At 43.4% G+C, this 72,089-nt stretch overlaps 1 protein-coding gene across 3 annotated transcripts; it reads left to right on the forward strand.

The window, feature by feature from the left end:
* Window positions 1-10,742: 10,742 nt before the first annotated feature.
* scn4ab (sodium channel, voltage-gated, type IV, alpha, b) lies at window positions 10,743-52,075 on the forward strand. Of its 3 annotated transcripts, none has more exons than XM_026163773.1 (31): window positions 10,743-10,921; window positions 27,235-27,413; window positions 27,497-27,634; window positions 29,618-29,736; window positions 29,829-29,918; window positions 31,351-31,479; window positions 31,788-31,879; window positions 32,033-32,305; window positions 32,379-32,442; window positions 32,530-32,671; window positions 35,484-35,684; window positions 35,753-35,861; window positions 36,830-37,068; window positions 37,198-37,269; window positions 37,349-37,450; window positions 38,000-38,356; window positions 39,914-40,115; window positions 40,207-40,448; window positions 40,640-40,739; window positions 40,889-41,043; window positions 44,117-44,290; window positions 45,462-45,584; window positions 45,672-45,956; window positions 46,131-46,184; window positions 47,690-47,827; window positions 47,908-48,012; window positions 48,105-48,375; window positions 48,506-49,127; window positions 49,227-49,371; window positions 49,450-49,527; window positions 50,660-52,075. In XM_026163773.1, exons 2-31 carry the CDS (start codon window positions 27,282-27,284, stop codon window positions 51,008-51,010), a joined length of 5,304 nt encoding a protein of 1,767 aa, XP_026019558.1. In that variant the 5' UTR covers window positions 10,743-10,921; window positions 27,235-27,281; the 3' UTR covers window positions 51,011-52,075. The 3 variants fall into 3 exon arrangements, with proteins under 3 accessions (XP_026019558.1, XP_026019559.1, XP_026019557.1); XM_026163774.1 differs by lacking the exon at window positions 10,743-10,921 and adding an exon at window positions 22,586-23,227; XM_026163772.1 differs by lacking the exons at window positions 10,743-10,921; window positions 27,235-27,413; window positions 27,497-27,634 and having other exon boundaries at window positions 28,932-29,736.
* Window positions 52,076-72,089: the final 20,014 nt, after the last annotated feature.

Below are 72,089 nucleotides of genomic sequence, written 5' to 3' on the forward strand. Positions count from 1 at the left end.
ACCCGCTGGTTTACCAGATTGACCGAGGCCTACTGCCGAAGCCACCTACGGGCCCTGCCTGGTTGCCCCCCACCCCCTATTACCTCTGACCCCAAATCTGGACCCCAAATTTATCCCCTATGCCAATTTGGACCTAACAACACTATCCCCATCCCAAATTCTGATCCTAACCCTAACCACAGCCACAATCCTGGCCCTGACCCTAGCCCCATCCATGGCAAACCCCTATCCTTAACCTCAATAAAAAACTCTAAGGGCCACACAAAGGGAAAAATATATATAAACAAAACGGACAAACAAAAATGAAGGCCGTATATGTAATTAGGAAAGGAGGGTGTGTAAGCCAAAGGAAAGGACGCAGGAATTAGGAGAAAAAAGGAAACACAAGGCAAAGGAAGGGTAGGAGAGGAGAAATGGAAAGGAAAAAGATAGTGTTAAGCAAAAGAAAGCAGTGGAAAAAAGGAAAAAGAAAGTCACGTATATCCGGCACTTTGGCTGCTATGCAGTGGGGAGGAGCCAAAAGCTATAAAAGGAGGGGGCAGAGAGGAGTCTCCTTTATTTTGATCTGGCCACCGATGCATGAGCACAGCCTGAAGAAGGCACAACACCGCCGAAAGCTAGCGCAGGCCATGCATCACTAAAAATGTTTTGTTTGTTGTTTTAGTTTGTTATTTTAGTTTGTTATTTTTGGGGGAAGTTTATTTAAATTTTATTCATTTTCATGTTTATTGAGGGCCTAAAAAAACTAATTTAAAAACCTAAGATTGGGAATTCATAAAAACAACACGGAGACAAAAATAATTGGGAAAATAGAAACTTTATTACAAACACAGTAAAAACAGTTAAAAACAATTGAAAACCTGAAAGAAAAATGTAAATTACAACAATTTGGTTAAAAAACAATTAAAAATATGGTACTTACCTGGGAAGCCTAATTAAGGAAGGTACTTACCTGAATTTGGACCTGGAGAGTGACGGACACGGAAGACGGGGTGGCGATAACGTGGTGGGCCGCGGGAAGGGTCACGGTATGGCCCGTGCACCACTCCTGCCCTCCTCGTGCAGGGAGGAGTTTCATTCCCCTTACCTAACCGGCCAGTGCCTGCCATGTACCCGCTGGTTTACCAGATTGACCGAGGCCTACTGCCGAAACCACCTACGGGCCCTGCCTGGTTGCCCCCCACCCCCTATTACCTCTGACCCCAAATCTGGACCCCAAATTTATCCCCTATGCCAATTTGGACCTAACAACACTATCCCCATCCCAAATTCTGATCCTAACCCTAACCACAGCCACAATCCTGGCCCTGACCCTAGCCCCATCCATGGCAAACCCCTATCCTTAACCTCAATAAAAAACTCTAAGGGCCACACAAAGGGAAAAATATATATAAACAAAACGGACAAACAAAAATGAAGGCCGTATATGTAATTAGGAAAGGAGGGTGTGTAAGCCAAAGGAAAGGACGCAGGAATTAGGAGAAAAAAGGAAACACAAGGCAAAGGAAGGGTAGGAGAGGAGAAATGGAAAGGAAAAAGATAGTGTTAAGCAAAAGAAAGCAGTGGAAAAAAGGAAAAAGAAAGTCACGTATATCCGGCACTTTGGCTGCTATGCAGTGGGGAGGAGCCAAAAGCTATAAAAGGAGGGGGCAGAGAGGAGTCTCCTTTATTTTGATCTGGCCACCGATGCATGAGCACAGCCTGAAGAAGGCACAACACCGCCGAAAGCTAGCGCAGGCCATGCATCACTATAAAAAATGTTTTGTTTATTGTTTTAGTTTGTTATTTTAGTTTGTTGTTTTTGGGGGAGGTTTATTTAAATTTTATTCATTTTCATGTTTATTAATGGCCTAAAAAACTAATTTAAAAACCTAAGATTGGGAATTCATAAAAACAACACGGAGACAAAAATCATTGGGAAAATACAAAATTTATTACAAATACCGTAAAAACAATTAAAAACAATTGACAACCTAAAAGAAAAAGGAAAAATTAGAACAATTTGGTTAATAAAACAATTAAAATGTGGTACTTACCTGAGAAGCCTAATTAAGGAAGGTACTTACCTGAATTTGGACCTGGAGAGTGACGGACACGAAAGACGGAGTGGCGATAACGTGGTGGGCCGCGGGAAGGGTCACGGTATGGCCCGTGCACCACTCCTGCCCTCCTCGTGCAGGGAGGAGTTTCATTCCCCTTACCTAACCGGCCAGTGCCTGCCATGTACCCGCTGGTTTACCAGATTGACCGAGGCCTACTGCCGAAGCCACCTACGGGCCCTGCCTGGTTGCCCCCCACCCTCAATTACCTCTGACCCCAAATCTGGACCCAAAATTTATCCCCTATGCCAATTCGGCCCTAATTAAACTATCCCCACCCCAGGATCCTATCCTAACCCTAACCAGCCACAATCCTGGCCCTAATCCTAGCCCCATCCATGGTGCAGCCCTAACCTCAACCCCAGTGAAAGGAACCCCAAGTTAACGGCCAAAAGACACAAAGAGGTCAAGAAAAGGGAAGAAAAGGATGATGAAAAAGGAAAAGTCAAAGGGGAAAGAGGAGAAGACTGGAAAAGAAGAAAGAAAGAAAAAGGGAAAAATGAGAGCCAAAAAGTCTGGCAGAATTGGAAAAAAGCAATGAGCTGAAAAACATACTATAAGAAAGCCACAGAAAGCCAAGGAGGCGGGATCAGAGGGGGAGTATAAATAGGAGGCTCAAACACAGAGCTCTTCAGTATGCCCTCGCCTGAGGAAGAAGCAACACCTTCGAAACGTCGCGACAAGGGCATACTCATTTAATTTTTTCTATTTTACGTTAGTTTGTTGTTTTAGTTTGTTATTTTTGGGGGATTTTATTTCATGTTTTAATTTATGTTTTATTGGTTTTCCTTAAAAGCTCAAATCAGAGACACGTTAAAACTAAATTAAAAGACCACACAGAAAACAAATTGGGATTAAAAATTCTTTATTAACACCAAACCAAGTAACGGACACGGTGAATCAGGACCTGCAAAAAAAGAAAATACTTACCTTGAACCTGTAAAAAAAGAAAATACTTACCTTTCAAATTTAAAAACAATTATGGAGGTAGAGGGATGTGAGGCTGCGGACCATCGGGGTTGATGGCCCGTGCACGCCCTGTTCCTCCTTCGGGAGGGACAGGTTCTTTTCTTCAATCCTAACCCCCTAACCCTAACTCCTCTGGGGGGGTCCTGGACGCCTGAGATGGGAGCAGGTATGGTCTGTGCATTGGAGCACGGCCCCCTTCGGGGACCGTGCTCCCAACTTTGATTTCCCCTAACCCTTACCCTAACCCCATTGCCCCCCCCCCCCCTCCCCTTCTAGCCCTAACTAAGGGAGCCCTAAAAGCCTAAGCTAAGAGAAAAAAGACAAGAAAGGTCAGAAAAAAAGACAAAGTACAAAAGGAAAGGATTTACAGGAAGGGGGTGCCATATAAAGAAAAAGAAAAATACAGAACAGGACGGGATGTCTAAAAAGAAGGGGGTGCCATTTAAAGAAATATGAGAAGGAATAAAGAAAAGAACACAAGAGAAATAAAGTGAAATGATAAAGAACAACAGAGAGAATAAAGAACAACAGAAATATAAAGAGAAAGATAAAGAATCACAGAAAGAATAAAGAACAAGAATACAGAAAAACAGAAATACAAAGAGAAAGATAAAGACAAACAGAAAGAACAAAGAACAACAGAAAAAGATAGAAAAAGGGAGAGCTAAAGCAGAAAAAACTGAGAACAAGAAAAAATAAGAAACAGAAAAAGTTAAGAAAAACAGAAATGAAAAGCAAGAGTATAAAAGGCCCAGAGTGGCGAAATTGAACACAAGAAGCGGGTGGGCCAAGCCTGAAGAAGGCTCAGAGAAGCCGAAACGTCGCGAATGGCCCACCACAGTGCACTACACCCGCTTAGGGTAATTTTTTGATCAGGGGGCACCAATACCAGTCCCATGGATGGACCGTGCACCTAGGTTCCGGCATAGCCGGGCCTATTCTTTCCCCACACCCTAACCAGCCTGTGCCTCCTGGGATTGGTGGTGCCCCTGCCCATTGCCTCTCTCCCTCATTGTGGGGAGCCCCCCACCCACTACCCTGTCCTTACCCTAACCCCATTGCCCCCCTCCCCCCTCCCCTTCTAGCCCTAACTAAGGGAGCCCTAAAAGCCTAAGCTAAGAGAAAAAAGACAAGAAAGGTCAGAAAAAAAGACAAAGTACAAAAGGAAAGGATTTACAGGAAGGGGGTGCCATATAAAGAAAAAGAAAAATACAGAACAGGACGGGATGTCTAAAAAGAAGGGGGTGCCATTTAAAGAAATATGAGAAGGAATAAAGAAAAGAACACAAGAGAAATAAAGTGAAATGATAAAGAACAACAGAGAGAATAAAGAACAACAGAAATATAAAGAGAAAGATAAAGAATCACAGAAAGAATAAAGAACAAGAATACAGAAAAACAGAAATACAAAGAGAAAGATAAAGACAAACAGAAAGAACAAAGAACAACAGAAAAAGATAGAAAAAGGGAGAGCTAAAGCAGAAAAAACTGAGAACAAGAAAAAATAAGAAACAGAAAAAGTTAAGAAAAACAGAAATGAAAAGCAAGAGTATAAAAGGCCCAGAGTGGCGAAATTGAACACAAGAAGCGGGTGGGCCAAGCCTGAAGAAGGCTCAGAGAAGCCGAAACGTCGCGAATGGCCCACCACAGTGCACTACACCCGCTTAGGGTAATTTTTTGATCAGGGGGCACCAATACCAGTCCCATGGATGGACCGTGCACCTAGGTTCCGGCATAGCCGGGCCTATTCTTTCCCCACACCCTAACCAGCCTGTGCCTCCTGGGATTGGTGGTGCCCCTGCCCATTGCCTCTCTCCCTCATTGTGGGGAGCCCCCCACCCACTACCCTGTCCTTACCCTAACCCCATTGCCCCCCCCCCCCCCCCCCTTCTAGCCCTAACTAAGGGAGCCCTAAAAGCCTAAGCTAAGAGAAAAAGACAAGAAAGGTCAGAAAAAAAGACAAAGTACAAAAGGAAAGGATTTACAGGAAGGGGGTGCCATATAAAGAAAAAGAAAAATACAGAACAGGACGGGATGTCTAAAAAGAAGGGGGTGCCATTTAAAGAAATATGAGAAGGAATAAAGAAAAGAACACAAGAGAAATAAAGTGAAATGATAAAGAACAACAGAGAGAATAAAGAACAACAGAAATATAAAGAGAAAGATAAAGAATCACAGAAAGAATAAAGAACAAGAATAAAGAAAAACAGAAATACAAAGAGAAAGATAAAGAAAAACAGAAAGAACAAAGAACAACAGAAAAAGATAGAAAAAGGGAGAGCTAAAGCAGAAAAAACTGAGAACAAGAAAAAATAAGAAACAGAAAAAGTTAAGAAAAACAGAAATGAAAAGCAAGAGTATAAAAGGCCCAGAGTGGCGAAATTGAACACAAGAAGCGGGTGGGCCAAGCCTGAAGAAGGCTCAGAGAAGCCGAAACGTCGCGAATGGCCCACCACAGTGCACTACACCCGCTTAGGGTAATTTTTTGATCAGGGGGCACCAATACCAGTCCCATGGATGGACCGTGCACCTAGGTTCCGGCATAGCCGGGCCTATTCTTTCCCCACACCCTAACCAGCCTGTGCCTCCTGGGATTGGTGGTGCCCCTGCCCATTGCCTCTCTCCCTCATTGTGGGGAGCCCCCCACCCACTACCCTGTCCTTACCCTAACCCCATTGCCCCCCTCCCCCCTCCCCTTCTAGCCCTAACTAAGGGAGCCCTAAAAGCCTAAGCTAAGAGAAAAAAGACAAGAAAGGTCAGAAAAAAAGACAAAGTACAAAAGGAAAGGATTTACAGGAAGGGGGTGCCATATAAAGAAAAAGAAAAATACAGAACAGGACGGGATGTCTAAAAAGAAGGGGGTGCCATTTAAAGAAATATGAGAAGGAATAAAGAAAAGAACACAAGAGAAATAAAGTGAAATGATAAAGAACAACAGAGAGAATAAAGAACAACAGAAATACAAAGAGAAAGATAAAGAATCACAGAAAGAATAAAGAACAAGAATAAAGAAAAACAGAAATACAAAGAGAAAGATAAAGAAAAACAGAAAGAACAAAGAACAACAGAAAAAGATAGAAAAAGGGAGAGCTAAAGCAGAAAAAACTGAGAACAAGAAAAAATAAGAAACAGAAAAAGTTAAGAAAAACAGAAATGAAAAGCAAGAGTATAAAAGGCCCAGAGTGGCGAAATTGAACACAAGAAGCGGGTGGGCCAAGCCTGAAGAAGGCTCAGAGAAGCCGAAACGTCGCGAATGGCCCACCACAGTGCACTACACCCGCTTAGGGTAATTTTTTGATCAGGGGGCACCAATACCAGTCCCATGGATGGACCGTGCACCTAGGTTCCGGCATAGCCGGGCCTATTCTTTCCCCACACCCTAACCAGCCTGTGCCTCCTGGGATTGGTGGTGCCCCTGCCCATTGCCTCTCTCCCTCATTGTGGGGAGCCCCCCACCCACTACCCTGTCCTTACCCTAACCCCATTGCCCCCCTCCCCCCTCCCCTTCTAGCCCTAACCCTAAGGGACACTTAAAAGCCTAAATAAAGAGAACAAAAGACAAGAAAGTCAGAAAAAAAGACAAAGTACACAAGGAAAGGATTTACAGGAAGGGGGTGCCATATAAAGAAACAGAAAAATACAGAACACAGGACGGGATGTCTAAAAGGAAGGGGGTGCCATTTAAAGAAATATGAGTAAGAATAAAGAAAAGAACATCAGAAAAATAAAGAGAAAGAATAAAGAGCAAGAAAAAGAATAAAGAACAACAGAAATACAAAGAGAAAGATAAAGAAAAACAGAAAGAATAAAGAACAAGAGAAAAACTAAAGCACAAACAGAAATACAAAGAGAAAGATAAAGAAAAACAGAAAGAATAAAGAACAAAAGAAAGAATAAAGCACAAACAGAAATACAAAGAGAAAGATAAAGAAAAACAGAAAGAACAAAGAACAGAAAAAGTTTGAAAAAGGGAGAGCTAAAGCAGAAAAAACTGAGAGTAAAGAAAAAACTAAGAAACAGAAAAAGTTAAGAAAAACAGAAAGGAAAAAGAAAAGTATAAAAGGCCAAGAGTGGCGAAACAGAACACAAAAGCGGGTGGGCCAGCCTGAGGAAGGCTCAAGAGAAGCCGAAACGTCGCGAATGGCCCACCACAGTGCACTACACCCGCTTAGGGTAATTTTTTGATCAGGGGGCACCAATACCAGTCCCATGGATGGACCGTGCACCTAGGTTCCGGCATAGCCGGGCCTATTCTTTCCCCACACCCTAACCCCCCCTCGTGCAGGGAGGAGTTTCATTCCCCTTCCCTAACCCCTAACCCTAACCCCAATTTTTGGAACACCCGGGCAGGGTCTCCACCTCCCGGCAAGAACCCTCGGCCCCCACGATGGTCAGTGCCTGCCAGGCCCTTGGTGGCCTGTTTTCACCTAACCCCTAACTTTGCCCGTGCCTCGTGGGGGTGGGAGATGCCCCTGCCTGTCCCAAACCCTTACCCTAACCAGGGGGGGGTTTGAAATTCAACTTTGAACAAAAAACCTAAAAAGAGGAAAGAAAAAAAACCTAAAAAAAGAAGGGAGAAGAAATAATAAAGTAAAAAAATACTTACCTGTCGCAGAACCTAAAAAGAGAAGAAAAAGTAAAGTTAAAATATACTTACCTGAAAAAACCTAAATAAAAGGAAGAGAAAGAACCTAAATAAAAAGAGTCATTATTACCGGGCCAGTCTGAAGAAGGCACAACTCAGCCGAAACGTCGCGACGGCCCCAAGACAGTTAACCCAAGATATGGGCAATTTTTGGAACACCCGGGCAGGGTCTCCACCTCCCGGCAAGAACCCTCGGCCCCCACGATGGTCAGTGCCTGCCAGGCCCTTGGTGGCCTGTTTTCACCTAACCCCTAACTTTGCCCGTGCCTCGTGGGGGTGGGAGATGCCCCTGCCTGTCCCTGGTGGCCTGTTTTCACCTAACCCCTAACCCTAAAACAAATAGAGAAAAATTAAGAAAAAACAAAGAGAACAACGTAATGATATGAAAGAGAACAAACAGAGAAAAAGAAGTGAAAAGCTGTAAGAAGCAAAAGAATGCTTTACAAAACCTAAGAAACAATTTTTCAACTAAAAACACAAGTGGGAGGAGCTAACAAAGGTATAAAAGGCCAAGGGAGGCAAACAGAAAACAGAGAGACAAAGACAAGACACACTGGGTCGGCCTGAAGAAGGCAAAAACATGCCGAAACGTCGCGAACGGCCCAGTTGATGCTAAAAGTGCACTAAAACCCTAGATAAGGGCAATTTTTTGAACCAGGGCAGGGACACCACCACCCGGCCCCATCGATGGCCCGTGCACCTCAGGCTACCAGCTTGCTGGTGGCCTGATTCTTTTCTCTCACCTTTAACTCATTGGTGTGTGTTATCTGGCTTCATGGATAGATAGAGCTGGGTGTCATCAGCATAGCAGTGAAAATGTATGCTATGCCTTCTAATGATGCTGCCTAGGGGAAGCATGTATAATGTAAACAGAATTGGTCCTAGCACTGAACCCTGTGGAACTCCATAATTAACCTCAGTGTGTGAAGAGGACTCTCCATTTACATGAACAAACTGGAGTCTATTGGATAGATATGATACAAACCACTGCAGCACAGTACCTGTAATACCTACAGCATGCTCTAATCGCTCTAATAGGACATTATGATCGACAGTATCGAACGCTGCACTGAGGTCTAGCAGGACAAGCACAGAGATGAGTCCACTGTCAGAGGCCATAAGAAGATCATTTGTAACCTTCACTAAAGCTGTTTCTGTGCTGTGATGAGCTCTGAAACCTGACTGAAACTCTTGAAATAAGCCATTCCTCTGCAACATCATTTTAAATGGCTATATCATATATGGTTAATCTAAAAATCATAGTTTTCCACAAATAAATCATGAAGTGGATAAAGATGTTAGGGTACCTGGGCTGTTGACCCAGCGTTTTCAGTTGTGTACCTTTATTTGTGTGCTCATCTTAGTTTATTACTGTGAAGGTTTTCATTTCTGTTTTGCATTTCTATTTTCCCCAGTTCTTCTTGGTGAACTTTTTTGTAGTTCTTAAATTTTGGTTTCCATACTCCTTCTATTCTGTGTCCAGTCAGTGTCTGTGTCTGCCCTGGTCCCACGTCTCTGTTCCCTTTGTTGCTGCCTGCTTGTCTGTGTCTGTAAGTTCAGTCTGTGGTTCTTGTTTCACTTTGAAAGTCCGTGTCTCAAGTTCAATGTGCTTCCCCTGTATCGTTAGCCCCGATTTGTCCCAGCTGTGTTTCCCTCCTGACTCTCATTCCCTGATTGCTCCCTCTGTGTATTTAAGCCCTGTGTTTTCTTTGGTCTGTGTCATGATCTCCATCGTTCATGCTGTGTGGCCTGCCCCAAATTGTTGTTTTCAGTTTAGTTTTTGTATTCTCAGTTTTGCCAGTTCTCTGTTTGCCTTCTAGCAATAAATCTGAGTTTCAGTTTACTTTCTGCCTCCAAGAGTCTGCACATTGGGCCCTCCTTACCACCACTTCTGCCTGCACACAGCCTTCACATGACAAAAAAAAATACATTTCATGTTAGATGATATGTTAAAAAGATGACTGGAAATTTAAAAAAAAATTTTTAATTTGACATAAAACAATTTATTTTGAAAAACTAAAAATAAGAAAATAAAAACGTGGATGCCATGGAGAATGGCTGGACAGTGGTATGGCTGAAGGCGCCAATGCAACCGTCAATTTATTTGCCAAATTTGAATTGATTATCAACATGACCCCAATCTACACCTCTAAATGCTTTGTTTCAAAAGTTTGGAGTTATAGTGTTAACAGACAGAATGACACGCAAACATAAAACCTCCTGATCTTACAACTGTTCCGAGAGAACACTTTTCCCGTCAGTTAACAGGTTTGGTTTTAAGAATATATCCTATATGGATGACTGGTTTCCCACTAAAGTACCTGATATTCTAACTGGATGGGACAAATGCTTAGTCTTGCAAGTGGAAACTAAAGTTGGAGTGTGTTATTAAGTGGAAAACATTCAGTTCAATTCAGTTTTATTTATATACCACCATAATACAACAAGTGTTGCCTAAAGGTGCCTTATACTGTCTGGTAAAGACCTTACGATAATACAGAGAAAATCCCCCAAATCTCATGACCCCGTAAGATTACAGTGGGAAGGAAAAACAGGAAGAACCTGAGACAGAACCAGGCTCAGGGAGGGGGCAGACATGTTTGTGCAGTACAGATGATCTGATCTCCTGAGATATTCTGCTCAAGCCAAGGTCTGATGGGAAAATCCTCCAGCCTGCCTGTGGAGGGAAAGTATGCTGCAGGACTTTCAATTCCTCTCATGGCTGCATAAAAGCTTTTTATGACTGTTGTGACAAAAACTTACGTTGAATCTAGCTTAGCCTTGGTGAGATTCTGCTTTCAAGAGACATTTTAGATTCAAGCTCCTCAGTTGTCATGTCTCACATAGGAATGCATGTCATATATCATGCATCTTTAAAAACAAATATATTTTTGACCAATTAATCTGTTGATCTTACTAAATGTCTCTTTTATTATTTTAAATGAGGGGTTGATAATTTATGTTGTCAGAAAGGATTTCATAAAGTTCTGATGGGAACTGCTGAACGTGTGTGTGTGTGTGTGTGACAGAGTGAGAGAGAGAGTGTGTGAGAGTGTGCTGACACACTACCTGACCTCTCAAGTTTCAGCCAGAGACGTAAAGTAAAGCGAGGCCAGAAGACCTGAGACGGAGAGAGACATACGGACAGGCAGCATGGTGCTGTGACTGATGTTTACTGGATTTATTGTGGAAGAAACAGCAGAAGCAGGTGAGTCTGAACTTTATGTTTTTGGACATGAAGTGAAACCTAAGATTTTATAGACTCAAGACATTGGTTTGTTGTTGACCTTTTCATTTGTTTATGGAGCAGTTTTTTGTGATAATTAAAGACACGTTTTCATCTGTTAGTCTGAAAACTTTAAAATTTACAAAAAATGTCTAAAATTACAATTTTCACCAAAGATTCAAAGTGCTTTGGATTCTGATTTAAATGTAAGAGCAGGATTTCATGCTTTAGTTTTCACTTTGAAACAACCGATCCTCGTTATTGTCCTGCTTCTCAGTACACTGTGTGTGTGTGTGTGTGTGTGTGTGTTACACCTGTTGCGTTGCTGTTAACCTGATACCCTCTGTCATCATATCTGCACATCATCAGACACTTTTTAGCTTAAATGAAAAAAATATCAAAGTAAATCAAAAGTAGACTCACTTTAACCAAACTGCTCTTCTTTTATGCAAAGATTCAATTCAATTTTATTTTATTTATATAGCGCCAAATCACAACATAAGTCGCCTCAAGGCGCTTTAAAAACCAAAAACACAGAATCATTTAATCTTTCCAGGCAGGTTTGGACTTTTGAATTTCCCCTATAGTGACCAGTCTCTCTACTTGAAACTTGTGTGAAAGCCTCACAGGAATGTTCAGTTGAGTGGCCTGTGCTTGCAGGTTTGGCATGTTTGCTAACTGAGTGTCTGTAAGCTCGAATTATGAGGATGAACTCTGATTGTTTCACTTCATGCTTTTGCTGCTAGAAATATAAAAAGGCAAAATAAATTTGTCTTGTTGCCATGGTTTTATGACGTGTCAAGAAACATGCTTCAGGGAATGATAGCGTAAGATGATAATAGCTCACAGTTTAAACAAGCAGGAGTATCTGAAGTGGCTGACGCAGAGACAGTGGAGTCAGATTTTTTTTTTTTTTTTTGGCCTTCTTATTTACTGCCCAATGTGTAAGTCGGAGAAACCAGAGTGCTCCTTCTTTAACATCTTTCTGGCAGATGATGACGTTGATCTCGTGTATGCAGCACACTGCAGCAGCACCTTGTGATTATGGAGGTTAGCATTACTATGCTACATTATCCACCCTAAATGCGACTCAGACTTTAATAGTTGTAAAGAGGGTTGGGTTTTATAAGACGAAGCACTGACTGGGTTTAGAGTTTAAGGTAAGCCAGCAGACATTATTTATAGGCCAGCTGACTGTAGTGAAGAAGCTGATCAGGGATCAGATATTAACAACTGCTGGGACCAACAACTGCTGCTTTCCAATATAGCCCTGTGTGGCTGCAGCAAAGCTGAGCACTAACAGAGGAGGGTCACACCAAAAGGTTAAGAGTCTGCCACAGGAAATGGCATTGAGCTGGTCACATTAGCTCTATTAGAGTCAGATCAGGATGCTATGTTTGCTATAAGATGAAGTGGCAGCTTCTGACCAGGAAACATTTCGTTTAAATTGATGATCACATATCCGGTTGCTTTTCTTGAGAACCGACAGGTGCAATAGTTTAATCACGTGTGCTAGCAGCTTCTAGCCTCACAGGCCTGTACTCCATACATAAGTTATGCTGCTGCCCGGGTTGGGTAGGTTAGGTCTGCAGGTATAGGTGTGAATGCGGGAGTGAATGCGAGCGCGAATGGTTGTCTGTCTCTGTGTGCAACAGACTGGCGACCTGTCCAGGGTGTGCCCCGCCTCTCGCCCTATGACAGCTGGGATAGGCTCCAGCGCCCCCCGTTACCCTGAAAAGGATAAGTGGAAGTGAATGGATGGATGGATGGTCTGCTACTGTGACATTCTTTAGCAATAAATGCCCCAGGCTTTGTAAATAAGAATGCAACAATTTATTCAAGTGTTCAGGTCCCCAGGAAAACCCATGACATCCTAAAGCAGAGGCTGTCAGAGTCCAGAGCATTCTCATTCCCAACACATAACCCTGTCAGATGTGTTTTCCAAAGCTCTTCATAATCAATATGTCAAAGACATTTACATGTACAGATTCATTCCATCTGGCTCTCCTCTGTGTGGTTAGTCCTTTGTCTTTCCTGTTGTTGGCTCATCTGCTTACCTCCCTTATGTTTCCCAGGTTCCAGGTTTCGCGGTTCAGGTTTTTGTATTGTAGTTGTGCAGTGTTCTGTTAAAGCCTTCTCCGTCTCTGTCTCCATCTGCATTTGGGACCACAATCTCTCATCTCCGTCTGCCTCAGCAGATGTGACAGTAGCACTTTCAGCTTTGTTCATCATGTTTCATGTCTTGATCTTGCGTTGAATGACTTTGACAAGGTGCTGTTAGTTTTTGGTTCTTTGTTGTATTCATTTAGAAGTACTAGAATGTCTTTTTCTCCTCCAGTGGGTTGTCAGTTATTATTTATTTATTTATTAACCTTTATTTAACCAGGAAGATCCCATTGAGATTAAAAACCTCATTTTCAAGGGAGACCTGGCCAAGATAGGCAGCAGCAGATGTCTCACAGTTACAGAAATGACTCAAACACAGGCAGCAACAACACACATGCAACAATAAGTGAAAGAATACAAATAAAAAATAAAATAAAATTCTATAAAATTCAAACAAAAATAAAAAAGTCAGTTAAAATGACAATCAATCTAATTGAAACAGTTACATGTTATGGACTTGGCCTCAAGGATTCGTAAGTAACTATTAACAGTAGTTTCGTAACAAACAATGTTGCATGACTCACTTCAGCTTTTTGCTACCTTTTTTGTTGATCAAGTAAAGGGTGAAAGGATCTCCTCAGTAACTGTGTGAGGAGTAACATCACCAGGGTCAATTGAAAATCTGATCTAAAGATTAACCCTACATATTAATGACATTTATATGAAATAAGGACTACAGCCAGAGATTGGGAAGATAAAGCTTCCATGCCTGATGGGTACAAATTTAACCTATGTCAGCCTCTGCACCTTTACATGCTTGGCCTCTTCACACATGGAGAGTTCAGTTGCTCACAGATACGACAGTAACCACATCACTTGAACTTGCCTGAGTAGATGTCAGGCAAGTTCAGTTACAGTCAGGATTAGCTACATGAACTTAACTTTGGTTAATGCTGTTATTTCCATAGAGAGTACAATTTGTCTTCTTGTCAGTCTTTCATATCTTGTACATGTTTAACCTGATAAATATGTCACGGTGTGTTACACAGGTTTCACCACCAGGCAGTGCCAATGAGCAGAAAAATGTAGACAAATAAACTTTATCTAATGCTGATGCTAAATGTTAGCATAAGGAGAACTAGTTCCAGAAAGAGTGTTTCATTTACAGAAAAAAAACTCTACAAGTGAAACTGGTGCCAAGTTCACCTGTGTGTTTCACAGTAGTACTAACTTTAGTAAACTGTAAATTTACCTTTATCCAACCTCAAATAAAGTAGCATTAGTCACCTCTGGTAAGCATGAATCGTCCAACAAGTTAATGTTAGCTATTTAAATAACTGATAATTCCATCGTATCATACTTTAAGGCAGTGGTTCCCAAACGTTTTTTGCTGGGCCCCCCTTAGTTTTACAAGAAAAATGTTGCTCCCCCCCCCCTCCCCCCACCACAAACACATCCTCCAACCACACACACCCATATTTTGTTACTCCATTGCGGTTTATTTAACACCTGAAACATTTAGTAAACAATTAAGCAAATACAAGTAAACTGCAATAAATTACAGGTAGTAATAAAATACACTACTATTTCTTTTACGCTACGTCCACACCTACACCTAAACGACTTCTACTGCCGTTTTGACGAGCCATCAGGCAGCCTTCACACCTCCAACGGCCCCAACAATAGAGACACTTTGGACACTAATTCCCCCACCTCTCCCCCCTCCATAGAGCCATCACCACCTTCAAACCGTTCACCTACAACACCCCCCTCCTCACCCCACACAAAAGAGGATTTCACACCACCTCCTCCCACCACAACTCTTCATATTCATGAAGCAGATGTGAGGAAGCAGTTTAAGAGTCTGAATGCTCGAAAAGCTCCCGGCCCAGACGGTGTGTCTCCTGCCACCCTCAGACACTGTGCAAACGAGCTGGCCCCAGTGTTTTCTGGCATTTTCAACTCCTCACTGCAGGCATGTCATGTGCCTTCCTGCTTCAAGTCCTCCACCATAATCCCTGTCCCCAAGAAACCTAGGATCACTGGACTAAATTACTACAGACCCGTGGCTCTGACATCTGTGGTCATGAAGTCTTTTGAGCGCCTAGTTCTCTCCCATCTCAGGACCCTCACGGCCCCCCTCCTGGACCCCCTGCAGTTTGCATATAGAGCCAACAGGTCTGTAGACGACGCCATCAACATGGCCCTACACTTCATCCTGCAGCATCTGGACTCCCCAGGAACCTACGCCAGGATCCTGTTTGTGGACTTCAGCTCTGCCTTCAACACCATCCTTCCAGACCATCTCCGAGGCAAGCTTTCCCAGATGAATGTGCCTGATCCCATCTGCCGGTGGATCACTGACTTCCTGACGGACAGGAAGCAGCATGTGAGGCTGGGAAAGAATGTCTCGGACTCCCGGACCATCAGCACCGGCTCCCCTCAGGGCTGTGTTCTTTCTCCTCTGCTCTTCTCCCTGTACACCAACTGCTGCACCTCCACCCACCAGTCTGTCAAGCTAATCAAGTTTGCAGATGACACCACCGTTATTGGACTCATCTCGGACGGGGACGAGTCTGCCTACAGGAGGGAGGTTGAACGTCTGGTGTCCTGGTGCAGCCACAACAACCTGGTGCTGAATGCCCAGAAGACAGTGGAGATTATTGTGGACTTCAGGAAGCACACAGCCCCACTCCCCCCCATCATCCTGACTGACACCCCCATCACCTCTGTGGACTCATTCCGCTTCCTGGGTACCACCATCACCCAGGACCTGAAGTGGGAGCCCACCATCACCTCCGTCATCAAGAAAGCCCAGCAGAGGATGTACTTCCTGAGGCAGCTGAAGAAATTCAACCTGCCAACACGGACGATGATGCAGTTCTACACTGCAATCATCGAGTCCATCCTCACCTCCTCCATCACCGTGTGGTACGCTGGAGCCACTATCAGGGACAAACAGAGACTGCAGCGTGTTGTGCGCTCTGCTGAGAAGGTGATTGGCTGCAGACTCCCATCTTTGCAGGACCTGTACACCTCCAGGACATTGCGGCGTGCAGCTCGGATCTCAGCTGACCCTTCTCACCCTGGACACAGTCTGTTTGACCTGCTCCCCTCAGGCAGGAGGCTCCGGTCCATTCGCACCAGAACCTCTCGCCATAAGAACAGTTTCTTCCCCTCTGCTGTTGGACACATGAACAATAACCATATGACTGTTCCCACCACTAACACATGACCCTACGCTGTGTTCACTGCATCATTCCATGTTTGGCACTGATCACCACCTGCACTCATGTATATATCTTTCAACGTAGCACTCTTAATTCTTATTCTCATGTATATATCTCATGTATATCTCATGCACATATCTTCCCACGTAGCACTTTTAATTCTTATCCCTACTTTTATTTTTTTCCATGTCTATTTAAGTGCTATTTATGACACTATGTTTGCACTGAAGCACCGCAGCAATTTCCTAATGTTGTAAACCTGCTCAACATTTGGCAATAAACCCCATTCTGATTCTGATTCTGATTCTACACGGGTAAACCACACGTAAACTGCGCTTCGAATCACCGAAAACAGTTTTTTTTTAAACTCCTTTTTTGCGTTTACGTGTGGACGAGGAATACAGAGTTCGTCACGCAACGTCAAAGGTATGTGCCTTTTTTTCACGTCACGCTGTGCACCACGTTATTGTTTACATGTTTACAGGGGCGATCGTGGCTCAAGAGTTGGGAGTTCGCCTTGTAATCGGACGGTTGCCGGTTCGAGCCCCGTTGTATCCTTGCGCAAGACACTTCACCCGTTGCCTATTGGTGGTGGTCAGAGGGCCCGGTGGCGCCAGTGTCCGGCAGCCTCGCCTCTGTCAGTGCGCCCCAGGGTGGCTGTGGCTACAATGTAGCTTGCCATCACCAGTGTGTGAATGTGTGTGTGAATGGGTGGATGACTGGATATGTAAAGCTCTTTGGGGTCCTTAGGGACTAGTAAAGCGCTATATAAAATACAGGCCATTTACCATGAGATGAATTGCAGAATGGCAGATAGAGACAAAATACTGTTAATCTGACAATCTGCAGGTTTTACACGCTTACATATACATTTAGAAAGGCAGAGGTGTCACGGTGTGATTATTTTAGTTGTAGTTGTTTTTTTTTCCTGTGTAATAATATTCAACACTGCTATCAATGTGCCTCTTTGTGCAAAATGGGTTCAAAAACATAAACAGCTGTGGGACTCTGTTTGTCCGTGATTTGAAGAGCCCAGCGCGTGTTCCCGACGCAAGGAAAACCAATTCTGCAGGGAGACCTACCTTGGCATTTGTGCAGGTGAAGCCAAAGGGCAGACATGCTTCACCATATTTTCTAGTCTTTGGCTTAGAATGAAGTTGGTTTGGAAACATATTCAGCGATGCTTCATCTCCTGTATTGTGTTTGTGTGGGAGCCCCAGGACTCTAGAATGCAACCAATTTGGTCACAAATGCGACCAAACTTTTCAGTGGTGCGACTAAAAAAAAATTTGGTCGCACCGGTGCAACCAACTGTTCGGGTAACAAAAAAAAAAATAAATAAATCTCTGCAACTCTCCGTGTGGTCAACAACAGACACACATTATGCCCCTATCATGGACTAAACCAATCAGAGATAGTCAGGGGCGGGACCTCTCTGATTGGCCATGGTCCAGTTGAAAGTGCAGGTGGAAGAGGGAGGTAAGTAGCTTGAATAAAGCGATACCGATTCATTAAATCCTGAATTGAATTTTAAATATAACTGTGTTTTGCCAGAAACGCCAGATTCTCAGATTAAAGCTCAAAAAACTATTTCAACAACCACCAAACAGCAAATGAGAGCAGGTACACGGATTCCACACAAAGGCGTAAATACAGAGCGGACCCGACACATAAGAATCAGCTTTGTCTTTCTCAGCTTTCTCACCCGACGGCCCGTAGACAGACACGCTGTCGGAGCTTAGCGATTCTGATGCGTCGGGTCTGCTCTGTATTTACGTCTTTTTGCGCTGATTCTGAGCTGCAGGTTTTGTCTCTCCAACCAAAATTCACTGAGCCAGCAGCAAAAGAAGCGGCAAACTACGCTTCATATTTGATAAATGTCGTCATGAATTCCCTCTGAGTTTTGCTGTTTTGCTTCCACCATGATAAAAATCACACTTCATGCACAGCTCTCTCTCTCTCTCTCTCTCTCTCTCTCTCTCTCCCTGTACTTCAAAAACAGTTTCCCGTCTCAAATCTCTGTTTTTTGCATTATTCATTCGCTTATTACCCATCAGTGTACCGTTGTTTACAGCGCTGTCGGCCGCTGTCTTTTTCTTTTTCCTTTTTTCACTTAAATGACCTCGGACAAGAAAGCCTAATTTCTGCTGTTCAGTACTGAAGAAATTCTAACTTTTTAAATTTTTTTGTGTTTTATTCTCAGTTACTTTGACACAAAGGCATCTGCAGTGATGTTCACAATTCTGATGAAGTCTCACATGTATCAGTACTGATGAATGATCAGAATTATAATATTTCTGACTGTCTGAGGCTAAATTGAATCGAATCAGGATGTTGAGAACCGGAATCGAATGGATTATAGAAATCAGTGATGATACCCAGCCCTAGTGAGCAGCCTAGGCCTGACAGAAGTAGATGTAGCTGTGGGTAACAAGAAAAGATGAAAAGAACTACAGGGAGTGCAGAATTATTAGGCAAGTTGTATTTTTGAGGAATAATTTTATTATTGAACAACAAACATGTTCTCAATGAACCCAAAAAACTCATTAATATCAAAGCTGAATGTTTGTGGAAGTAGTTTTTAGTTTGTTTTTAGTTTTAGCTATTTTAGGGGGATATCTGTGTGTGCAGGTGACTATTACTGTGCATAATTATTAGGCAACTTAACAAAAAACAAATATATACCCATTTCAATTATTTATTTTTACCAGTGACACCAATATAACATCTCCACATTCACAAATATACATTTCTGACATTCAAAAACAAAACAAAAACAAATCAGCGACCAATATAGCCACCTTTCTTTGCAAGGACACTCAAAAGCCTGCCATCCATGGATTCTGTCAGTGTTTTGATCTGTTCACCATCAACATTGTGTGCAACAGCAACCACAGCCTCCCAGACACTGTTCAGAGAGGTGTACTGTTTTCCTTCCTTGTAAATCTCACATTTGATGATGGACCACAATGGGGTTCAGATCAGGTGAACAAGGAGGCCATGTCATTAGTTTTTCTTCTTTTATACCCTTTCTTGCCAGCCACGCTGTGGAGTACTTGGACGCGTGTGATGGAGCATTGTCCTGCATGAAAATCATGTTTTTCTTGAAGGATGCAGACTTCTTCCTGTACCACTGCTTGAAGAAGGTGTCTTCCAGAAACTGGCAGTAGGACTGGGAGTTGAGCTTGACTCCATCCTCAACCCGAAAAGGCCCCACAAGCTCATCTTTGATGATACCAGCCCAAACCAGTACTCCACCTCCACCTTGCTGGCGTCTGAGTCGGACTGGAGCTCTCTGCCCTTTACCAATCCAGCCACGGGCCCATCCATCTGGCCCATCAAGACTCACTCTCATTTCATCAGTCCATAAAACCTTAGAAAAACCAGTCTTGAGATATTTCTTGGCCCAGTCTTGACGTTTCAGCTTGTGTGTCTTGTTCAGTGGTGGTCGTCTTTCAGCCTTTCTTACCTTGGCCATGTCTCGGAGTATTGCACACCTTGTGCTTTTGGGTACTCCAGTGATGTTGCAGCTCTGGTGGCAAGTGGCATCTTGGCAGCTGCACGCTTGACTTTTCTCAGTTCATGGGCAGTTATTTTGCGCCTTGGTTTTTCCACACGCTTCTTGCGACCCTGTTGACTATTTTGAATGAAACTGTCACGGCTCGGGTCAGCGGCCGTGTGAAGGGTGGAAAGGAGGACTCAAATGCAGCACTTATTCAGACGTGAGGGTGATTTATTAACAATACCAAACATAAAGTGGAGATGGCAAACAGAACTAAGGATGAACTAAACTGGGAGAAACTAAGCCAAGGAGTGGCAAACCTGAACATCGAAGTGAGAAACAGCAGGGAGAGCACGCAGGGAATTTCACAGGGTGTGAACACAGACGACGCGACGAGGAGCAGAGGAAAACACACACTATAAGTACACAGAGAGACACTGGGAAATCACACACAGGTGGGGGAAACAGCTGGACCTGATTAACCTGACGAGACAGGGGAACACTAACACCAGGGACCAATAGAGGGAGCACAAACCCAGAACCCAGTATCTAAAATCCCAAACACAAACCATCCCAAAACAGCCACAAATAATAATGAAAGTAATAACAATAAAGAACATAAACACAAAGTCACTGAGTCATGGCCACAGGACCATGACAGAAACGCTTGATTGTTCGATGATCACGCTTCAGAAGCTTTGCAATTTTGAGACTGCTGCATCCCTCTGCAAGATATCTCACTATTTTTGACTTTTCTGAGCCTGTCAAGTCCTTCTTTTGACCCATTTTGCCAAAGGAAAGGAAGTTGCCTAATAATTATGCACTCCTGATATAGGGTGTTGATGTCATTAGACCACACCCCTTCTCATTACAGAGATGCACATCACCTAATATGCTTAATTGGTGGTAGGCTTTCGAGCCTATACAGCTTGGAGTGAGACAACATGCATGAAGAGGATGATGTGGACAAAATACTCATTTGCCTAATAATTCTGCACTCCCTGTATTGATAACTTTTTTGTTATGTTAAGGCCTGATCTGTCTGAAATTCATAGCCAGTGCTCTGACACAGTGCCATCAATCTGTGAATGCTGAAAAAGCACAGTGTATCCAGAAAACACATTATATGCTGCAATAAATACACTGCCCAAGTGTCCCTCTACCACTGCCTTTCAGCAGCGGACAGCAGCAAAAAGGTCGTCAGAGGAGGCCGAGATGATGATTAAGTTTGACATTTTCTACAATATTGACAAAGCACTTTAAGCACAAGACTGTTAATCATTCAGAAGTGAATGTTGTCTGTATGGACTGCAATTTCCCCCCCCAAAAAACTGCACATGTAAAACTGCGGTGTTAAGTGATGCGGTTGAAAAATTGGAGTGCGCCTAACTTTTGTGCCGGTGCACCTATTTTTTTAAAGTTAGGCGCACCGGTGCCCCCATGGCAAAAAGTTAGTCTAGAGCCCTGGGGAGCCCCGTCACAAACCTGTCCATTATGCTAGCAGTGTCCAAGCGTTTATTTATTTATTTTCCTTTTCATACAGTGCCCCTCCTGCAATGGCTCTGCGCCCCCTGTAGGGGGTTGGCCCCACACTTTGGGAAGCTCTACTTTAAGGGTTAACAGAATTCACCGAAAACAGGATTCCAAAATCCTGCAGCTTAACCTGCAAACTGCCCCACATGGTGCCACAAGCACGACCTTAAGATGACAACTAAAAAGTTATTTGTTGTCATTTTCAACAGATAATCACTGAATACATTCAGGCCCACTAATCATGGCGTCTTCTTCACAAGCTGAATACATAAAAGACAACTGAGTGTTTCTGAGTGAATGACACAGACTAAACCACAACGAAAATGGGGCTAACGTTACACTAACCAGGAGATGGCAGCCTTTTAATGGGCAAAGTCTTTAAACCATCAGTGTGATAGAGTGGGAAAATTGGCTAACATCATATCAAATGTATCAGTTAAAGCCACCAATAGTAACATTAAGTGATACAATCTTAGTTTCAGAAACGTCTTCTAGAGTTAAACTTATTTTGTTTAGTGTGAATCCTGATCAAGGTCTCTCTTATCTGTCGCCTAGGATCAGGAGACGCTGGTCTTAGAAGCAAAAAATATCAAGAAATAATAAAACTGAAATAAACAAATTTTTTCAGACATCTATTAAATAACACGTTGTTTTAAATTGTGTTAAATTGCGGGGACACCTTGTGTACCGGCATTATTAAAAATTGCATGCCAGGTTAACTAATGAATGACACAACACTTTACAGTTAAATAGATACATGGATAAAATTAAGGAAAACAACGATTTCATGGTTTCTCATCTGTCAGTGGCTTTGCTCGGTAAATATCATGAGGTAATTTTCCTGTAATAAACTTATTTTTGCACATTTCTTCTAACATATCTTTGAGATTTTCTTCAGTTTCCTAATCTCACAGAGCCTGATTGTCAGAGGTTGTGTGCGGAGGCGAGGAAGAGATGACCCACACGCAGGACTCTTGGTGCAGAATGAGGTTTATTGAACATGGAGACAAAAGATGATAGGACGGCTGGCTGAACTTAACGGACTGGTAGACTAACTGGCTGGATGACTGAACTGAACACGCGACAGGAACAACATCAATGACATGACCGTGAACGAGTAGAAACAGAGGGCTTAAATACACAGACTGATGAGGATGATAATGAGAGACCGGTGAGTACACAGCTGAACATAATCTGGCTAATGACACAAGACGAGCTGACACAGGAAAAGCAGGAAGTGAGCACATGGAAGTGGAAAAATAAACTGAACATGAACAAAACTGAAAACACTGGGTCACCGACCCAGGAACCCTGACACTGATATGTTCACACTGAATAGTTTAGTGCAGGACACAGCAGGTTGTATTTAGAGGCAGGAAATGAGGATACATACAATCCTCCATAAGTGGAACAAAACTGATAAGAACCTCTGTTAATCCCAACTCTTAAAATCTTCCTGCTTTGTCTTCCAGAGCCTGAGCTCCGGGAGAAAATACAGAGGCATCCTGTTTTGTTTTCCTTATTTGAGTATTTTGCCATTCATTTTTACCTGCCTCTTTGTTGTGTTAATTTATAACCTGTGTAACAGTTGGTGAAATGTTAGTATTTGACCACATTTTGACCAGCTCTTGTAATGATAATGTAATTAACGCATTTTATTTTGTATGTTTTATTTTTATGTTGAGCATAAACATTTTCCTTTTTTTTTTGCATACCGGATTGGTGTACAGTTAATTTGATACATGGAAAATAACCGGTTAATTTTGTAAGTATAAGGTAAGAGCAGAGGTTACTTCCTGTTTTGGGAAGTAAGGTCAGAGAAGCTGCTCATGGTGACGGTCTAGCCGTGTGAATGTTAAAGAAGAAATAAGTCCTAAGTTCCAATTACACCGGTTTGTCTACTTGCAGGCCAAAGTGGTATGTTTGTTTATATTTTGTGAATTTTATATTGCAATATGTTTTAATGCTGAAATATAGTTTTCTTGTACATTTGTATTCACCAGTTCTACGGTGTACCTGTGTATGTTAAGAGAAGCACAGTAAACATCAGTAAGGAAGAACTCTCGTGTCTCTCGTGTATGTGTACAAGCCGGCATAACCTGTTTTTATTTAATGTAGTTTTCAGAGTTGAAGAGAAGCATAACTGAATGAAACACCCACACATGCACACATGCGTTATGGCAGAAGGTTGGAGGATTTATAGTTACAAGTTTCTTGGCATCTGATTTGCAATGTGATCCTCGCAGAATCCGTACAGACAGAAGCACGTGTGTGTGTGTGTGTGTGTGTGTGTGTGTGTGTGTATCTCCATGTTTGCGTGTGTGTGTGTGTGTGTGTGTATCTGCATGTTTGTGTGTGTGTGTGTGCTGGTGTCTGTCAGCTGCTCGACTCTGCAGCTTGGTTCTTGTCCGCAGAGATTTCAGAGAGAAATTGTAGAATCTGAACTTGCTGTCAGTGAACTTGGGAACGTCTCAATCAGAGAAACTCACACAGCAAAATTTGACACTGACAATATTCAGACAAGACAAATTTGTCTGCAACAAACCACAAACCAGCTGGGGTGACGTTAAACAGTTCAAAAACAGCCATCAGCACTTCTGAATTGATTTAAGTAGATGACTGCAGAGCTTTGCTGTTCAGATCTTCAGGAGGTTCCAGCCATCCAATCATGACACACAGAAAGACAAAACATTACTAATAATATAAAAACTTCAAACAGCTGTGGTAAACAGTGAGCGACGGTTCTGCACAAAGCAAACCACGTCACGGAGGTAAGAGTCAGAAACTCTAACGGGAAAGTCAACGTTAGTGTGCAATGTCAGACATAGGCTAGCTCTGTACTCATGCATCACACAGTCTTCTAACTCTGTGCAATAGAAAAACAGTGAGTGAGACACTGAAATGATTCCATTCCAACAGAAGGCAGCTCGCTCACATATCGGAGCTCCCATCTGTCTCTCACATGAAGATTGTTCAGGTAGCTCCAAGTCTCAGGACACGACTGCAGTCTTTGTTTCTGTCATGTGGTCACTTTCTGTCCTCCATGTTTTGGATCAGTAGAAAGAGTGAGGTGAGCACCAACAGAAGGTGATCTGAAGACGAGCTCAGTATGGAAACCCTCTGTGTGTGTGTGTATTTGTTATTATTGCTGCAAATTGTGGTAAATTCAGACTGAATGACAGGCCCTACATTAGTCACATGACAGTCAGCTGTTTCATATTGGTGCTCTGTGGTCACACGCTGTGCTGTTTAAAGTCGATATAGTTTAAATATTGCTCACCGATTTACAAAGACTTAAAGACACACACACACCTTAGACTGTTCTTTGGGGAACAGGTTGTTATGATGTTCAAGTTGGTATGATGTTTAAGTTCCCAAATAACTGAATAAATGTTTCTTTAAAATGAAATGTGGAACAGCACCCCCTGCCTGTAGGAGGCGTCTGCAGCTGTAGTCTGTCATTCACTTCCTGCTCAAAGACCAACAGAGCCAAGAGGGAGACAGGAAATACCAAACGTTACTGAGCACATCCAACAGCATTCTGCAGGCTATGGTTACACACACACACACACACGCAGAGTTATCTGTGTTGTTGTTCCAGCAGGGTGTGATGATGTTGTGTCACACCGATAGAGAAAAGTCCTTCTGCTTTTAATGCATCTGTGGGTGTGTGCCCTCTGATAGTGTTAGTGTGAGCTGATTTATGTATTTTGTTCTCGGAGTCACTCAGACTTTCCTTTCCTTCCTTAAAGGTGTAAAAAAAAAAGTTTTTCAGATAAACGGGATTCGATTGTGGACAAAGGAAAGCCTTTAAGAAGCTCAGTCAGCTTGATAAAATCTCCTTTTTCCTTTTCTGCAGCTGAATGTTTTCCAGGGAAGTTTATGAAATATTCTGGATTCACAGGCTGAAGATTTGTGCTGGAAAACTGCTTGTTGTCGATGTGAACACAAAATCAGAATGTCATCTGCATATAAACAGACTTTTTTGATCCGTGTTAGACGTCACGAATCAGGTCCTCATACTGCTGTGAATTCCGGCCTTATGCATTAACAGTGAGGTTTCACTGCCACCATTAGGACCAGAACACGATCAAACCATGTGGGGACTTAAGAACTTCTCTGGATGTCAGGTTTAATGAAGACCTCTTAGTTAGGCAGGCATTCAAATGACATAATCTTTTATTGATGGAAAACCAACATGCCAAAAAAACAGACACACTGGCAGCTAGGAAACCGACTTGAACTCTGGAAAATTACAAAATAGGAGGTACGATAAGCAGGAAACAAGATGATGTGACAATGGACTAAGGCAAACTGAGGGAATAAATACAAGAGCTGATGAGGGCCAAGGAGAGACACCTGGGAATACACACAGCTAAATCTAACAACGGGACAGGAGCTAAAGAATAACAAAGTCTGGACAGACGTCAGATTTAATCTATCATGAATTATGTTTATTACTATTAGTCATAATGGGTTTTTTACTTAAAATGGTCACTGTGAATGTAAAGTGATGTAAAGTGGTCTCTGATGCCATCTTGTGGTGAATCAAAACATTACTGTCTGTCAGTCTGTGTGTGGCGCCGGCTATCACCAGAACAAGAGGCTGAATGACATGTCACTGATGGACACACAAACATTCACACAAACACACAAACACATGCACACATTGACAAACAAAGACATATAAATGCACACACACACACTTTCAGGTTAAATCAGAGGACGCAGCTACAGCAGCTCTCACTGTAAGCCTGGTTTTGTGCCATCATCAGATTTTCTGTGGTTACATTTGACCTATTGTGCTTTAATGTGTTTGTATGTTCATGAATGTGCATGTGTGTGTGTGTGTTTTGTGTTTCCACAGCAGTGGCACTTTTAATGAGAGTTAATGTTTTGAGCTGAATGTTAACGAAGCTTTAAATGTGTTTGTTCTGATTGATGTTAGTGAAAGTTATTACATTTATTTTAAATCTGTTATTCTTACATGTGATGAAACAACATTTTAACACAGGTGTTACTTAGTGTTTGAGGTAATAATGAATTCTTTGGACTGATTCAAAGTGTGTGTGAGCGTCTCTATTAAGCTTCCTGTAGCCTAATATTTGTGGGAACCAGCAGAGTCACTGAGCTGACAGACGAGCTGGGAGACATGCAGTTTCTCTGCTGAGTCTACTGTAAAATGTAGTCAATCATCAGTGTGATCAATAGTGATGATTATATTCACTGAAAGAAGTTTTTATAACATGCTACATGTCGGAGTCACGGTGGATGAGTTTATATCCAGCTAAAATACAAAACAATGTAGGGGTTCAATGAGAGGTGAAGAGGGTATGAAAGAAAATCATGTAGAGACACTGAAAGGATGTGTGTGTGTGTGTGTGTGTGTGTGTGTGTGTGTGTGTGTGTGTGTGTGTTGGAATGAGCCAGGTCATCGTACTCACTGTAATTTTACACCCAAGGGTTAAATTGATGACTCCCAACAGCTGCTGGTGCCATAGTAACGCAAGGGTGGGGTCAACACCAGCAACACTGAAAACATGAAAGCTCAAGTGAAGTATAGTGAGATACTGCATTCTGATTTAATGTTGTAGTTTTGATTTAGCTTTACTTATAACTACCACATGACGGCAGGAAGCTCCGGCCCAAGGTAAAGACTCTAAAATATGAGAGAAAGTGTTGAGCTGTGAACAACATTTAAACGCTCCAGGCAGGAAGGTAGAACGTATTTTTAATAGTCACGTCATTTCAGATTACCAGTGAACTTTCTGATTGATTCTCGTAATTATTCACACTTTATTTACAGTCACATTTTTCTTGTGGTTCTTGTTTGACTTAGTTCGCTTTTAGTTAGTTTCACCGTGACATCATGGTGCTCCTTTCTAATGAAGGGCTTAAATCCCCTGCATTTTCTTTCCCTACAGGTGACAGGTGAACTAGGGAAGTTCAGGAGATTCTGCATGATGCCAACATGGCACCTCTTTTGCCCCCTATTGGTTCAGAGATTTTTAAACGATTCACACCAGCATCACTGGAGGAAATCCAACGGCGCCATGAAGCTGAAGAAAAGGAATGTCAGATAAGAAAGGAGAACAACATTGAGGTATATAATATACTGACTGATCAGCTAAGGATAAGTAATCAGGACTCTGAAAACATATAATCCATACTCTGGCTGTGCCACAGATTGCAGAGGAAGATCTTCCTAAACCAGCCAGTGACCTGGAGGCCGGAAAACCTCTTCCCCTTATATATGGAGACCCACCTCCTGAGTTTCTCAACACCCCACTGGAAGAGTTGGATCCTTTCTACCAGTCGAAGAAGGTGCTTTTGTTTAAAGAAATATATGTTTGAACATAAGGATGTCCATAAGTGTACAACACATTTCTGTAATTGTATTATCATATCTACGGCCATATGTTCTGAGCCCTCAGGTGAAGAGAGGAGCTGAACTGCCAACTGATCACCAATTGGTGGTGAGTTGGATCAGGTAGCAGGGGCAGATGCCAGACACACCTGGCACACCCAAATATATCATGGGGGTGTGCTGGAAATGTTCTACACCTTCATTGATTAGGCTGCTGCAAGGAGATGCAGCTGCAAAGCAGTTGATACCTCTCGTGATCCCTAATCAATATTGTGGACACCAGAGGGGAATAGAGCCACTGGGCCATTGGGCTTGGTTAGCCTGTGGGACTCCACAGGCAGCTGACAGGTACCGACAGGCGAAGGGGAACTCAGGCTATAGATGAAGCAAAATATCACAAGGGGAAAGAGGTGCTCGAATTAAACTGTTTATAGCAGGGTGGGTTGTTGCTTACTTCAGCTGACTTGGTCATAGAAAGGAATACTTTGAGGGCATCCTGAATCCTATTGGCATAGCTTCTGTAGAGCTAGCAGAGTCTGAGAACAAGGGAAGGAATTGGGCTTAGTTAGCCTATTACTAGAGGTGAGTCACTGACACAGTTAAGCAGTTTCTTGGAGGCCTGGCTCCTAGGGTGGATTAGGTTCACCATGAGTTTCTAAAAGCCCTGGATGTTGTAGGGCAGTCACGCTAATGGTAAAAACACAGCCCTTTTCTGCGGTGCCAAGGTGCCACGTTCCCAGCCACCATCGATGAGTCAGAGGCCCCCGGGAGAATTGGTGGGGGCGCGGGAGATGTCGTCAGTAAGTCGGGAACTATCGCCTGGATGCTGAAGCTCCTGGTAGCCAGGAGAATGTGATCTGCTTCTTCTGCAAGTGAGTGGTAAACCTTCGCAGCCAGCAGTGCTCTCACTGTCAACGTAAATGAAGACAGAAAACCAAACAGCAGTGACTGAAGTTGGAGGACGAATGCAATTTTTTTTCCACACAAAGAGGGTTCCCGATGGTTAGGAACAAATGTAATCACATGGCAGGATGCTGTTAATGGACCAATTTTCAGTCAGGAGAACAACTGCAATAGAAGGTTAGTCATTAACATACTGCTGCATGGGCTGGGCTGTAGTTACATTGTAAGGTTTTAAAAACTGAGCTTAAAAAATGAATAGTAATGGTAAAATCCGAGAGAGGCCGACAGTGATCACTGACTGTTTTAGATTAAATAAAACAAGATACAAAGAGAACACGCTAAAAACACAACAGCCTTAATAAATGCAGAGTGGTTTGGACCCAGAAGCAGGATTCATCAGGTCATCACTTAATGATCGGATATTCCACCCTCTGTGAATGGTTTAATGCAGTACAGTTGTTATTATTATCACTCGTCACATCCTGTTTATGACAGTTAAAATAACATTCATAAGAAAATTGTCTGTGTAAACTGTATCTGGTGTTTATTAGGCCGATACTACTGTACTTTAATGTAATTGATAAGCATAGTACTCCAAGAGCCATATATTTTATGAGGTGGTACTCATTGTGAAAAGCTTGAGTAGTAAGGCATTCCTAGTTGACACACCTGCAGCACAATGTGGAGCTCTGGGATGGTTCCTCTGGATTGGCAGACTGGGAAGGTGGTCCCCATCATTATGAAAGAGAACTGGAGGGTGGATGCTCCACCTATACAGCGTCTTGAGTTTTCCTGGAATTGTTTATGTCAGGGTACCAGAGACAAGAGTTCATTTGCTACTAGAACACTGGATTCAGGAGGAGCAGTTTTTGTCATGGTTGAAACAATGGACCAGTTCTTTATCCTCTCGAGGATATTTGAGGTTGTGTGGGACTTTACCCAACCAGTCTACATGTTATCATTTGATACTGATGGTGAGAAACACCATACCACCTGTCTGCCTGTCACCTGTGTCTCACCTGTCTGTCTCTCTGCAGACCTTCATTGTGCTCAGTAAAGGAAACGTGATCTACAGGTTTAATGCTGAACCCGCCTGTCACCTGCTGAGTCCATTCAACCCACTCAGGATCTTAGCCATCAAGGTCCTCATTCATTCATATCCTTTACGATAGTTTGCACCCTACCTGCATAATGTCACAGTATGCCTTTATGACAACAGGATGACATTTTTTTTCTTACAAATAAAACTTTATTCAGTCTGTTCATTATGGTAACGATTCTGACCAACTGTGCGTTTATGACGATGAGTGACCCACCAGCATGGAGCAAGACAGTCGAGTGAGTTCATGCACGCGCGCACACACACTCTCTCTCTCTCTCTCTCTCTCTCTCTCTCTCTCTCTCTCTCTAAAGTGACATCACGTTTCAGGTTATTGTGTGGGGGTTTTTTCATGTTTTGTGGCTGTCTGAGACCCTGGAGTATAATCGTGGGTGGGTCTCTGCAGATGTCTCTATGACACCACGTGACATGTTTATCAGTGAGCACAGAGATTCTCAGAAAGCTGAGAGAAAGATCCTGCAACAGCTGGAAAACGTGCTCTGTGTCATGGTCCTGGGCCATGTTGGCCCAGTATTCTTAGTTTTCTTGTATGTTTGTATTTTGTTCCCTATTTAGGCCATGTTTCCTGAGTTGCCCTGTTGTGTTGTTCCCTAAGTGTTTTCCCTTCGTGGCTTTTACCCCCTGTGTGCCCCTCTGTGTATCTGTGAGCCCTCGCCTCTCCTTATGTTTTATTCCATGTTTCCCCTGCCCGTTATGTCTAAGTTCTCCCCGTGCTCTCTCTCCCCCTGTGTGCCCTCTGTGTATTTATGAGCCCTCGTCTCCCTTTGTGGTTGTTCCATGTTTCCCCAGCCCGTTATGTCTGTGTTTTCCCCGTGCTCTCTCTCCTCCTGTCTGAACCTCTGGGTTAGGGTTTTGGAAAAAACCCTTGGACTACCCACGTTCCCTCTTTTGACTTCTTGTATTCCAGCAGCGATTCTTAGTCTCAGCAGCTTTGGTCATTTGGTTGTTTAGTTCGCCCCAGGCACGTGGTTACAGTACCATGTTGAAGTCACATGACACATAAAAACAATAATCAAACATTAAACTAACTGAATCAAAGTTTCTTTGATTTAAATCATAATTAAGTGTTACAGCTCTCCTTTACTTTCCTCGTTTCACTCTGCAACCTGATTTCTGCTGGAAGAATATATGTAAACTCTCATTTCCCTCCATGAAATGTGATAAGAAAAAAATCCTGATCATATTGTAAAACTTCAGCAGAGGAAATCCTGTTTAATTGTGAAAGTAAGAGCATGCATATATGTGAAGGCAACTCTTAGTTTGCTACAAAGCACAAGGACTGGGTGCTGAAGGTCACTTGGTCTGATGAGTACAGGTTTACCTTGTTCCAGAGTGATGGAGACATGAGAGTAAGAAAACAAGTGGGTGACGTGATGCATCCATCATGTACACAATATCACTAGTACCTGCTATACAAGCCAACCTGATCAGCTGAGTGAGATGGTCAGGTGATGAGAGGTGAAATGTCCTCACAAAACTGTCACTTTCTTTCCAAACTCCACCATGACCTGGATGACCGATACCTACACAGACATATGTAATGGTCAGAAATCCAGTGTTAAGTCCAGTTGGGGATTTTGCTGTGCTGCTATAATACCCTGCTGATATGAGTTTTATGTTTTTTATTTTCTCTGTTTCCTTGTTGAACAGATATGTGTTCACAGGCATCTACACATTTGAAGCATCTATCAAAGTTTTGTCTCGAGGATTCTGCATCGGAGACTTCACCTTCCTCAGAGACCCGTGGAATTGGCTGGACTTCATGGTCATCAGCATGGCGTAATAATCAATCATACATTTGATGTATTAATCAGACAGCATACGGTTCAGATGTAATTTTATTTCATTTTATTTGGCAAAATGAAAAAAAGAAGCCTCAGAAGCAGCTTTAACTGTAAAAGCAAAATATTTTATTTTAGATGGAAGCTATTTATATTCCATCTTCATAGTTAAATTTCAAACAACATTTAGTAATTAAAGGAAGATGATGCAAGTGACGATGATTAGAATGATTACAAAGGTGAAAAAAATTATGAAAATAGTGACAATGATAAGAGATGAAGGTGTTGATGATGTGTCTATTCCAGATATTTGACGGAATTTGTGGATTTGGGAAATGTGTCGGCATTGAGGACATTCCGAGTTCTTCGAGCTCTTAAAACGATTACCGTCATCCCTGGTCAGTGTGTGTGTACATGACTGGATTTTGGATGTTAAGTGCACCTAAAAAACAAAAAACGTGTTTAACCACCAAAAAACCAGCGATTTTCGTCTCCCTGTAGTGATGACTTTGATGTTTGTGATTAGACTTTAACACCCATCCAATCCGCAGGTCTGAAAACAATTGTTGGAGCTCTCATCCAATCAGTGAAGAAGCTTGCTGATGTCATGATTCTGACAGTTTTCTGCCTCAGTGTCTTCGCTCTGATTGGTCTTCAGCTCTTCATGGGAAACCTGAGGCAAAAATGTGTCCTGATGCCACCACCATTTCTTAGCAACCACACGTCAGACAGTAATCTTAACACCAGTTTCTATGGCAATGACACTTACAGCAACAACACGGGAAGCAGTAACTTTGACTTCTACGAGTACATCAACAACCCAGGTAGGAATACTTTAAGGGTTAGGATTAAGCTTCTCTGAAGAACATAGCTGTAACCCCAGTCTGTCTGTCACAGAGAACCATTACTACTATCCTGGTCATGCTGATGCTCTGCTGTGTGGAAACAGCTCTGATGCTGGGTATGTCAACATAATGATACAAATAATAGTAAATGGCAATAATAGTAATGTTAACATGAGCACAGATGATGACAACAATGTGTCCAGGGTCTGTCCGGATGGTTACGTCTGTATGAAGGCAGGGAGAAACCCAAACTACGGCTACACCAGCTACGACACTTTCGGTTGGGCGTTCCTGGCTCTTTTCAGACTCATGACTCAGGACTTCTGGGAAAATCTGTTCCAGCTGGTCAGTAACTCGCTGGTCCACTATAGGCTGTTTCCACAAACTGTAAAAATGGACACATCCTCCATGTAGAAAAAGCTGCATACTTTCCAATCAATCAGGAGCCATTTGGTCTCTGCGAGAAAGTAAACCGACTACTTAACTGGCTTTTGAGTTCACTAAACTCTTTCCTAATGAAAACTGATGTTTGGATAGAAGCAGTTCACACCAATTATCTCAAGTCACTTGAAAATCGACACCCTACAATATTAGAGAGCACTCTGCAGCAAAATGCTCTAATAGGATGCTGTTATGGCATTTAAGATAAGATGGGACCTGATTGTTTAAGACCTTGTATGTGAGGAGCATGATTTTAAATTCATAATAAATGTAACCCTCTCAGGCTCAAATTAAACTTTTTGTTGCTAATGCACAACCAAGTCCTGCAGTGGTACTTCTGAGTAAAACAAACTCATAAAATATGTATGTGGGGTAATCAGGTTGTTAGTTTTTAACTGTTGCAAATCGGCAACGCCTGCCTTGAGAGGGTAAACAGGGAGCTAATGAAGAGAAGCCAGTATGGGGGAAATCAGCTCTCTTTATCAATATAATGTGTCTGTGTGTGTGTGTGTTTATTGTAGGTTTATTCATTTGTAAGGAACCCCATTAGCCTCCACAACAGTGGTTTCATGTCTTCCTGGGGCCCAAACCATCGAATACAATCAAATTTAAATGTCTGTGTGTGTGTGTGTGTGTGTGTGTCAGCCTGTATGTACACAAACCTCTGCATCCAATTCTTGTTTTTTAAAGTGATTCATGATGTGTGACATACAATCCTTCACTGCAGTTCACCGATACCATCAAAAGCCCTAAAATACTATGAGATTCATGCTCATGATGTGTGGATGGAAACTTCTGGCCGATGACTACTCTACTGATGATGATTTAAAATATTACGTAGCTCCATCAGACCTGTCGTGACTGATTTTCACTTCAGTTCTTGTGTAATTTGGCATACTTCAGGCTTTTCACTCTGTTTCCCACAACATTGGTTTGTCCCTTGAGTAAAGAGCTTTGTATGAGTTAATGATTTATAGGTCAGAGTTCAGAGGCTCAATACACACAAGAAAAAAATTTCATTTGAAAATGGTCAGGGACAAGGACTGGATTGAAAATGGATGAAAAAACATCCAATGTAAAAAGAAGAACTTTGAAAAAGCTTGAAAAAACGTGAAAAACTATTGGTCAAGAGAATTTTTTAAATTACAAGACAATCTGGCTCCTTGGAAGAAACATATGGAGAACTGAGGGATGGCATTTGGACATTACATCCATTTTTGAGATACAGTCTGTTTCCTGACTTCCCATGATGCACTGCCATGTTACGTTTCATTCGGTTTCTAACTTTCTCAGAATTTAGGATGAAAAATATTTGTGTGACGTTTGAAATATTTGACAGCTTGAAACAGCATAACTGTAGATATAAACATCATAAAGAGAACAAATACACCTGTGTGACGTCAGCACAGAGAAGGGCCATTTACCATTTTACCAAATAAACACAAAATAAATGAGTGCAGAATTAAATGAGAACATAAACAGGGCAACAGTGTCATACATAGGGCTGCTCGATTATGGCAAAAATGATAATCACGATTATTTTCACTGAAATTGAGATCACGATTATTTGACGATATTTATTTAACCCTTTAAGACCTACTATAGAACCAAGTCCACCAGAGCTTATATTATTTTTTTTACATGTTGTAGTGCCATTTGTGGGAGCATTTCAAGTTGCTATACATCAATACAACTGTTATAGCCCATATTTTAATAATATGTATGCATTAAGTCCATAGTAATTACATAAATTGCAAAAAAGTGCAATAAACTACAAAAAAAATTGAAAATCGTTTTTGTTTTGTTTACATATATTTCTACTTGGAGAAATTTAAGAGGTTTATCCCTCAAAACTTTAAATACAATAAAGTTGCAAAAAATAGTTTCCCACCACAGGAAATTTATTTTGAGTGTCTTCATAGTTTTATTTTGGAGATACAGCAATTTTTATATATTGCAGGAAAAACAAAAAACAATCCTATGATGCAAATTTGCAAAGAAAACAGCATGTGCATCATTTCACTGTGGGAAGTGTTACGAACAGCTGATAGGAACGGCAAAGCGTGTTTCTGGAATATTATGTTTTTGTTCCTGCAAGCGCTTTTTATGCAATTTTTGCAAAGCTATATGTGGAACGAAACCGTGACCGAGGACAAGCTGATGGCATCAGATGTAAGTACAACTCCTCCGGTTTCATATGCAAAACAAATTATTGCGCTAGCTTACACGGTTCAGGTTCTACAGGGATTTAAAAATAGTTACGCAAAACGGAGCGTGCTGCTCTGACCGGCTTTAAAGGGTTAACAATGACTTTAAAAAAATAATATAAAATAGTGTGCAACACCACTGAAGTTTTTTTTTTTAAACTCTCTTTTCAACCAACGGCAGTCACTCTCCAAATAACTTCTGCTTAGCTTTCCGAGCTTCCCTCGGGTCCTCTTAATCAGCGGTCTCCAACCTTTTTTGCGCCACGGACCGGTTTATGCCCGACAATATTTTCACGGACCGGCCTTTAAGGTGTCGCGGATAAATTAGGGAGGGGCTAATAATCGGCTCAGTCATTTTTAATGATCGTTGAAAGCCCAGATCGTAATCGTGATTAAAATTCGATTAATTGAGCAGCCCTAGTCATACATCTTATATATTATGAGACAAACCAAGAGCCAAAGCACATACAGCAGTTCCGCCCACCTGTCCTTCTTTTGTTTCTATGCAGACTTTGCGAGCCGCCGGTAAAACCTACATGATCTTCTTTGTGGTCGTCATCTTCCTCGGGTCATTTTACCTCATTAACCTCATCCTGGCTGTGGTCGCCATGGCGTACGCCGAGCAGAATCAAGCCACCATCGCTGAAGCCAAACAGAAGGAGGAGGAGTACGCTCAGATCCTGGAGGCGCTGAAGAGGAGAGAAGAGGAGGTCTGATCACTGGCATGAAAACTTGCACAGGATCATTTAAACACAGCTGAATCTTTGTTTCATTACAGCAGGCAACCAGGACGGCAGAGCTGTTAGAGGATGCAGACCCAACACTGCAGAAGAAAAATTCATCTACAGATTTAAACAGCCACAAGCTAGAGCACAATGCAATGGAAGGTACATACACCTGTGTCATGTTACCTCTAACACAGAGCCTGTGGGATGTCCTGTCATTATGACCAACCAGGCCAAACTGTTCAGAGGTAGACGTTGAGCACCTTGCGGGAAAAACGAAGCTGGTCGTTTTCATTTGAATGGTCCCTATGTAAAGTCTCTTTAAAAGCATTTTGAAGTCTCTGGTAAAATCTCTGTGCTATACTAACAGTGTTCAGTGGCTCTGTGGTGTAGTGGTTAACACCTGGCCTTATACGTGAAAGATCTTTGGCTTGAAAGTGAAAGGAGGCACGAAATTCATCCTCAGTGAGTCCCAAGTTAGCATAAACCCAGATAAACATGAGGGTTCAATCATCCATCTGTCTTAAATCACAGCTGCTGCAGCTGAAAATACCAACCTACAGTGTCCAAATAGCATCATCTCCAATGTTCATAAATGTCTATAGTCATTGTTCAGCTGCTTTCAAATACATTTGGTCTAAAATGTTTATAGGCACATTAATGAGCTCAAATCAATTACAGCTTTCATGTATTTCCCACAAACAGCAGAAATATGTTAAACCAAAGGTTGAATTTAACTTTGAGCTACTGCTATGCAGCAGAAGGTGAAATAAACAAAGACTCCAGAGGAGAGATTTAAACCACAGTGGTAATGAGTAATAGCTACAGCAAGAACAAGGGAGATGAAAATTAACCTTCTTCACCTGGAGATAGAAATTCAGTCTAAATTTTTAAACAATCTCACTTGACTTCTGATCTCTGGCTTGTGACAGTATGCAGGGAAAAAGCATAACACAAACAGAAAGCCTTCACTGTACTTATAACCTCTGTGAAGCTCTTTGTCTTACAATGAACACTGCATAAATCCCATTTAATTGGTCTGTGACATTTGTATGTGATATGTGCACATCTGGACCTTTAGAGAAAATCTCAATAAAGCTCATGCTTCACCAATTAGCTGTGACTTTCAGAATTTGAGGATGACCAGAGGCCGTGTCCTCCATGTTGGTATGTGTTCGCTGACATCTTCCTGAAGTGGAACTGTTGTGGCTGTTGGCGATGGCTCAAGCAGTGGCTCTTCATCATTGTTATGGATCCATTTGTGGACCTCACCATCACCATCTGCATCGTCCTCAACACTGTCTTCATGGCTATGGAGCATTATCCAATGACAGAGGAGTTTGAGGAGCTGCTGAGTGTTGGGAATCTGGTCAGTGATAGAGTCATACAATGTGATCCTGATTAGATGCATTCAGCTCACATGAATGTTACACTCTGTTAAACACAGTAAAGATCTTAACATATTTGGATGTCTGACCCCTCACCTCTAAACCCCCAGGTCTTCACAGGTATCTTTACAGCTGAAATGGTCCTTAAGCTTCTGGCCATGGACCCGTATTACTACTTCCAGGTCAGACTTTGCGTTTGTTTACTGATGATTCACAACTGTTCCTATTCTAACATTTTTGTACTTTTTGTCATGGCTGTAGGTGGGCTGGAACATCTTTGACAGCATCATTGTCACCATGAGTCTGGTTGAACTGGGATTAGCTAACGTTCAGGGCCTATCAGTGTTACGCTCATTCCGACTGGTCAGTGCATCATCATCATTGTCATTACCATCATCACTTACTCAGAAAGTGAATGAAAAATGATATTAGAATCAGAATCAGAATCAGAATGGGGTTTATTGCCAAATGTTGAGCAGGTTTACAACATTAGGAAATTGCTGCGGTGCTTCAGTGCAAACATAGTGTCATAAATAGCACTTAAATAGACATGGAAAAAAATAAAAGTAGGGATAAGAATTAAAAGTGCTACGTGGAAAGATATGTGCATGAGATATACATGAGATATATACATGAGAATAAGAATTAAGAGTGCTACGTTGAAAGATATATACATGAGTGCAGGTGGTGATCAGTGCCAAACATGGAATGATGCAGTGAACACAGCGTAGGGTCATGTGTTAGTGGTGGGAACAGTCATATGGTTATTGTTCATGTGTCCAACAGCAGAGGGGAAGAAACTGTTCTTATGGCGAGAGGTTCTGGTGCGAATGGACCGGAGCACTAATGGACCAGATATTAGTGCTAGTCTGTCTTCTCACCCTTATCTCACATGCCTCTTCACCTTTACAGATGCGAGTATTTAAGCTGGCCAAGTCCTGGCCAACCCTGAACATGCTGATAAAGATCATCGGGAACTCGGTGGGGGCTCTTGGGAACCTGACTCTGGTTCTTGCCATCATTGTCTTCATCTTTGCTGTCGTCGGCATGCAGCTGTTTGGGAAGAACTATAAAGACTGCGTCTGTCGCATTGCAGAGGACTGTGAGCTTCCTCGCTGGCATATGCATGACTTCTTCCACTCCTTCCTCATCATCTTCAGGGTGCTCTGCGGTGAGTGGATCGAGACCATGTGGGACTGTATGGAGGTGTCGGATCAGACCATGTGTCTGATTGTCTTCATGATGGTCCTGGTTATTGGAAACCTGGTGGTGAGTATCTGACTAGAAAGTGCTTTTTCCCAAATCAGTTTCTTATTGTTTCAGGTTTTGAAAGTCAAAGGTATATGGTGACATTTACAGAAAGGCAAGCAAAGACGATAAACCTAGCGTTTTTGTTTTAACACAAGCCTCATCAACCATTCACAGCAGATTTTTTTTCCATGCTCTTTCTATCTAACATTCACATGCATTGATGCATCAGAAATTAACCTGAGGTTAGTATCTTGCCCAAGGAAATTTGTCATGCACATTGGTGCACATTGGTGCACTGGTGGTGAGATGCTAAACAAACCTGGTGTACCCAAACATGAGGGTGCACTAGGAACGTCTGACAGAGGCCCAAATCCAAAAGCTCTTCAACTCCCACCTCTGGCGGAGTTTTTAAGGCATTCTAATGGAGGTTGGTGACATTGAGTTCCATTAGATCATGTTCCACACCTCCACACCATTGCTGTGGTTACTGCAAGGGGCTACGGCTGCAAGGGAAACACGGAAGATCAAGGGAGCTGTCAGGCTAAAGGAGGTGTCTTATTGGGCTTGGTTAGCCTGTGGGACTCCAGAGGCAGCTGACAAGTGCTGGCAGGCTAAACGAATTGGGCTCTGACAGTGGCTGATGCAAAAACTTGGGCGTGGGACGAGTTTGGTGAGACCATGGAACAGCACTTTTTGACGGCCTCATGGCGACTCTGATAAACCGTCTGATGACTCACACAACTGGTCCGTGGCTATGCCCCTGGGGTGGACAAGATTTGCCCTAAGTTCCTTAAGACTCTGGATGTTGTGAGGCTCTCTTGGTTGACACGCCTTTGCAATGTTGAGTAGAGTCCTGGGACAGTGCCTCTCATTTCCCTTTGTGAAAAGGGGGAAAAGAGGGTGTGCTCCAACTACAGGGGGATCACACTCCTCAACCCCCTGGGACTCACTCTCCAGTATCTATGTCGGGATACTGGAGAGTGAGTCTGTTCATTTGTTGAATTTTGGGTTCAGGAGGAACAATGCCATTTTTCTCCTGGTCACCATCACAGGATACTCAAGGGATGTGGTCAAATGCCTTCTCCAAATCCACAAAAACACATAAATAGGAATTATGAGTTGTACATTAGCTTGCCACAATTGCTTTGAGGCTGTCCAAAAGTGCTGTTCCATGCTCTCACCACACTCAAGTTTTTTGCATCAGACACTGCCAGAGTCCAACTTCATTTGAGCTGACTTTGGAGCTCCACAGGCTTGCCAAGCCCAGGCCAAGTAGATTTAAATCTGCTTCCAGAGATGATAGCTAAATGCACCCACAAGATGCCAGTAAATCAAAGGATGACGTAAACAGGCAATGAGAGAAGCTTTGTGACGGAACACTGAGATGTGAGGCGAGAGACAGCTTTCATGTTTTGGTTTAATTGATATTGATTTATAGGTTTTACTGAGCAAGCAGTGCCTGTCTTGCATTCACTGATAAAACTGTTATTTTTTCATTCTGAATGTGTTCCTAAATTAGTTTCTTCTTATTTTAGGCCATGAATCTGTTTCTAAAGCTTTTCCCTTTTGTTGCAGGTCCTGAATCTGTTCCTGGCCTTGTTGCTGAGTTCTTTCAGTGGTGATAATCTAGCAGCTCCAGAAGATGAAGGAGAAAACAATTTACAAATCGCCATAAACCGGATTAACCAGGCTGTGGCCTGGACCAAGTTCTGGATCCTGGAACACATCTGGGCTTTAGTGAGAAATAAGAAACAAGTCAACCAAGACCAGTCCAGTGGTACAAGCCATGTTTCAGATGTTTATTGTTTATTAGTGTTATGTGTAAAGAAAAAAAGCTTTAAATTGGATTTAATGTCCATTTACTTTAGCAGTCAGTTGTGAGGAAGACGACACAATGATGAAGGAGGTATTACCTTTGACCTTTGTGACCTCAGATGAACCAGAGCCCCATGACAAAGCCTCTAGCTTTAACCATGGCATCCTGACCAGTAACTACCATACCATTGCATCCCTGCGGGTCCCAATAGCCGAGGCTGAGTCCTACTTTGACATACGTGAAAATGAAGAGGAAGAGGAAGATGACCTGGATGGAGAAGAGAAGTACTCACAAGTAATCCCTGTTATTGTTCCTTTCTATTCTATGGACCTTTTTTCACAGCAGCATGATGCAGTAGCTAGTATAGGTAAACACAGGTAATTTAGGCTCTGCTCCTGTATTAATGTCATTAGTGTTGGATTAGTTTTAGTAATTATGTATTAGTGTTGTCTTTATCAAAGTTTAACTGCTCTCTTTTTGTTCAGGGCAATATGTCATCAGTCTGCAGTACTGCAGATTTTCGTCCTGAAGTCCCAAAGGAGGAAGATGAAGAAACAAACACGCCTGTGGACTGCTGCAGCGACAGTAGGCACATGCATGCGTTCATAGACACACATTAGCGTTTGTGATTATAAGGTGAAGCGTTCCTTGTGGACCGACTGCAAAGTTAAATGTGTGCTGTGATTTCATTGGCCAATTCAAACACTGCATTTGTTTGTTAATTGATATTTCAGAGTTTTACAGTGGCTGTCCACTCCTGGACATAGACACTTCCCAGGGCCGTGGGAAAGTCTGGTTTAATTTCAGGAGAACTTGTTTCACTATTGTAGAGAACAACTACTTTGAGACATTCATCATATTCATGATCCTGCTGAGCAGCGGTGCTCTGGTAAAACCTTCATTTCTTCTTCTGAGTTTTTTATGTTTTGTTCTGCTTGTAATATTTTTGTTTTTTTAATCCTCATAATTCTGATTGCTGCTCAGTTTTCTCAGTGCTGATTGGTTTGTTTTGATCATGTGACTGAGCAGGTCAGAAATGACTGGTTCGTATTTGTACAGTGATTACTAACCTGTGGAGACAGTGTGGGCAAGCACATGTTGGCTACTAATATGTCTGCTTCAGGTTTTACAGGTGAGATATAACAAATACCCCTACATGAACACACGACAACTCAAAGAAACACCTTTTAATCAGCATTCAGCATCAAGTCAATTAAACTTTTATGAAGCTCAGTTTCAAGCTGCTTTCGTATTATTGAAATTACTGTTCCTGGAACACTAGAGGATCAACAATTGACTGGCCCACACGCTTGCCTAACCCAAATGTGATAGAACACAACCGGGACGTTATGTTTCAATCCATCCAACGCCACCAGGTGGCACCTCAGACTGTCCATTAGCATCATCTTATCAGAAAGAGGCTCTGACATTGTCACCCATGCATACAACACAAACTACAGAGTGCCATTTGTTGGTTGCTGCAATAAAATTTCAGCAAAATAGACCAGCCTGCTGCATCCTTTTTTTTAGTTAGATTTTCAGGATGTTGTCTGTAGGTAGGTCTGGGATGGCAGGTTGTAGATGCGTCCTTGATCGAACACTGCTGATTTAAATGGCTAAATGACCTCCTCAGCATGTCGTGAAGTTCTCCAGAGGCCTGGTAATGAACTAATCATGTGATTCAGGTGTGTTGACCCAAGGTGAGATCTAAAACCTGCAGGACACCGGCCCTCGAGGCCTGGAGTTCGACACGCTTGATGTAGGTTGATAATTTTAATTTCTATCAAACATTGTGGCATCCTTTCACTTCTAACACATTACCCAGCTCTTATCGGTACAGATATCCAGTGTGGTTTTTTTCCAACTGAGGACTAATGTGTTTTCACAGTGGTCCTCTAACTTTTATGAGCAGTGTACAAAAATGGGTAAGGTTCAAACTTTACTTTTTCACTATGTAAAATGTGCAACTGGAACTTCTTGTTCAGAAACGGATTATTCTGCACTTCCATTCTCCTTTTCATTTGAGATGATTAGGCTTTAAATAAACTCAGAATTTAAATGACAGGTTAACCGAGAGGTCAGGTTTGAATGCCTGAGTGAGTGACATGATAAACTCTTAGTGTTTGTAACAAGTGTTCTGATGGTGCCATCACCATCAGTTTGCTGATGTCTGAAACTGAAGAGAAATACCATCTTAATCTTGAAAATACCTTTGCCTGGAATACCTGGAACTACCTTAAAATACCTGCAAGATACAATCCAAAGTGACCTGTGAGCTCTTTGGTGTGATCAGAATGGAGGCCTTTTTTTAAAAATAACTCGCCGTTTAAGACAAAAAGAACCAAGTCCTTTACTGTTGAGCCATTTTTTTGTATTTTAGCAAATGAGTTTGGTAAAATTATCAGAGGAATAAACTAAAGCAGTATAAAACTGTTTGTGTCTATCAAGTGTAGAAAGTAGAGATGTCACGATACCACTTTTTTATGTCCGATACCGATACCGATATCATAAATTTGGATATCTGCCGATACCGATATGAATCCGATATAGTGTTTTTTAATCAACAAAACTGTTTTTTAAATATCTTGCTGCATTTTGTATAAGTTCATACTCAAGTTTAAAACAACAACTACACTAAAGCTATTCTGTTATACCTGTATGCAAAAAAAAAATTTTCATAGTTCAGCAATACTGATCAATCTAATAAACTTAAACCTACACCATCCTCCCTATTCTGGTATTTTAAAAAGTACTTAGCATAAATATTAAGCAACCTAACTAATATGGTTCCAACTCCCAGCAACAACAAAAATAAATAAATAAAAAATAGGGAACCACCCCTCACGCTCCACCTCATGATGCTTAATCGATGTAATCAACCTTAATTTGATGCAGTGCGAAAAAAAATGCACAGAAATCAATTATTTTTCAAGAAATATTAAATAGATTCAACATCTTTCTTCAACAAAATTGCAGACTGCACAGATGGTACCTTCCCAAAGGAAAAAGTACTATAGCTTACTAGGGTATATATATTAGACTTAATAGTTACTATATACAATAATGGACTTCTATACATTTTACATCAAATTAAAACTTTGGGTGTCAGATAATTATTTATTAAAAGCTAGACATTTTAAATGAGAATAAGAAAGAAAAGTATGTCTTTGTGCCCCCTTTTCCCTGTTCATGCCCTATCGGCCCCCCTGGCTAAACTTTGCTAGATCCACCCCTGCACAGTTACAGCCGTCAGCTGTAGAAAAAGATCCTGGTGTAGAAAGTAATAATAAATAAATTCTAACAACAGCTGATCAAGCTTAAACGTGCTGCTGTTGTTCAGCCGCTGGTTTCCTCTTTCTGGTGCAAAGTGGGCCAAAAGCAAACAAGAGACACGGACTCGCGACAGAAAAGCCGATCAGCTGATCATTAAGCAGTTTCATGATTGAAGTAGCAGCCGGAGAGCGAGAGGCAGTCGCTTGTTAAGCTTAACGTGGGAATGCTTTACAAACATTCAGAGATGGACTTACACACTTGCTTTACTTCTCTCGGGGATAACTTTGTCGGAGATGAAATGCCGAGTTGCTAGCGAAGCTCCAAATGCTATCCAGACCACCGACAGGTCCCGCATGCCACAGCCGCTCTATCACGTGATGCATACTGCTCCGACGTGCTAACGTTCTGAGGTGAGTTACGGCGTGTTGCAAGTTTTGTGAGGTGCTTCCGTGATATTTAATGGATCGGATTACATTTTTTATTTTTCTCCGATATCCGATCCAGTAATTTAGGTCCGTATCGGACCGATACCGATACGTAATATCGGATCGGTCCATCTCTAGTAGAAAGCACTTTAATCTTGTTGAAAATGTCTGTGTTGGTTTATTTTAATAAATATCACTCTACAAGCAGATGCACTACACAGTGAACTCCTTTCCATGTGGTGACTAAAGCTGATTTGAAAACAGGCTTTTGAAGATATCTACATGGAGCAGCGTCGGGTCATAAAGACGATCCTGGAGTATGCGGATCAGGTGTTCACCTACGTGTTCGTGGTGGAGATGGTTCTCAAGTGGGTCGCCTATGGATTCAAGACCTACTTCACCAACGCCTGGTGCTGGCTTGACTTCCTCATTGTAGATGTAAGAACAGAATGGATGATTACCAAAGATGCTGTTGATGTTTATCTTTTGTTTTTCTATGATACAACTGACAGACATTATGAAACATCCCAGATTTCTATAAACAGGAATGTGAACACGGGAGGTTAAAAATTCTACTTCAATTTCACTGAATCAACAACAGTCTGCCTGTTTGACCCACACAGCATTCAGTCACTGTTCCTAGTGTTTTTGCAGCTTAAGTTAAACACACAATGCTTCATGTACTTCACACTTGTCTGCCAGTCCCCGATGTCTCTAAAAAAAGGAAAAGAGTTCATCAAGCTCATTTCCGCCACCTGGAACTTTCCTGGCACTGCCCCTTGAGCCCGCGGCACCACCCCTCCACTGGAGTGGAGCTAAAGACCTCTGCCTTACCTCCACATATTTTAAACAAAACGAGGGTTTCTACAGACACAAACATGGATGTCCATGGCTCCCTGGTGTCTCCCCAGACACTTGCATATAGTTTAATAAGGAGAGATCATTAGAAGGATTTGAACATAATTTATTGATGTTCAGAATTCAGTTTGAGGTATTTGGTGGTTCGACTACAATGGCCCATCACAGCAGAACGGAATCCCACTGGTGATAGGGATTAGGGCTGGACCCCTAGGAATCTTGACGCTGGTGGTGGAAATGAAGATGGAGACTTGAATGGAGGCTGAGTCATGAGAGGTGTCGATGGGGAGGAGGAGGGTTGTACCAAGGGGTCTGCAATGGAGTGGGTACACAGTGAGATTTATAGTACCCACAGCAAAGGCTGATTGGCCTGAAGAAGGTTGGACAAAAGATGACTGGACTAGAGCAGTGATGTCAAAATCAGCTGCACAGTGTGGGAGAGTAAATGAAAGCCTAGATTAGCCGCAATGCCGGGAAAGATATGTGACTACAGATATTCCTTATTGAACTTGTGCATAAGCTTCATTAGGGAGACTCCACCACAGTAATAAGGACAGGTTTCCATTCCTCCAGGTTCATGTCTAAACTGCTAATAAATCTGAATATTTCATATAGACTTCTGTTCATGCACAGCTTGTTTTAAATCAGAACAAAGTGTTTATTCTGGGGTCCTCACACCCTGTGGCGTAACAGTCTACTTTAGGAGGACATTAGTACTCTGACTTCACCACCAGTGTCATTTGTCTTTCAGGTGTCTCTGGTGTCGCTAACAGCAAATATCCTAGGATACTCTGAGCTGGGAGCCATCAAGTCCTTGCGGACCCTAAGAGCTCTGAGGCCCCTGAGAGCCCTCTCCCGCTTTGAGGGGATGAAGGTGGGGCTAGCACATGTCTACAACCCTGTCAAGAGGGTCTCAGGGTGCTAGTAAATTTGTGTTTGACTGGTTGCTTTCTCACTGCAGGTGGTGGTTAATGCTCTGGTTGGAGCAGTCCCATCAATCTTCAACGTCCTCCTTGTGTGTCTGATCTTCTGGCTGATTTTCGGCATCATGGGCGTGAACCTGTTTGCAGGAAAGTTTTATTACTGCTTCAATGAGACATCGGAGGAGTTGTTTCTCCCTGAGAGGGTTGACAACAAGACCCAGTGTTTGGCTCTGATTCAGGAAAACTTCACTGAGGTCCACTGGAAGAACCTGAAGATCAACTACGACAATGTTGGAATGGGCTACCTGTCTCTGCTGCAAGTGGTTAGTCTGAACACCTGTGACTTCACAGAGAAATAACCCAATAGATCAATACAGAATAATTCTACTGACCTCACTGATCAGATATTGCTGTCATGATGTTTTGTGGGTCTTTACCTGCTGATTCTTGCAGTAGATGAACAGCTGAAACTGATGTTCAGGACTTTTGTCTTTCAGGCCACATTTAAAGGCTGGATGGATATCATGTATGCAGCAGTAGACTCAAGAGAGGTCAGTTGTACTGAAACGGTTACTGAGACTGTGCTGATACCGATGCACAGATCTCCTACTTGTGAGCAGATTTGTGTATTTAAAAATGAAGTCTGACGGAAAGGGACGAGAATTTTTCATGTCAGAACGTTTCGTTGCTTCTGAGTTATTGTGGTTAGTCGGGTAAACCTAAGAAAAACATTTAAGCCATCACAACAATTTAGCTTATTTCATTTTGTTGGATTCCTAAACAATGCCCTTTAGGCGGGAAAGGAAATCAGATATCTAATGGCAACCAGTGTTGGGGAGTAATGGAATACTACATGTACTGGTGTTACGTATTTAAAATACAAAATATGAGTAACTGTATTCTGTTACAATTACCATTTAAAAGATGATATTCAGAATACAGTTACTTTGTTGAAATAAATGGATTACATGGCGGTCTTTTCCTGTTTCATATGTTTGGCTATGCTCTCTCTATTTTTGGTAATTCCACGCCGGTGGAAACCCAAACAAAACACGCATTATGAGGCTCAAATGTCTATGTCTCTATCTCGCGGCCCATGTCACCTCTACTTGTGGTCCGCATAATAACGTGAAGAAATATTATTTTAAAATGTTTTATTCAAAAAATGATTTAATATGAATGCAAAAGCAGAGTGTTACAGTCATAGCCCTAAAGAATGTAGCCTGATGGGCAGTGTAGTCTGTGCTGCAGGGAGAATGGACTGCCATACCCGTTATGTGTCTGTGAGCGCGAGGAGGGAGAAAAAGGAAAGGTACGAGCTGTCATCGAGCAGAAACGGGAGCTGGAAGCATGTAAATATAATAATAACCACTGCAGCCAAACAGAGAGCCTGACGAGCCCAGCTGTAAGTAAGCTATTAAGACTCGACTGTACACCGTGTTCGTGTTTTCCTCTGAAACAATAAGCTCTGTTGGAGCAGCCTTTCAACGCCTCTCTCTGTCTCTCGCTAGCAAAGTCGACCTAGACAACAAAGTAAAGCTAGTTTTCAGCTACGAGCCCGACACGAACCCGACGTATTAGCCAAAGGTCCCTTTACTACGGTTCGGAGCCGCGGACCTGTTTTATATACGCGTGGAATCGTTTTCTATACGAGATCGCTGCAAAAAGTGCAGCCTTACCTAATGTCCACCTACTGTTACTCATTTATATTAAGATTTAAACATCTAGTTGGTGTGACGAGTAACCTTCAGTAATAGTAATAAATCACACAGCAATAGGACATTCATGTAGTTGTAAAAAGCATGATAATATATTAAGTAATCCAAAGTATTCAGAATACGTTACTCTCATTGAGTAAAGTAGCAGAATACGTTACAAAATACATCTTGGGGCATGTATTCTATAGTGGAATACATTTAAAAAGTAACCTTCCCAACACTGATGGCAACACCCTAACCCCTGAAATAGTGTCCCCAGAGAATGACATCACTCAACAGTTTTCATTCTCACCCTAACCTTTATCTTGGTTACCATGGTTACATTCTTGGGAGTGTAGGTGGAATCCCAGCCAATGTATGAGGACAACCTGTACATGTACCTGTACTTCGTCTGCTTTATCATCTTTGGCTCATTCTTCACCCTCAACCTTTTCATCGGAGTCATTATAGACAACTTCAACCAGCAGAAAGCTAAGATAGGTTTTTACTCACTGACATCAATCATTTATTACTGGATTTCTATTTGCCAGCTGACTGTGTGTTGTTTTTTCTTTACATGGGAGGAGGTGATATTTTCATGACAGAGGAGCAGAAGAAGTATTACAACGCCATGAAGAAACTGGGCTCTAAGACACCTCAGAAACCTATCCCACGGCCTGAGGTCCGTTTGATTACTCCCTGTGAGCAGAAAACAGGATTTAAACATTTGGGATGGAGCAAGATTTAAATGGTTCCTTTATTTTTTGTGTCCAGAATAAGTTTCAGGGTCTGGTCTTTGACTTGGTGACCCAACGTTTTTTTGACGTTCTCATCATGGTGTTGATCTGTCTCAACATGGTGACTATGATGGTGGAAACAGATGAGCAGAGCAAGGAAAAAGAAATCATCCTTTACTGGGTCAACCTTGTTTTCATCATCATCTTCTCCACAGAGTGCGGTCTAAAGATCATCGCTCTGCGGCAGCACTACTTTGCCGTCGGCTGGAATATCTTTGATTTTGTGGTGGTTATACTTTCCATTGCAGGTGAATCCATGTTTGAGGAAACTGACAATATTTAATATTTTTGTTTTTTAATTCACACGTTAATAGAAGAATCTCATACTTTCTTTTCCCTTTCCACCTTCTTTCTTTTTTCCTTCCTTCCTTCCTTTAGGCCTTCTCCTTGCTGACATCATAGAAAAGTACTTTGTATCACCTACGCTCTTTCGTGTGATCCGATTGGCTCGTATTGGCCGAATCCTTCGTCTTATTCGTGGAGCCAAAGGGATCCGGACGCTGCTCTTTGCCTTGATGATGTCCCTTCCTGCTCTCTTCAACATTGGTCTCCTTCTCTTCCTCATCATGTTTATTTTCTCCATCTTTGGTATGTCTAACTTTGCCTACGTGAAGAAGGAAGCGATGATTGACGACATATTTAACTTTGAGAACTTTGGAAACAGCATGATCTGCCTCTTCATGATCACCACATCAGCAGGATGGGATGGACTGCTAAATCCCATCATGAACACGCCCCCAGACTGCGACCCAGACTTTGAAAACCCAGGAACGACTGTCAGAGGGAACTGCGGCAGCCCAGCATTAGGCATCGTTTTCTTCACCACGTACATCATCATGTCCTTTTTGGTGGTGGTTAACATGTACATTGCCATCATCCTGGAGAACTTCAATGTAGCTACAGAGGAGAGCAGCGACCCACTGTGTGAAGATGACTTTGAGATGTTTTATGAAACCTGGGAAAAGTTTGACCCCGATGCCTCACAGTTCATACATTACAGGTGAGTCCACCTGTGTTTTAGTCTGGCTCTAATCTGAGATGTGGTGTTCTCTAAAGACCTGTAAGAGTTAAGTTCTGTGGATTCTAATGTGTTCCTCAGTGAGCTGTCAGACTTCTGCGATGCTCTGCAGGATCCTCTGAGGATTCCCAAACCCAACGCTGCCACCCTGATCCAAATGGACCTGCCTTTGGTACCCGGAGAAAAGCTGCACTGTCTGGACATACTGCTTGCTCTCACTGCACAGGTAACCTCACCTGCTCACATTTACAGCTTATTCTATTGGATCTTTATTATATTATACTATATTATATTACATTTATAGGTTTTAGGTGATTCCGGGGCCATGGATGCTCTAAAAGGCAACATGGAAGACAAGTTCACAGCCAACAACCCATCCAAGGTTCTATTCTATTCTATCATAAAGTCTTTACCAGTGTCATGTACAGTTCTTGGGAGAGTTTGCACATGGGCATATTTAAGTACCAGTAATTGGTTTCCTTTCAGTACTGCTTTGAATTTGTGTAGAAGCTGTTATTACATCTGAGACCTGTTTATAGCTTAGCTTCATGCTTAGCTTGTCTAAATTTTTATTTCATGTTGAGATGTCTAACGGTCACACAAAGCTCTCATATATATGTAAATGACAAGTGACAAATGAATCTGTGGAGAAATCTTTGGAGAAAAGAAAAAAAATGCAAAAAACGTAAGTATGTTTGATGTGTCAGTCAGAATGAGTATGTTCTTTGGTCAGACCAAAGACCCAGATAAACAATCTCATAAAATCAAAACTTACATGTTCTGGCAACCAGAGTTAGAGTTAGGATTGGTGTCTAATGAGGTTAAGATGGTTAACCTCTGTGTCACGGCCTTTAAGCTTCCAAACAGAATAATCCAAGAAAAGGCCTGAGGTGGCAGCAGGTGGTTTGTTTCAGAACGCACTTCCAACGTGACTCTTTGAAAAATATATGCTGTTTATTTCTTGCAAAATTATGAACCAAATCATTTCTTACAACTTATAAAACAAAACAAATTTCCCAAGTGTGGGACTAATAAAGGTTATCTTATAAACAAAAGTTAATCTAATTCCACAAGTTCACAGAGTGGTCAAAAAATCATTTTAAAAACGCTCCCGTCTTACCAGCTGACAACAAGGAAAACATTTCCACCAAGCATGCTCTGAGTTAATGCGAGGGTCCAAACAACTTTTCCAAAATTAAACTTTTAATTACAGACTTTAATAGCGAAATAGCTTAAGTATGTTATAATGGATAAAAATTATGATTCACAAGAATTCAACAAAAATGGCCACAACACATTTCTGTCCTGATGGGAAATGAAGAGACATTTTTAGAAGGCGATTCGTGGGCTCTTCATGTGTCGGTGAACATGCAGCAGATCAAGCTCAGTGTTTTTGTAACAGAGCAGCATTTTTATCTGTTCATATTCAGTTTCTGACAAGCTGTCAAAAATGTTTTTGACAGCTTGTCAGAAATATTATTTGTCTCTGATGCTGTGATCATTATGACATACAGGAGTCATATGAACCAATCAGCAGTACTCTGCGGAGGAAACAGGAAGAGGTAGCAGCGACAGTGATCCAGAGAGCGTACAGGAAGCACCTCCTTCAGCGGGGCAAGGTCAAACGGGTATCCTACAAATACGGAGAGAAGCTGGACGGACGACAGGACAAGCCACCAGAGACAGAAGCAACTCTTTCTAAAGGACTGAGTCAACCGTACAGCAGCAGCCACGAGCAGACGGCTTCAGGTCAGGTGCATCCCACCCGGGTAGAGCTTCAGAGCGAGTTTGTTCTCCGCGCCGCCCCGCCGTGCAGCACTCATGAGTTTGTTCAAGATGAGAACCTGAGGGAATCTGTCGTGTGACAGCACACCTGTTCCTCCAGTTTCTCCTCTCACCTGTGGAAGCTGCAGCTGGCGTTCTTTCTACAAACTCAGCAGAGACTCTGTTTTTCCGGTGTGTTCAGAGGTTAACACCTTTGTTAATGCCCTGTGTGACGTCAAACTTTGCAGGTGACCCTGATTATTGATTGTTTCTGAGTCACCTCGATCGACTCAAATGTTATGATGGATGTGTTTGATATTGTATCTGAAACTGCCTGAGACAGTACTCATTAATTCATAACAGGCATGTGCTACTAACCTGAACCTAAGAGCTGACAGTCAATGAGAGTACAGCATGTTAGCAGGTGAAGAAGTTCTGGTTAAAGTAGTTCAAATATAACCACATGTTTACCTATTTAATTAACATTTCATCAACAAAAGACTCAACCTACAAGTTGTTTGTATTCCCAGTTCTTAATACTTCCAGTTTGTTGAATGCAGCTGCAGGTGCTTTCTTTACGCAAAATCAAAGCTTCTGCAGAGTTGATAAAACGGGAAGTGTTGTTTTACTGGCTGAGGCAGCTTGTTTGCTGTATGCTGACACTGTTCCTGATTGGTGAACATTTCTGACACACTAATGACATAAAAGCAAACACCCCTCAAAGACTGCTGCACACCTTTTTAATAAAACATGTCCATGTACCTGGAAATGAAAAGAAATAAAACTGTTACACTGAAAATGGACAGCCAATAGGAACAGGCTGTTTTTGTGATGTAAACAGTGTTTATTCACTGAAGAAGAAGAGAAGTAATTTCTTTTTTCTCTTTTTATGGACTCTGCTGAGTTTCAGTGATCCTAAAACCTTTGTCTCTTCTCAAAATACATTTATGTTGTTTTTTTACAGACTTCACTTGCAGGTGAACTTTGTCAAACTGTCTTCTTGTTGTTAAGAAACTTTTGCTTCATGTGGTGGATGAGTCTCAGCCATCTGAGTGGTCAGTTGGATGGAGGATAGTTGTGACCTGCAGTAAAACAAAGCTTCTGTAAGTGTTGTCATGACGTTTATGTCTGTACATATCAATAAAGTTTTCCGATTCGCAACTGCACTTCCACCTGGACGCTAAGTATTCACACCTTCAGATTTCTCTTCCTGTCTGGCTCAGAGGCGACAGCTGCTGTCGAGTCTAAATGGCCAAAGTTCAAAGAGAAAGACAAGAAGAGCAACAGCTGACCAAGGATCACACACACATACACACACACACACACACACACACACACGTGTTCTGGTGTTTGTGAGGACTTCCCAGGACCTTGACCCTGAACTTGAACCCAGTCTGAACCTTTAAAGCATTGCCTGGGGGAGGGGTCTTCAACTTACTGTTAATTAAACTAATTTAAGGTTAGTCTGTTTGCACTTACCGATAATGACTTCAAATCTATTTTAATCATGTGAGCAGTAAACTGTTGACAGAATAAGTTTCTACTCTGTCGCCCCCTGCTGGACTTACTATGCTACAGCCCCTTCTAAATAAAAGCACGAGGCACAAGCAACCAGTTCAGTGGTTAATAAAATGCATCGGGTGACATTATAATGTGTGAATGTGTGCGTGAATGGGTGGATGACTGGATATGTAAAGCGCTTTGGGGTCCTTAGGGACTAGTAAAGCGCTATATAAATACAGGCCATTTACCATCATTTATTTATAATCTTCTGACTGATTACAGAATGAATCCAGTGCACACCTGGTCTCTGCTCAAGGCCACTCACATATTCACTGCGTCTCTATCTCCATGGAGACAAGATGCTAATTAAGATGAATGAGTTTATTTCCTGACAGTTTAAATATTGAAGCTGCAGGAAGGTCACACAGTGACAGTTTTATAACACACACACAAATCGTTAATAATCATGAACAGCTTTCTGTCCCAGCCCGATAAACCAACACCATTCCACTTGGGTCGTGTTAATGTTCATTAATAAACTACTGACTGAAATCTGAAGACGGGCCTGTAAAAGAAATAAAAAGGAAGAGTTTTAATAAAGTGTTGCTCTCAGCTCGGTTTGCAGGAGCTTTGTCAGGAGTGTTTCAGCCTTTAGGACGATCATGGATGAATCTGATGGCAGTCACAGAAATCCCAAATGAATGAGGAGTTACTCTGGATCATCTCTGCAACAGGGAGAGAATCTCATTTGAAAAGGATTTCCTTTACAAGCTGTTTTCTCCCGTTTATTTGCAGTTATTATCTAATGAACTGACAGGTTTTATTTATCTAGCAGACAACAGATTGGGTAAAGTATGTAAGATAATCTGTTTGTAGTCCATCTTTCAGACATTTGGCAGCTACGTCAACATCACAGTAAGAAGCAGCTAGATTGGGATCACCAAACTTCTCTTTCCTTCGTCACATTTGACAAGCGGGAAAGGCGATCGAAGACAGAGGCGCAAGTCTTTCTCCTTGGTCTCCTCCTGCAGCTGATGTTCGGCTGGTTTTGCTGTTGTTAGCTCTAATCTGAGCTGCTGTCCACTCTTCGGATGAACTCTTCCTCTTCAGACAGAGACTTACATCAAAGAGTTTGGTGTTTTTTGAAGAAACGTTATTGAAACTTTATGGGTTTTTTTAAATAAAAGATGATTTAAAAAAACGTCATTAATGAGAAAACACGTCCCTGCACAGCCTCAGACCAGTCTCTCTATGATTTCTCACTTTCATGCAGTGTTGAATAAATTCAGTTTCCTGTGTAATTGCTGACCACTGTGAATACATTTACAAACATCTGACCGTGTTTTTCACTCGGTTACATCTTGTTTTCAGTACATGTAATAACATAAATATTCAGGTCAGCTATTTATTAGTTTCTGTGATGTTTTACTCTTTTCAGCAGCTGAACAAATGTCAGTTTATTGAAAATAAACATATTGAAAAAGATATTGAAAATCTTAAAGTCAAAACGGGGGTTGCATTTTCATTCATTATTTTTTTAATAAAAAAACCCTTTTGACAGGGTTGAATGGAGTTTTTTATTCACCGCATTGTCAAGATTTGGAATTGGTGATCATTTTTGTAGATGAGTTAAGACACAGGGCTGAAAGCCTCTGTTCTCACCAATGGGCTGATGTCCCCATTTTTTAATATCTCCAGGTCTACCCGTCAGGGTTGTAGTCTTAGCCCTGTTCACTATCTTTTTGGAACCCCTGGCTATTAAAATTAGGGAAGATTCAAGTATTGTGGGTGTGAATGGAGGGGGGAGAGAACATAAATTATTTCTATATGCAGACAATAGTTTGGTGGTGTTTCAGGACCCTACCAATTCTATAACAAAATTGCTAAATGTTATTGGTGAATTCTCTAAGTTATCAGGCTACAAAATTAACTGGCATAAGTCGGAGGCAATGCCAATATATCAAACATGTATTGCTAATTCATTATCAGCTTTCAATTTCAATGTGTTACAAAAAGGGATGAAATACTTAGGAATAATACTTAATCTGAATGTTGATGAAATTATGAATGATAATGTAGGAAAACTACTTACTAGGATTAAAACTAATTTGGAGAAATGGGGTAAGCTGCACTTGACACTATGGGGCAAAGTAAATACGCTAAAGATGGCAGCAGCTCCTCTGATCAATTATTTCATTGGAATGATACCAGTTTGTATTTCACCTCAATTTCTCCTTATCTTTCCTCATGTGGTGCATTTTCCATTGTTATACCTCTCTGACCTGTCTTCCCCATGTGATGTTTTGTGTAATGTATGTATGGTCGGAGGTTAAGATGGCGCCGCAATATCGTGCAATTGGTCGGCAGCCTTATGAAATTTCACCTTGTGGGACTAATAAAGGTATATCAATCAATCAATCAATCAATCAATCAATCAATCAAATTTTCGTAAGATGTAATAATATGATAAAACCCTTTCTTTGGGATGGTGGTAGACCGCAGAACAATCCTGGTCGACTGTACCAACCGAGAAAAGAAGGGGGTTTATCCCTACCCAACACAAAACAGTACAGCATCTCATTTGAAATGTGCAAGCTGTGTAAACACTGGGCAGCAATAAATTCAGACCTAGACTGGGTTCTAATGAATGAATGAATGAATGAATGCTTTATTGGCCATATGCAGGTTGCCCCACAGAGGAATAGGACCCCCCCCCCCCCCCCCCCGACTTACACACACAACAACAAGACATCACATGGGAATACAGTCGGAGACCGGCAGCGTTGAGAGAATAACACTGAAAAAATTACACAACATTGGGAAAAGTACAAGAGGAAAAAAAGAGACCTCTTCACACGCTGGGCAACCTATGGGAGGACAGCATGAGAACAGGAAACAAAAAAAACTCCTTTGCACAGAGAGCACATTAATGTCCACATCACAACATCAGAGCACATGACAAGCCACAGGGGATGGATAGGGGGGTGGGGGGTGATTCGAAGGAACACAGCAGTCGTCCTGCACCATGCTATCATTTCAGCGCGGCACGCAGACCCGCTGCCTTCCCCCGCAGGAACAAGCATCGAAGGCGTTTGGAAGGGAGGGGGATGAGTGCGTGCTTATCAGTGTAAGTGTATGTGTGTGCGTGTCCATAGTTCAGCTGAGACAGTGTCCTTCGCTGTATCAGGCTAAGTAAACAGTCCTCCAGCCGATCCAGGTGTCCTTCATGGGATGGGAAGAATAGTCATCACACAGTCGTTATCAGGGAGTTGTTTTGGTGGGCTCCAGCCTTGGGCCTAGCAGCTGGCGCCGTGGTGTCCAAATGTAGAATATTGTTGATTTCTCCTTTATGCGAGCAGCGAATTTAGCACTCTGACACTGGGGCCTCGATTTCCCGTTGGAGCGCTGCGAGCCTCCCCATGATGGTATCAAGCTTCTGTTCCGTGGTGTTGTCATTCTTTTGGTTCTGAGACCCCACAGCTGCAGTGAGCCGTTCTGCGATGTTATCCAACTTTCGCTCAAGGGTGTTATTGTGAGCAGGCCCCTCTCTGATGTATCCCATCATACGCTCAATGGTGTTAGTTTGAGTCTTCACGGCAGCTGTAAGCGTCTCCAAGGTGTTGACCATGCTGCGTTCGGTGTGGGAGGCCGCGCCTCGTCCCATCGCTTCAATTCCAGCGGTCAGCTTAGGGGGGGTTTGAACAGCTGGTTCCGCTCTCTTATTTCTCCGATAAGTCAGGGCCAAGCCAGCTCCGATCAGCAAGAACCCTGTTATCATGGTTCCGAATAGGTAAATATCCTCAGCGTCCTCGATAGACAGTCCCGCCAGGCACAAGATCCTCCAGGTTTGCCACCCATCCATCGTGTATCCGGCAGGGAAAGTCCCTCCAGGGCACTCGGGCTCTCCCGAGCCCAGACTTCTCGTTGAGAAGAGGGTGTCAATAGCGTTCAGAGACCAGTTGATCAAATCCATAATTCTCTGTTAGGTTTTAGAGAACGACAGTGAGAGACTGTTCAAGGGAAAAGTAGTGCACGCGAGACAAGACAGGACACAAGAGGCTAAGCAGGGAAGATAAGGGGAAGGAGGAGAGGAGAAAAGTGCGACCGCCTTCACCGAGAGCCAAGTAAGAAAAAAAGAACGTGAACTGGTCTTTCCATTCACTCCCATTGAGGTGTTGGCTCAAAAACCAGACAATAAAGGGAATAGAGTAGATAACCCTATTTTAAAGTTTTCAAAAATGGTGCAACAAGAGCTGTAATCTCTCCCCATACTTTCAAAAATATGCACCCCTGTGACATAACCCAAAAATAAAAATAGGTAAACAAACAATTTATTGGCCACAGTGGCACAAAAAAGACATTAGGGAAGCTGGAGGTAACTGTATCCAATCTAAAATTCTCAGCAGGTACTATTACACACCAATGAGACTTTATAAAATGGGAATTATAAGTAAAGATGACCTGTGTTGGAAGTGCCAAGAAGCAAAATGTACGTTAGTACATGCTTTATGGGAATGTCCACTGGTCTCCCCAATATGGGAAAATGTTTTAAAATCATATGGAGGGTTGGGTGACACTTAAATTACCTAGATCACCAAGATTGTGCCTATTGGGGGACAGAGGTGAGGTGCCACAGTTACACAAAGCAGGCTTCAGAGTGCTAAACACTGGGATTGTGACGTGTGTTCGTCTTAATTTAACACTTTGGAAAGACCCTCGGACTCCAACCCTAAAAGGAAGGGAAAATGACTGAAAATGCCGCATGCGAGAAAATGCTGGGAAGACTCTAATAGAACTGACAGAGGCGAGGCTGCCATAGCGCGCCATCGGCCCTTCTGGCCAACACCAGCAGGCGGTAGGTGAAGTGTCTTGCCCAAGGACACAACGACAGAGACTGTCCGAGCCGGGGCTCAAACCAGCAACCTTACGATTACAAGGCGAACTGCCAACTCTTGAGCCACGATCGCCCATCAATTAAGGGTCTTGTGTGTGCAACAATTTATTTATTGTTGCACACACAAGTACAAGTACCTCGGGCTGTGGGTGGACAACAAACTGGACTGATCATGCAACACAGAGCACCTGTTTAAAAAAGCCCAAAGCTGACTGTACTTCCTCAGGAGGCTGAGGTCTTTTAACATCTGCAGGAAGCTCCGGAGGATGTTTTGCCAGTCGGTGGTTGTCACTACCCGATCCGTACCGGAAACCCGATCGGTACCCCGCATGCGCGAAAGGTTTCTACTTCCGGTCGTAGCGTTTTACGATAGTTATGGGTCAGAGTATCTGTTAAGATGTTAAGAATAACAAGTATATCTTAAAATGTTTGCAATAATGAAGCATTTCAGTACAATGTAGACAAAAACGAAAAATAAAAAGAAAGTTACGGATCAGGACTCTCCGATCCTTACTGCGCATGTGTAAAGTCTGACCGTACAAATCGGGTCTACCCGATCCGTACTGCGCATGTGCAGATGTTTTCTTCTTCTTCTGTTCGTTTAATGGCAGTTTACTCCCCAGTGTACGAGGATACCGCCACCTGCTGACCGAGCGAATAAACCCTATTATAAACTGAATTATCGTCATTACAAACGTGTGTTAAATCTGATTTAGTGATAGTCGAGTGTGTTTATGCTTGTCTGTGAGGAGAGGATTGTTGGAATAGTGATGATGATGTGCGCTATCACTGTCAATTGTCAGTAAACACTTAATCTGGCTGATGAATCTACACGTGAGATATTACAAAGTCTGCATTATTAACTCTGTAATTAGGCGCCATTCTTCTTATTTTACGGCGCTGTTGCTCAATCGGGGGATGCTCTCTGTTGAGGAGAAAAAGCATGAATTTCTTTGTATACGGATTATCCATTGTTTAAATGTCCCGGGCAGTCGAAAAGGAGGCAGAGCTGTTGAGAAATGCTAGGAGCTAACTGGGCGCTAACCGTATCATTCAAATATATTGAATGTCGCAATGTTGGCAAAGAGAGGAAGTGACGTAAGATTTGCGCATGCGGGGTACTGATCGGGTTTCCGGTACGGATCGGGTAGTGACAGTGGTTGCTGGAGTACTTTTCTATGCTGTGGTGTGGTGTGGTGGGGGAGCAGCACAGCAAAGGAGGACTCATCCAGGCTGGAGAAACTGATCAGGAAGGCTGGCTCTGTGGTCGGCATGAAGCTGGACACTCTGGTGACAGTGGCAGAGAAAAGGACACTAAAAAACTACTGGACATTATGAACAATGCTGGGCATCCTCTGTACACGGCCGTTAACAACCAGAGGAATCTGTTCAGTGATAGGTTGCTTCTCCCAAAGACAAGAACCAACAGACTTAAAAACTCCTTTGTCCCACACGCAATCAGACTGTTTAACTCCTCTCTGGAGGGGAGAGGGAGGGGAAACAGGAGGACAAAGGAGGGGGGAACAACTAAGCTGTAGTGCCTCTTCACCTCACTGTGCAATACCTTTAGTGCAATACTTTTGTTAATAGTCAACGGTGTGTCACAACCCGGCTCATAGGAAGTGACAAACAAATGGGAGACCACACACAGGCTTTTAAAGGCTGTAAGACATATTTAATGAAAATAAGGTAAAGCAACTTAAACACAATTTAAAGGACATAACAGCCATAACTGAAACTTCCAAATGAGCATGACAAGTGCCAGAGAGAGCGTCAAAGCCAGCCACCACTGGTTCAGTCAAGGTGTCTTTAAACACTGGGACTGGCCTCTCAGGTGTGCTGCATCACTAATTGGGTCAGCTCCACCTACCTGCAAGAAACAGGTAAAAGAAAAAGCAAAACACAAGGCCAGCCCACTGGCTGTCACACTTCCCCCCCATAGAACAGGGTGTCACCCTGAATTGGCAAACACATTTACATTATGAATTTGCAACTAGAAGAACTAACATATATTAAATACATAACATATATACACACATAAGCACCCTCACTTTCAACACCTTTTGTATGCTCAAAAATCATCTACAGCTCAACTCCAACCTCAGCAACCTTGGTACCTAGGAGCAATTTAAGAGGAAGGAAAACGATACTGGAGAGGACATACTTCAAGCATATGAGGAGTGAAGCTGCTGGTTACAAAGGGGCACGGGACAAAGCATCTGCCAAGACATTATCTTTGCCCTTAATGTGCTGGATATCCAAATTGTAAGGATGCAAAAAGAGAGCCCACCGCATGAGCCTCTGATTTGGGTTCTGCAATGTGTTCAAGAAAGTGAGAGGGTTATGGTTAGAAAATACCTCAATTGGCCGAGCAGAATCTAAATATACCCTAAAATGCTGCAAGGCCAAGACTAATGCCAAAGCTTCCTTCTCAATGACCGAATAATTCAGCTGATAAGAGTGGAACTTCTTGGAATAGAAACTAACTGGATGTTCCGTACCTTGCTTGTCAGCTTGGACTAGAACAGCACCTGCACCAATGTGGCTTGCGTCCACATACAGCTTGAAGGGCTGATCCAGACGAGGGGCTAAAAGCACAGGTTCAGAGCACAGTAAAGCTTTTACATCCCAAAAAGCTTGCTGGCATGCTGCAGACCAAATAAACTTCATTTTGGCCTTCAACAAATCAGTCAGAGGAGCAACCACTGTTGAGAAGTTTCGACAAAAACAGCGATAATAACCGACCAGACCCAAAAATCTCATGAGTTCTTTTTTGGTTACTGGAACAGGGAACTCTTTGATGGCCAACACCTTTGGATCAACTGGCCTCACATAACCTTGGCCCACAACCTTACCAAGATAGGTCACAGTTGCTTTTGCAAATTCACATTTTGCCAGGTTGATAGTCAGATTTCCCCAAACTAATCGTTCAAACAGAGTGCGAATGCGATCCAGATGATCCTCCCCGGTGTTACTATATACCACCACGTCATCTAGGTAAACAGCACTGCCTTTCAGCCCATTAACAACCATATTTATGAGTCGCTGAAATGTAGCTGGAGCATTGCGTAAACCAAAACCCATGACTGTATATGAATAAAAAAGAGATGGCATGATGAAAGCAGATATTTCCTGAGCTCTGGGAGTCAGCGGCACCTGCCAATATCCCTTCAACAGATCAAACTTGCTCACATATTCCGCTGCACCAACTTGGTCAATACAGTCATCAATATGAGGCAAGGGGTAGGAATCGGGTTTGGTCACTGCATTTACTTTACGAAAGTCTGTGCAACAACGTGGTGATTTATCAGCTTTTTCAACCAACAAGCATGGGGAAGCCCAGCTTGATGACGACGGCACTGCAATGTTGTTTTCCAACATGTAATGAACTTCCTTATCGTTTATTTTCCTCTTGTCCTCAGAGACCCTGTAGAACCTCTGCCGGATTGGTTCTGCATCACCCACATCAATATCATGCTCTATCAAAGTTGTTTTAGAAGGTGTGTCTCTAAACAATGTTGGATACCTTTTAATTAATGTAGACAGTTCCACACATTTGTCAGCAGGCAAATGGCCCAACAGCAGCTCTAAGTTCCGAAGAGTCTCTGAATTCTTCAGACGACCCAGCAATAAAGGATCATCAGGTGCTGCCACATCCTCCCCCCCACAAACTGACTTCGCCACTGTACAAGCCGACAACCCTGGACTCGATGTGGAAGGAGAAACGAAAGAGCCCGACAGACCGACGGATAAGGGACGAACATGATAGGGTTTCAACAAATTAATATGGCAAAGTTGATTTCTTTTCCGGCGATCCGGAGTAGCAATCAAATAATTCTGTTCAGACAGTTTCTGTACCACGGTGTAAGGCCCAGCAAACCGTGCCTGGAACGGTGACCCTGCAATCGGCAGTAAAGCCAAAACCTGGTCACCTGTACTAAACTGCTGCTCATCAGAACGCCGGTCATAAAAATATTTCATCTTGACCTGAGCCTTTTCAAGGTTCTGATTGGCCAACTGACCTGCCACATACAGTCTGTGCCGAAAACCATTAACATAATCTATCAAGTTCACTGGTGGTTCACCTGACAACCACTTATCGCACAGCACTGTCAACGGTCCCCGAACTTTGTGGCCAAAGACCAAGTCATTTGGGCTAAACCCAGTACTCTCCTGGCACACTTCACGCGCTGCCAACAGAAGCCACGGTAAACCTTCCTCCCAGTCACTCCTCATTTCGGTGCAATAGGCACGTAACAAGGACTTCAGTGTTTGATGGAAGCGCTCTAAAGCACCTTGGCTCTGTGGATGATAAGGAGAGGCTTTATTATGTACAATATTCAACAGCTTAAGAACTTGTGCAAATAGATGTGACGAAAAGTTTGATCCCTGGTCACTCTGAATAATCTGCGGTATGCCAAATATAGAAATAAACTGTGTCAAAGCCTTCACCACAGACTTAGCTGTGATGGTACGCAACGGATATGCAGCAGGATAACGCGTAACCTGGCACATTACAGTTAACAGACACTCCGAACCAGATTTTGATCTAGGAAGAGGGCCCACACAGTCAATGATCAAATGTTCAAATGGGTTACTCACAGCAGGGATGGGACAAAGTGGAGCAGGTTTAATAGACTGATTTGGCTTACCTACAATTTGGCAAGTATGACAGGTCTTAATGTAAGCTGAAACATCACGCTTAAGACGTGGCCAAAAGAAGTAGCGCAAGATGTAATTATAAGTCTTCGTCACTCCCAAATGCCCAGATTTGTCATGAGAACACTTCAACACCTCGTCACGGTATTTAGTTGGAACCACAATCTGGACAACTGGACTTCCAACACAGTCCAACCCTTGCGGAATCCACCTACGGACTAGCACCTCCTTCTGCAGAAAATAACCAGAGGCCGCACTTCTAGCGTCATCACTAGGTTGCACTTTGTGAAACAGCTCAGTCAGTGAAGCATCAGCACGCTGTGCCTGAATTAACTCTTGCTGGGAAACTGACAAATGTTCAGGAACAATCAAATCTGGTTCAACCTGACACTCTTCTGCTTGAGTTACAGGCTCTGCATCCCTTTTAGCTGCAGCCCTCGTAACAGCACAAGCTGCAAAGTCAGAAAAACCCTGTTCACACTCATGGGACTCATTCAGAACTCTAGATTTAACAGGTAAAGAACTGTCAGCCCAGACTCGATTTCCAGCCAAATCATTCCCCAAAATCACATGTACGCCCTCAAGTGGCAAAGCAGGACGAACACCAAGGCAGATGATATCATCCACAAAACTGCATGACAGCCTGACTTTATGCAATGGAGCACAGATAGTGGTTAAACCCATGCCTTGAACAAGCACGCACTCACCAGTATTAGTAACCTGTGAAAATGGCAACACGGAGGCCAAGATAAAAGAATCCTTCGCTCCTGTGTCACGCAAAATCTTTACAGGAACTTTATGAACATCACCCGGGAGTGATACAAACCCCATCTGACACAAAATCCTCAAACCCCGAATAGCTCTCTGAGTCAGACTTAGTCGAAACTGGCGTCTCCCGAGAGACTACTGAATTTTCCCGTGCAGGAATTGTAAGAGCCGCAGGCTTAACCTGTTTGCCTGTACGCGCCAACTTGCTTTTCAACAAGGGACATTCTGCTTTCCAGTGTCCATCGCCATGGCAGTAGTTGCATGCTTGACCAAACTTACTGGGCTTCACACCACCAATGGCCTTCGCAGGGTCCGATGCCATAAACTTAGTTTGACAAAAAGCTCTAGCGGGAGCACCAACTGAAAAACAGTTTCTACCAACCTGCCCCTTATGTGCCAAGATATATTCATCAGCCAATTTAGCAGCGTCAGAAACTGTTGTCACTTCCCGTTCGGCAATATAAGTGGCAACCACAGGAGGAACACACTCTTTAAACTGCTCCAATACCATCAACTCACATAAATCCTGAAAAGTTGTCACTCCCAGTGCCAAACACCATCTGTTGAAGTGTTTAGTTAAATCCCTCGCAAATTCTATATGCGATTGCGTATCAGACTTCCTCCATGATCTGAAACGTTGGCGGTAAGCTTCTGGTACCAACTCATACGCCCTCAGAACTGCATCTTTCACAGTAGCAAAACTCCGACAATCAACTGCACTGAGTGCTGAATAAGCTTCCTGAGCCTTTCCAGTCAAAACAGACTGTAACATAATCACACAGTCAGCTTCTGGCCATCCCCTCAATTCGGCAATGCGTTCAAAAAGGGAAAAAAAGCATCTGGCTCTCTTTCATCAAATTTTGGCACCAAGCGCAAATTATGCACATCAAAAGTTTCAACTCCTTGTGGAGAAGACTCTTTAGCCTCAACACCACCTGATAACTTGCCCACTTTGATTAGGTCTAACCGATACTGCTCTAACTCCAACTTTTCCTTTTCTAAAGAATGCCTTACACGTTCTTTCTCAATGCTCAGCTTGTCTCTTTCCATTTGTAAGAGTAACAACTCCTTTTGCTGCTCAAAAGTCAAAGCAACGGCAGTTGAGACCACAGACTGATCAACCTCAGCCACTAAAGTTTTCATTTTACCTGGCAACACGACTTTCTTTACTAATGCAGCCTTTAACACTCCTTTAATCGCATCTTTCAACTGTTTATCTCCAACGTCGACATCGTAATGTTCAGCAAGCTTCAAGAGTTGTTCTTTAGTACAACTATTCAAAAGTTCCTCCGATGGAGACTGAACAAAAGCATCAACAGTAGCCATAACAGCAAAGTATTGATTCTTGACATGCAATTTAAAACAGCACTTTCCCACTAACTGCCTAACCAAATCTACTTAACTAAAGCCTAGTCTTCATGCAGTTACTTACGGTGGGTACTTATGCACTAAAAACCGCCAGAAAGAGAAAGGCAACTGCAGAAACAGCGACCCCCTCAATCCTGGGGACGTGCTCCCGAGACAACGGCTCTAACCGTGTTCACCGCAACAGAAATTTCAGTGAATGATTCTCGAGAGAAACACTCCTTCAACCTAACAGGGAAAGCACTGATTTCAACTTTGCATATTCAATAATCAACACAGCTCATACGCTCCAAAGTTGACACAAGACAGCACATCAACACTAGCTCCAGTAAACTTAAGTCTACAGCAAACAACAGTATTAACATGACTGCCTCCGCTCAATCTGCCTAACCAAATGGCCTCCCAAACACAATACACAGCAGACCCAGATTATCAAAGCACCACAAATAACCAAACTGATCAGCAATCAACTCAATAATTGCCTACCAGGCAAGTCCTAGCCAAGACAGACAGACGATCCCAAACGAGCCCCCATTTGTCACAACCCGGCTCATAGGAAGTGACAAACAAATGGGAGACCACACACAGGCTTTTAAAGGCTGTAAGACATATTTAATGAAAATAAGGTAAAGCAACTTAAACACAATTTAAAGGACATAACAGCCATAACTGAAACTTCCAAATGAGCATGACAAGTGCCAGAGAGAGCGTCAAAGCCAGCCACCACTGGTTCAGTCAAGGTGTCTTTAAACACTGGGACTGGCCTCTCAGGTGTGCTGCATCACTAATTGGGTCAGCTCCACCTACCTGCAAGAAACAGGTAAAAGAAAAAGCAAAACACAAGGCCAGCCCACTGGCCGTCACAGGTGCAATAGACCTCAATACTTGAAATGTGCAATTCACTTGTATATTTATTTTCATTCCTATTTATTCTATTTATCCCCTTCGTATATTTTATTTATATATGTCTCTATATTTATATATGTGTGTACATATATATAATATTCTGCTCACGCTCTGTAACTTCTGTCGGTGCTGTGCTTTTGGAAACCGAATTTCCCAGAGGAACCCACCCGAGGGATTAATAAAGTTTTATCTTATCTTCTTATTTATTTATTGTTATTTTTTATTTCTTCACTGAATGTGTTTGTCACGGAAAAGAGGGACCCAGGCGCGGTTCTTGCTCACAGAAACAGTGCGTTTATTTACAGTGAAACAGACAAGTCCAACAATCCATTCAAAAGTGCAATTTTCCAATCGTGCTCGTCCCTTGCTCCCAGTGCGTTCCGTGTAGTAACTCCCTTAGTGTGTGTGCTCCCCAACTCGCTTCTCCGCTCGCCCCTCCTGGAGGAAGAAGGAAAATCCAGCGTTAGCCACACGCTAGCCGAATAACACACTCACACTGCTCGCACAGACTATACCAGTTCGGAGTAATAATCCCACGTCGACTGTCGCCGTGAGTCCAGGTTAAATACCCCTTTCTAGCCTGGAGGAATGATTACCAACCACTGGTCAGGTAATCAGCTGCAGGTGGGCCGGCAACAGCGAAGAGGGACTCCCAATGACGACAGTCGCCAGGACACGCCTCTCCCACGGCGCGCACTTCCGTAAACAACCCCGAGGGCCAGGGAGGGAGAAGCAAACACATATACAGAAAACATAAACACAAGCAGGGTCGTCCGGAAAGGGCCGTCCGACCGTGACAGTGTTTTTTGTTGTTTTTGGGTTGTTATGTTTTTTTAAATGTCCAAAATAATAAAAAAAACTTTAATTACAAAAAAAATCATCATCAGAAAAATGTTAATTTGATAAATGGCTGACCTGAGAAACTTTAAAAGTGTTTTCTGTTCAGGTTAAAGTTCTGCCTCAGTTCTTCAGGGAAAATAAAGATCTTCAGTTTTTTTTCTTTAGAGGAAGTTTACATGCAGCATTTGACAAGCTAAAAAACCTATCCCTGCGCTGAAACCTAAAGACTACACCAACGGAAGAAGGAGATCTGAAACACTAGCTTCCTCATAGAGACAGAGGGCTGGGATCTTTAACTATTTTCTCTGATAATTTTTCTGTTTTGGACCATCAGACTCTCTGTGTGTCCAGGAAAATCGTCTGTTAGATAATCAAACAAAAAGGACCAGCTCAACATTAAAACAAGAAGTTTGGACATTTTGTATCCCCTGGCACCAAAAGTCCAACAGATAAATAAAGCCTGCCTTATTTTTCCAAATGAATCCCACAGTCGTTTTTAACAGGATATCCTCCAATGTGAATATCAAATATGTAGGGCTGCTGTTTGCATTTGTGTCATGGATCGGCTGTGTGGCAGGCGGGAGGAGGACCCAATCGCAAGATTCACAAACACGGGGATGAACTCAAAAGCAGCTTTATTGCTGACAGGCAGAACATAGGAAATACAGAACTCAACTAAACTGGGAATCAATAAACTAACACTCGTAGGGAGACACAGGGAATCCACACAGCAATGAGGGAGAACGCGACGCCGAACAGAGGGAGACGCAGACAGAAATACACAGAGGGTTAACGAGGAAAGTGGGAACACACGGGGAACACAGCTGACACAGATAACCATAACGAGACAGGGCGGGGTGAACATAATACTGACGGGAGACGGGCAGAGTCAAACAGGAAGTACACAGAGGTTCAGACAGGAGGAGAGAGCACGGGGAGAACACAGACATAACAGGCTGGGGAAAACATGGAATAAAACACGAAAGGGGACAAGGGCTCATGAATACATAGAGGGGCACACAGGGGGTGAGAGTCACAAAGGGAAAGCACACAGGGAACAACATAACAGGGCAACTCCGGAAACAGAACCTAAACAGGGAACTGAATACAAAAATACAAGAGAACTTAGAATACTGGGCCAACCCGGCCCAGGACCATGACAATTTGCATAATATCTCTAAAGTTAGAAACATCCTGTCTCAGAGTGATGCTGAGTTGCTGATGCAAGATTTGCGTTAAACGTCGCAAATCTCTCACATCTCAAAACACCGCCGTCACTCCTAAAACTTCCCCCTTCCTAAACAACTAAATGTCATGTTGCCATATCATTTTTTGATTGGTCCACATGGTACATTTTTCCACCAATAGGAAAGGGCGGGGTTTTTTGGTTTTGTTTTTGCTCACAGGCTTTCAAGCGTTTTCCTTATAAAACGCCGTTTTTACCGTTTCTTCCCGCAGTAAATATAAACAACGACAGTATTCAGGAAGAAAAACAAACATTGCAGATATTTTATCATAACTCTGGTTTTACGTGGCCGATCAACACAATTTAAAAACTGGTATAAAGTCCACACTTTGTCCGTCAGTTGATCCGTCTGTCCTGCTCACATCTCCAATGGTTGTACACGTTGTCATTAACGTGGCTTCACTCCACATCAGCCGCTTTGCTCGCTAAAACACCGGTGTCGGCACATAAGGGCGCTGTCATAGCCTGTCAACCACGTTGATTAGCTGCGTATATACGAATGTGAATCCCATCATTGGCTGGACTATGGGATAAGGTGGCATCGCAGATTTTCTGTGTGCAGAGACCGTGACAGCAGTGCGCAATTGCGCACGTGCGCAGCTTAGAGGAAACATTTACAATACACACATGGTTCTTAGTTTAAAGAAAGACTTTCTACAACTTCAAGCACATTTCATATGGAGACTGCACAAGATTTTCTCCTTTCTACGTCTTTTTATATCCATTCACTGGGATCCAAATCATCTTCCACCATCAATGCAGCTGCTGAACAAAAGCACAGGAGGAAGAAAGAACAAAGATACGCTGTGGAAGAGAGCCAGAGTATTAATAACTCATGATTAAACACATCAGGAGTGAAAAAGCTGGGTGCAGAAGATGCACCCAGTGCATGGGAAACCTACAGACAACTAAACCTATTGCAGCATATCTGGCTCCGAATCTACTTTTAAATATCCTAGGAAGCTTTCTGTGAAGGTTCTCAGTCATCCAGTGTCATGGTCCTGGGCCATGTGGGCCCAGTATTCTTAGTTTTCATGTATTTTTGTATTTTGTTCTTTATTTAGGCCATGCTTCCTGGGTTGATCTGTTACGTTGTTCCTCATGTGTTTTCCCTTCGTGACTCTTACCCCCTGTGTGCCCCTCTGTGTATTTATGAGCCCTCGTCTCTCTTTGTGCTTTATTCTATGTTTTCCCTAGCCCGTTATGTCTGCGTTCTTCCCGTGCTCTCTCTCCTCCTGTCTGAACCTCTGTGCCTGTACCCGTCAGCGTTATGTTCACCCCGCCCTGTCTCGTTATGGTTATCTGTGTCACCTGTGTTCCCCGTGTGTTCCCACTTTCCTCGTTAACCCTCTGTGTATTTCTGTCTGCGTCTTCCTCTGTTCGGCGTCGCGTTCTCCCTCATGTTGTGTGTAATTCTCCCCGTGGTTCGGTTCCTTGTACAGTTCATGCGTTAGTTTTCCCAGTTTTAGTTTATTCTGTATTGCTTCCCGTGGCCAGCAATAAAGCTGTGTTTTTTGAGTTTATCTCCGTGTCTGTGAACCTGCATCTTGGGTCCTTCCCCTGCCTGCCACACAACGTATCATGACAGAAGAACGCGACCACAACATGGACCCAGCAGTTCACAACCCCTCCGCGGACCGACAGTACGACGCGAGCATGCCGGACCCAGCGACACAAAGACTGGAGATTGTCCGGACAGTGGAGTCGCTGTGCGACAAGTGGCTGCACTGTTCCAGTGAGGAGGAACGGGAGGAGTTCGCCCGCCAGGTAGGGGTGTGCGTGTCTGTGTTCCCCTGGTTATGGGAGACGCTGCACCCCCTCGTCAGCGACCTTCTCGTCTCCGCTCTCCGACTCCGTCCGCAGCAGCGGCCCGGTGGGCGTGCACCTTCACCAGAGCCGTGCCATCGCGCCGTTGCCCCGCCGCCTCATGAGCCAGTGGCGGTCAGAGTCGGAACGGTGAGGCTCACCACGGACACACCATTGGCTCACACTTCATCAGCTTCCGCATCTTCGCCACCGCCTGCCTGCACGGAGATGCCCGAGGCTGTTGACTTCGGTGAGGAGGAGCGGCAGCAGGTGTTGCGAGCGTATCGGGAGGATGAGCTACGCTGGAAGCCCTGGCTTATCTCCGAGGAGGAGCTTCCGCCAGCCGCCCCGCCTCGGACCGGCCGCCCGTCCTCGCTGCCTCGATCGGACTACTCTTCTCCCGCTTCCTTTCTGGCGCGGATGTGGTCGGAAGACGAGGAGCCAGTCATCACAGAAAACCAAGTTCCATCCGCGTCCACTTCAAGACGGAAGCGGCGTTCACGTCGCCGTCGCTCATCGCTACGGCATGTCTCGCCCTCCACTGAACGACACGAGGAGGCTGTGGAGGTAATGGATTTCGACCTCGAGGAGCGGCAGAGCGCCGCATGCGCGCAACTGGAGGAGGAGCAACGGGGGAAGCCAGGGCTCGCTCCTCACTACGGTGAGATTTTCCGCGGGACACGCCTGGCCTTTGGGGGCCCCCGGAGTTGCCAGGAGCTCCCACCTGACGCTCCGCCAACACTCGCATCCTCAGCCTCTGCGTCACCGCAGGAGGCTCCACTTTCCGCGTTAACGGGGCCCACGGCCAAGAAAAAACGGCGTTCGCGTCGTCACCGCATCACCCGATGCTCGGAGGTGAGTGAACCTGTTCTGTCAAGCCAAGTTTCCTCTGAGCGGGCGGCATGTGAAGTAACTACAGACTTAGCCGGTGATATGGCTAGCAATGAGCTATTCACCAAGCCACAGGCTAGGGACAGTCCTCAGCCGATTATGACTGCTTCACTCAATCCTGCAGGGACCACAAAATCTACACATAGACTGAAAGAGACTTCCACTGATTCTCAGGGTAATAGTGTGAGTAGTGGGGTGAAGGTGTTTCCTTTTGTGTCTTTTACCATGTCTGAGGTTCCATCCAAGTCTGAGCTATCTGTTTCTGAGCCTGACCTCAAGAACTGTGTTTTCTCAACTCCGGGGCCCTCTGAAGCCACAGTAAGCAAGGATATTGCAGAGTTGGCAAATCATGGATTAAAGTGTAACATGACTAGTGATCCTGTTTTCCCTGCTACTCTTGTGTTTAATGAACTGAAAACGGTGAACGCCGATCATAAACTCACTCTAACCTGTCAAGATGAAAACATAAATGCTGATCATGGTAACCTGGACTGTGTAACGTCACAATATGAATTCTGTCTTCCTGAAGGTCATACACAGGGTGATTCTGAACTGTTTTGCACCAGTACCTCCACTCAGGAGATGGAGGCTGAGATCAGGGTTAATGTGACACCGTTTTCTCCTGTCTCTGTGAACTCATCACTGGATAAGATTTTAGCCTCGAACAATGTTGTAACCACTCACTCTCAGCCTGAAGCGTCACCTGCTTCAGTTAATGGTTTACGTACCGTTTTGCCTGTATCTGTCTCTCCACTCAATATAGTCATCACTCTGACGCCACAGATCACTGCGGGTGCAGGTTCCAACAAACACATCCATCCAACACACCACAGTCATGCTACCACGGTGACATTGGTTAGGTCCATACCTGTGTGTTTACTGTTTTTTCAGGAGTTAGCTCCTGATGATCTAAGCCTTGTTTTTGTGGATCGAGTGGCAATTCTTGTTTTCCGTATGGTTGAACCAGCTCCTCTGAGCCGCACACTACCATCGGTTAAGTCCAACCAGCTTATGTTGGCCTCTCCTAGGATTACTGAGACTGGGCCAGTAACCTGCGAGCCACCTTGGACTGATGCAGACTCTGGGAACCTAATGATTGCTGGCTCTGAACTGGTGGTCCCTACCACTGTTCACTTCACGGTTTTTCATGCCAAGATGTTAAGCCCTATAGACTGTTTTCTACCCGTTTTCTCTCTCTCTGGGTTTGTGCCTCAGCAGCCTGTGTTTCCTCAGCTCCTAGTCCAGCCAGGGGCCTACATAACTGTTTGTCCTGCATCTGCTGTTGGACTCCCAGGTGTGCCTATCCGGCACCCTGCGGCGACACCATCGCTTCACGTCACGTTAGCTGGAGGGTCCGAGGGGCCCGTTCAGCCACCTGTCTCCGCTGGAGGGTCCGAGGGGCCCGTTCAGCCTCCTGTCTCCGCTGGAGGGTCCGAGGGGCCCGTTCAGCCTTCTGTCTCCGCTGGAGGGTCCGAGGGGCCCGTTCAGCCTTCTGTCTCCGCGGGAGGGTCCGAGGGGCCCGTTCAGCTCCCTTCCACGTCGGCTGTACAGGCTGCTCCTCAGTCTTCTAGGAATGGCGTGAGCTTTCTCTCCGCCTCAGACTGCCTTCTGCTTCAGCCATCTCTTCCAGCTGGAGAGCCCGAGGAGCCCGTTCAGCTTCCTTCCACGTCAGCTGTACAGGCTGCTTCTCAGCCTTCTAGGAATGGCGTGAGCTTTCTCTCCGCCTCAGACTGCCTTCTGCTTCAGCCGTCTCTTCCAGCTGGAGGGCCCGAGGGGTCCGTTCAGCCTCCTGTCTCCGCTGGAGGGTCCGAGGGGCCCGTTCAGCCTCCTGTCTCCGCTGGAGGGTCCGAGGGGCCCGTCCGGCCACCTGTCTCCGCTGGAGGGTCCGAGGGGCCCGTCCGGCCACCTGTCTCCGCTGGAGGGTCCGAGGGGCCCGTCCGGCCACCTGTCTCCGCTGGAGGGTCCGAGGGGCCCGTTCGGCCACCTGTCTCCGCTGGAGGGTCCGAGGGGCCCGTTCAGCCTCAAGCCTCGTCAGCTGGAGGGCCCGAGGAGCCCATCCAGCCACCTTCTGCTACGCCTGGTCCAGCCTGTGCTTCGTCCGCTGCAGCCTCAGAGCCTTCATCCGCTGCAGCAGCCTCAGAGCCTTCATCCGCTGCAGCAGCCTCCGAGCCTCCGTCAGCTGCAGCAGCCTCCGAGCCTCCGTCAGCTGCAGCAGCCTCCGAGCCTCCGTCAGCTGCAGCAGCCTCCGAGCCTCCGTCAGCTGCAGCAGCCTCCGAGCCTTCGTCAGCTGCAGCAGCCTCCG

This window comes from Astatotilapia calliptera, chromosome 4 (genome assembly GCF_900246225.1).
Source record: "Astatotilapia calliptera chromosome 4, fAstCal1.2, whole genome shotgun sequence".
NCBI lineage: Eukaryota > Metazoa > Chordata > Actinopteri > Cichliformes > Cichlidae > Astatotilapia > Astatotilapia calliptera.

Bases quoted from the DNA above. Each gene is read 5' to 3' on its own strand.
- scn4ab (XM_026163772.1), top strand. From the start codon at position 29,342: ATGCTCCACCTATACAGCGTCTTGAGTTTTCCTGGAATTGTTTATGTC. The intron at 31,480-31,787 runs GTAATAATCAAT...TGTCTATTCCAG, and splicing joins TTCATGGTCATCAGCATGGC to ATATTTGACGGAATTTGTGG. The intron at 48,013-48,104 runs GTCCGTTTGATT...TTTTGTGTCCAG, and splicing joins AACCTATCCCACGGCCTGAG to AATAAGTTTCAGGGTCTGGT.